Source organism: Petromyzon marinus, chromosome 79, assembly GCF_048934315.1.
Source record: "Petromyzon marinus isolate PM22_M1 ecotype Great Lakes invasive population chromosome 79, UKy_Petmar_22M1.pri1.0, whole genome shotgun sequence".
NCBI lineage: Eukaryota > Metazoa > Chordata > Hyperoartia > Petromyzontiformes > Petromyzontidae > Petromyzon > Petromyzon marinus.
In genome coordinates this window covers 2,361,602-2,433,690 of record NC_133745.1, presented here as the reverse complement: position 1 = coordinate 2,433,690, position 72,089 = coordinate 2,361,602, and the positions used below count along the sequence as shown (strand labels likewise).

At 46.5% G+C, this 72,089-nt stretch overlaps 2 protein-coding genes across 3 annotated transcripts in view; both read left to right on the top strand.

Annotated features, from left to right (window-relative positions):
* LOC116958493 (zona pellucida sperm-binding protein 3-like) overlaps positions 1-2,438 on the top strand; it is a 5,841-nt gene extending 3,403 nt beyond the window's left edge. Inside the window, exons 4-5 of the mRNA XM_076057092.1 lie at positions 1,639-2,297; positions 2,395-2,438. Of these exons, the coding sequence (XP_075913207.1) occupies positions 1,639-1,799 (161 nt within the window). The 3' untranslated portion in view covers positions 1,800-2,297; positions 2,395-2,438. The remainder of the gene's footprint in view (positions 1-1,638; positions 2,298-2,394) is intronic.
* A 24,058-nt stretch (positions 2,439-26,496) lies between these two features.
* LOC116958511 (uncharacterized) lies at positions 26,497-58,355 on the top strand. 2 transcript variants are annotated; one of them, XM_032981140.2, is made up of 8 exons: positions 26,504-26,742; positions 40,282-40,371; positions 42,180-42,251; positions 43,005-43,076; positions 44,179-44,268; positions 46,777-46,878; positions 51,290-51,385; positions 55,064-58,355. In XM_032981140.2, the coding sequence occupies exons 2-8, from the start codon at positions 40,284-40,286 to the stop codon at positions 56,059-56,061; spliced, it is 1,518 nt and encodes a 505-aa protein (XP_032837031.2). In that variant the 5' UTR covers positions 26,504-26,742; positions 40,282-40,283; the 3' UTR covers positions 56,062-58,355. The 2 variants fall into 2 exon arrangements, with proteins under 2 accessions (XP_032837033.1, XP_032837031.2); XM_032981142.2 differs by lacking the exon at positions 40,282-40,371 and having other exon boundaries at positions 26,497-26,742.
* Positions 58,356-72,089: the final 13,734 nt, after the last annotated feature.

The window sequence follows — 72,089 nt, the reverse complement described above, 5'->3', positions numbered from 1 at the left end:
GGGCAGGGATGATGGTGTTGAAGGCAGAGCTGAAGTCCACAAACAGGATCCTGGCGTAGGATGCTGGGGCGTCCAGATGCTGTAGGGTGAAGTGGAGGGCCATGTTAACTGCGTCGTCCAGAGGCCTGTTGGCTCTAGGCAAACTGAAGGGGGTCCAGGAGAGGGTCTGTGATGGCTTTGAGGTGTGCCAGAACCAGGTGCTCAAAAGACTTCATTACCACAGGTAAGGGCGACGGGTCTATAATCACTCAGTCCTGTTGGCTTTAGCTTTGTGGGCACAGGGATGATGGTGGAGGACTTGAGACAGGCTGGTACATGGCATGTCTTCAGGGAGGTGTTAAAGATGTTGGTGAACACCGGAGGCAGCAGGTCAGTACAGTGCCTAAGGGTGGCTGGAGAGACAGAGTCTGGCCCAGCTGCTTTGCGTGGATTCTGCCTCTTGAAAAGTCTATTAACGAGAGAGTCGTCTCTGTAGTAGGGGTGGGGGATGGGGATTTCTTGGGTGGGAAGGGGTAGTTCAGGACAGTCCAATTGTATTTCAAATCTGCAGTAGAACTCGTTCAGGTCGTTGGACAGGCGGGAGTCGTTAGTGGTGTGGGGGGCTCTGGGCTTGTAGTTGGTGATCTGCCTGAACCCTCTCCAGACAGAAGCAGAGTCGTTAGCAGAGAACTGGTGTTTTAGTCTGAGTACAGTTGTTTAGCCTCTCACCGCCTTGCTAAACCTGTTCATTGACTCCTTGAATCTGTCTCTAGCCCCACTCTTTAAACGCATCCTCCTCCAACCTCAATCTTCTGAGCTTTGCTGAGAAGGTTGAGGATGGCAATTTAGACTAAACCCTTTAAGATGTTTGCTTGGTATTGAAGTTTAAGGACCTGCGGTCCTTCAACTTTATCTGTTTAAGAATAGGTTTTCCCATTTTTTTCCTGACAACAAAACAGGTGTTAAGATGTTAAAACGCCAAACTGAAGCCTTTTACAAGCAATCATGTCTGCATGATTCCTTCTGACCACATTTTGTGGTTAATGCAGACATCATTCCTTGTAAAACGTTTCAGTTTGGTGTTTTAACATCTTGACACCTTTTTGATTTAAAGCTTTCGTGACTGCAGGGATTCATATTCTTGGTTCTTTCGGTCAAGTCGCGTAGAAGGGAAACAATAAAATAATAAAAATATAAAACAATAAAATTCTCACGACGTTTCGACTGCAACACAAGCAATCATCATCAGGTGTGAAAACCACAACAATACAATTTGAAAAAAGTGGCGGTTATTTTTAACGTAAAAAAATTTTACCGTTAAAATTAACCGCCACTTTTTTCAAATGTTCTTGTTGTGGATTTCATACTTGATGATGATTGCTTGTGTTGCAGTCGAAACGTCGTGAATTGTTTTTGTTTCCCTTCTACGTGACTTTACCGAAAGACCCAATGATATTTTAACACCTGTTGCCAAAAAAGGAACCTATTCTCATATTTTGGTACTGGCAAAAGGTCGCATGATTTAATCGGGGATTCTTCCACAAGCAGTGGCGTGAGCAAGCACTTTCCGAGCTGCGCTTTGAGTCTGCACTCGGCCTTGGCAATTGTTTTGATGTCTAATTGGTTTTTTTTATGAAGACGACTGGAGTGTGGCGTGACCTTCCACCATATACCAGCTGGGCCAGACTCTGAATGTCGAGGCGAGCGTGCAGACACTGAACCACGTTCCACTCAGGATCTTCGTGGTCAGCTGCTTTGCAACCCCGGTTCCGGACAGGAACGCGCCCCTCTGCTACCAAATAATTTCGAACTCTGGGTGAGATTTCTCTCCTAATCCCACCTGATGAATGTTTATGCTCCTTGTCGTAAAGGTGGCATTCCACTGCTTGAGCATATAACCAAGATTGACCTTGGAATGTTGCTGAATCTTCCTCTAATGGTTAAGCCTGACCAGATGTATGGTTAATATTTTTTGTCATGCGCTGTCGATCGATTCACTACTTATGAGATGTGGTCAATGTGCGTCATTGGTGACTGCTTTGGTTTGCGGGCCGCGTGGGTGGGAGGAGCACCTTAAGGGGTGGGTATGGCGCACCCTCGGTGCAGCGTTATACAGTGGAAGAGGAGTACTACATCTCCTAGCGCTGGCTTTCTGCTGGTCTGCCTTACGGTGTCTGTGCAGGTGTCTGGTGGATGGCAAAGTCTCGTATGATGCTCACCTTACTTCTGGCTTCCTGCTCCGGCAAAGTGACAACGTCCTTCGCTTCTTCATAGATTCCTTCCGCTTCCTTGCGACGTTGACCAACAATGGCGATCAGGTGATCTACTGTCATGCAGGCTTCTACAGAAACCACCTTTAGCCACGTGGTAGGCAGTGTGGTTGAGTGAGAACCCATGTTCCTCTTCTCGGGCCAGGTTTTTGTCTTCTGCCAGCTGAAGGTTGCAGATGTTGCAACATCTCCAACGACTGTCAAAAAAGCTTGCACCTACAGTCCCTCGGCTGCATACAGGTTGGTCTGCTTCCTTGCATTGCCCAACAATTTGTTTTTCAGCGTCTCCCATCCAATAGCTCAATCCATGCCTTGCATGCAATATGGTGCAGCCCACATGCATGTGTGCTTAACTAAGATCCCTGAGACCTGACTTCGGTTTCTAGCTGCAACTGATATTACAACATTTCCTGTGCAGTCCCACGGGTCTGCTCTTGTTTAGCTATATTCAGGTGGTTATTGGTCATAGCTTGCACTCGTCTTGAGTGTAGCAACAAGTGCAGAAGCCTGCATACGACGTCTGAAATTCGTTTGAACTCATTTTGAATACTCTCTGAGCCTGGTAGCCAGAGTTCAAATCTCACTCGTGGCTAATGTCAGGAGCATCAACTGAGCCTCGCCTTCATAGATTTTTCTCAAGCTGATCACTAGGGCTGGCCACAGACTGCCCCTTGATGCTACAAATACTTGCAATACTTTTCTTTGAAGGCTCTGACTATACAGGTCGGGTGATGTCATACAGTTAAACAAAACTACGCCCAGAGTTGTATTCCTGGCCACTGCTCCCATCGAGTGCGGTATTGTCGCCATCAGTCTGGTCGAGTGGTGCTGGCCAAGTGGTACACCACTGTACGTTGCTTGCCCTAAACGTTTGCTCAATCGGCACTTTCCTCATGTGAACGGATACGCGTGAGCATTGCCTGTGCAACTACAGACGTTTGTGTGCAATGCAGGTGGATCTCTGCTGATGGCTTGGACTCGGTATGCAGCTGCTGCGAGGCCACGTGCCCCAGTGGAAGAAAGCGCAGGGATGTGGCAGCAGTGACTGGTGAGTACAACCGTCGTAATCAGCCATTTAGTCTTATACAGAAGACCCTTGAATATCAAGGGAGTTACGTTCTTGGAAATTGTCAGAAAAGCCAAACTGCGACATACACTATGCAAACCTTGCCTAAATAATGGTGTTAAGTATGTGGTAATCAACAATGGAGGCATCACTATTTAAATAAGTACTGTAATGTGCCAAGTAAACTAAATAAAAATAAACATGTAAAAACATTCCTAGACAATAAATGACACGTAAATCATGTCCTTGCAATTTAAAGCTGTTTTATATGCAAGGGTGAAGTAGTAGTAGTACCATGCTAAGAACTCTGCAACCAGAATTCAATTTCTGCTTAACTCCTGCCCCAACACCAGGTGATGCTGCTCCGAACTGGTCTTGGGCCTCCCCGAGGTCGATTTAAGCCTTTTTTAAATGAATACCTGATGCAATGTGTAAAATATCGCCCCAAGTGAAACCAAGTCGGCCAAGTCCAATTCTGTCTAACGACACTTGCCACAACAGTAACGGGCTACATGGAAGGGTCTTCATTAGCAAGATGCTTGCACGGCAACGGTTGAAGTGTCACTGCCTGCCTCGCATTTGTCGCCCGCTCTGCATTTCTAGCAGCTAATGATGCAGTAATTATGGGAAAAATGTACCCATGGAAGACTGACGCAAACCCTGGTAATAGCTAAATTGGTATACAAAGCAATTGTGCATTATTGCTCAAACTATAAACCTGCAGAATTTACGGGTCTCCTGTACTACAGATTGCGTGGCATGATTTATGGGGATATCCCTGGTGGGATGACATTTTTGCAAAACGATGGTGCTTTATGAAAGGACATTAATGCAATACTTCCGTCTAAATTGAAAGCTTGCATATAAAGACTTTTAACATTAAGCTTTAACGCAAAGTACTTAACAATTCCTCCATGGAGCCGCATTAGGATGTGCCAATGCCCCCTCCTACACTCCAAATGAACGCTATTGTATCTATTCTTGAGACAAAAAAGTCTAAACTAATGAAATTATATTTTGATTTAATGCTTTCGTGAATGCAGGGATTCATTTTCTTGGTTCTTTCAGTAAAGTCACAAAGACGGGAAACAATAAAATAATGAAACAATAAAATTCTCACGACGTTTCGACTGCAACACAAGCAATCGTCATCAGGTGTGAAACCACACCTGATGATGATTGCTCATGTTGCTGTCGAAACGTCGTGAGAATTTTATTGTTTTATATTTGTATTTTATTCCTTCCATTCTACGTGACTTTATCGAAAGAACTAATGAAATTATGCCTATTTATTAAGGTTAGGCTTGGCTGCTGCATTGTATGTGTAGAGGTGTTAACTACGCGCTGTTGCGTAACCTGCATTGCCACCAGGGCAGTGCAGCATTACCCCTGGGTACAACGATTGGGGTCAGTCGAGGTGAAACGGATCGTGGCCAGTGTTTGGTGCGAACCAATCAGACGGTTCCACGTGGGAATGTATGATTGGTTCTACCTGGCCACGAAGGGGTATAAGACGGGTGACCCAACGGACCTCGGAGTTCTCTCCCTGCACGAAGATAGAAGATTGGGCTGAAGCCTAGCTAGGACCCTGGACCAGCCTTCCAGCCCTTTTAAGGGCTAAAGCTCGGCATACCCAGTGGTCAGGACCCACCGGGCCAGCGGTGGGTCAGATAGCCTCCCCTAGGTCCTAGCCGGAGGACTAGGATAGTGGTAGACGTGCGAGTCCCGCCAGGTCCGGAGGCTGTACCTCCTTAGGTATCAAGGAGGTTGGCGGTAGACGTGCGAGTCCCGCCAGGTCTGGAGGCTGTACCTCCCTAGGGTATCGGGTGAGGGGACCGAATATCCCTCTGTGTGTTAAGCGTTGTATAAGGAAATAATATAATAAACAGAGTGCCTCCTAAAGAAGTCTGCTCGTCCTTACAACACTACATATGTATTACCAATCTTGATAATACAATGATTCTCCCTTTAACTGCTTATGTTTTAGTGTAATTCTGTCAGGTCCCAGAATTCAGATTTCACCACAGGATAATTCGATTATTATGCATGCACTTACAAACCACTCGCTCTCGTGTGCTAAGAAACCTTAATATATAAAAACTCTAATATGCGAGCAGACTTATCAGAATTGTCAATACGGTACTCCAGAAGATGTACTACTCGTCTGTACAATTAACCCTCAATGGTTATGTTTGTTAAAACCTGAGCAACAGAACAATTGGCCAACTCCTCACAGCAGCGCGACAATAGTAAATGTCTAACAATGACTATTCATAGGGAACGTGCTAAAGAATATGCCCAAGGGCAAAAGTAAACGTAAATGAATTCATTGGTAAGATTATGCACTTAACCAAATGCCCTGAAACAATAGTGTGTGTGCCTGTTTGACTAACAGATGCTTATCAATTGGCTAATGGGGCATCAATGAATTCGCGGGCAAGAGTCTGCTCAAAATAAGAATCTCAACACCATAGTATTCCAATGAGTGTAGATTCGTAATATAGATGCTTATCAATGTTTAGTGTGACTTAATTCATTGGTAAGCTTATGGAGTTAATGAAACGAATGACTCGAATACTTCTAAACGACCATATTTGTGTAACACGCGACAGAACAATGCTCATCACGATTGGATAATACTTGACGTACCACCTTGGGATGGCAACCCTTTTTGAAACGCGTAACTTTTTGTAACAATCACAGACACAGGAACACACACACGAACGCACACACACAGACCACGCCCCCCCCCCTTCACTGCGCAGAGTGTAATTATTTTTTAATATAACGGCTTTCAAAAAGTTCAGTCGAGACGGCTCAATGGCAAGAAGTCAGTCCAGCAGTCAAGCAGTCGCATGGAATGGCTGGCTCCGAGCCTCGCTGAGTAGCGAGGATCGCCGAGTCGCGATGTATCAACGAAAGTGAGTCCAGGCAGGGAACAAAGTATCACTTGAAACTTTATTCCAACATCAAGTGCCAGCCATACAGCAGCGGAAAGAGCCTGTATCTGCCAGCACGAGCAGCCAAGCCGACGCCTCGAACGAGAACATACAGCAGTGGAGAGAGCCTGCTTACAGCACCGATAAGCAAGTGCGTGCGACTTGAGTCGTACAACAGTGGAGGAAACCTGCTGTCAGCGAACCAGCACGGGCGCGTTCGCGCAGCTCAACAGAGAGAGCACGTGCGACTCAAGTCACTCAACAGAAGAAAAAGCTTGGCCAGCCGCCAACAAAGTGTCAGCATCTCCACAGAGAGAGAGCGTGCGACGTGGCTCGAATCGGCAGCGGAAAGAGCACGCGCCGGCGCAGCTCATCCAGCAGTGGAGAGAACTGTCAGCGAACCAGCATGGGCGCGTTCGCGCATCTTCAAGGAGAGGGAGCGCGCGCCATCAGCACCAGCGCTGAGAGGGCAGCGGGCCCGCACTCGACACCCATCATCGTGCGACGACGGCGAGCGTCGTGCTGACTCATCCAGCCAGCAGTGGACAAACTGTGGCAGCCTGTTCGTATGCCCCACCCCTCCCCCACACCCCCCCCCTCACTCCCCCACCGGTACACAACGCACAAACATTGTTTTTTTTTTTACAAGGAATGTCAACCTAGGCGTTTGCTTAACGCAAGAAATCAACAACACTCATATGAAAACATACAAGAAGACTCATGATAAATGTGTCAACTATTAGCTGATAAGGATATCAAAGGGAAACATCGCCACCCATTGAGTTACGTTGATAAGGTCAAATTAGAAGTATTTGAGTCATTATTTTTTTCTCTCTGCATAATCTTGCTGGTATCAATGAATTAAATGACGGATCTATGAACGCATATTTGTGCCTTTAGAAATAATAACGGTTTGAGTGTCTTTTCAGATGTCATTGAGTTGCATAATAATCAATCGTCCTACTGGTTAACAACATGACAATTTGCATTAAGGGTCGCTTATTATCAATGACCGAGTGCCTTGTTGTGTAACAATTCAAGCATACGAATTTACGTATGATAAAGTACAGGTTTTTGTAGAATAGTTTGCATGTTTTAATCTCTCTCAACAACCAATCAATTGCGTTACGCGTCGGGAATTAACCACAGGTGCCGTTATCAAAGTGAAACAACGCAATCGTAATGGTCACCGTGTTAATGCTGTGTTGAAATTCTGAGATCGAGAGTTTTCATATTATCCGAAAATGTAAGTTTACCTATAAAATAAAATTGATTAAAGCAGGAAGGTTGAGTGATTCTTTCCGCGATTCTGCATGAGATTGTTCTGCGAATGAGATCTGAACCTTGAGGGGACCTATCATAAGCACACTTATCACTAATCCATAACCCACACAATCAATAAACGTTAAATCGAAGATAATCGTATCCTTATTAATAATACGGAATTAAATAACAAGTCGAGTTAGCTCTCATTCACGCTCACAATACCTGCACAACTGCATACGATTAATTGCGTTCCAATTAATAACCAACCTTTTACCGAGGCTGGACCTAATTATCATAACGACCTGCATGATCATAACCACGCCCACTCGCATAAATTAATATGATTTATTCTCGAATTTGCATAATTTACGCGCATAATTACACAAATTAACATATTTTTGGATAAATTATGTAACTTTTAAATTTCATTTGATTTTCATTGTCATCAAATTTTCATAACCTACATATACAACACTGGCCACGCTGGACGATGACACCCTCGCCGCCTTTATCACAGTCTCTCCAGCCGATCAGGCTACGCTGCAGGAATCCCTCCACCAGATGCAGCCGATTTTTGGACCGCCATCAGACTCCCGCCACCGCTTCGACACCCACATTGACACAGGTGACGCCGCTCCAATCCACCAGAATCCGTTCTGCTTAAGCCCAGCCGAGAAGGAGCACGTACGGATAGCCGTTAATGACATGCTGGCCGCCGATATTATCTCGCCTTCCACCAGTCTATGGGGGGCGCCAATTGTTCTTGTAAAAAAGCATGACAGTAGCCTTCGCTTCTGCGTAGATTTCCAGCAGCTTAATAAAGTCTCGGTGGCAGATGCTTATCCGCTCCCCCGCATGGATTAATTGCACGACGCCCTGGCGGGTGCACGCTACTTTTCGACCTAAAAAACCTTTTGTCCGGTTTTTGGCAATTGCTGCTCGATGATGAATCAAAACCAAAGATGGCCTTTCGCACTCCGCAAGGCCTCCGAGTTTAATCCAGCGCCTGTTGGAGCTGGTCCTCGCTGGGCTCCAGTGGGATTCCTGCCTGATTTACCTCGATGTCATCGTTTTCAGCCAAGCTTTTGATGAGCATCTCGAACAGTTGAGGGTGGTCTTTCTCAAGATGCGAGCAGCAAATTTGAAGTTAAAATCATAAAAATGCCATCTGCTGTGTGATTCCGTTCGTTATCTTGGCCACATCGTCAGTCTCCGGCATCACTACTGACCCTGAAAAAACTGACTGCGTCCGGTCTTGGCCCATCCTAACCTATGTTGAGGATGTGCGCAGTTTTGTGGGCTTTGCCTCGTATTATCGGTGGTTTGTCGCAGGGTTCGCGTCCATGGCTAAGCCCCTGCATGCATTGATGGCAAAGGGGACGAAATTCCACTGTGGGGAATCGGAACAGGCCTCGTTTGACGCTATCCGTAAGGCACTGATCGATGCCCCTCCCTTGCAGTATCCCGACTTCTCCGTGCCATTCATCCTGGACATGGACGCCAGTAATACGGGCATAGGAGTTGTGTTATCGCAGGTGGTCGATGGTGTGGAGTGTGTCGTCGCCTATGGCAGCTGTGAACTATACCCCGCGGAGAAGCGCAACTGTGTAACCCGTTGAACTACTCGCTAAATTCGATTTAAAGCTTTCGTGACTGCAAGGATTAATCTTTGGTTCTTTCGGTAAAGTCACGTAGAATGAGAATAAAATAATTAATTGATAAAATAAAATAACACAATAAAATTCTCACGACGTTTCGGCCACAACACAAGCGGCCTTCATCAGGTGAAGGGACGAGACTGTCTGGAGGACAGCGCTGGAGCGAACAAAGCCACGCTCAGATCGCGACCTTTAAGCTGTGTGAGAAGAAACAAAGCGCCTTGACAAAGGAATTAGCATAGAATTTAGCATTGAAACAGCTGAGTGATTAGCTTGTGACTGGTCACAGAAATGGCTATGTTAAAGTTAAAGCATACACATCCACAGAGGCACCCCTTGACAAAGGAATTAGCATAGAATTTAGCATTGAAATAGCTGAGTGATTAGCTTGTGACTGGTCACAGAAATGGCTATGTTAAAGTCAGAGCATACACATCCACAGAGGCACCCCTTGACAAGAGATCAGTTAGACAAGACACTCTACAAATCACACTTAACATTGACTGCAACAATGTCTACATTGGATTGGGAACATGTAGACAATGACTACCTCTTCGGCTGCCACTATGTCAACCAAATGTAGAGACAATTTGATTTCCAAATTCAATTACCTCTCCAACAAAAAATCGGATCCACACACCAAAAAGATTAACGTCAACAAAGTCGTAATTAATCGCAGTAACAGTTCCATTTCTGATGGTCTGAAATCCGTTTTAGCTGAAGGTCTAAACTTTGCTGTCACGCCGAGACACTTACCGGTTAATGATATCATTGCCCATGTCGACGTTGCACTCAAGGGCTTGAGTCACATCTCTGCAGACGTAGCAAGATCTGAAATCGCTGCAACCCTCAAAAACGCTAAGTTGCCACCCAGCAACATCAGCAAAGATGAACGCTTTGAATTATCTCAATTAAAAAATAGAGATGATATTGTCGTCCTCTCAGCCGACAAGGGCAATGCCACTGTCATCATGGACAAAACAGAATATAACAACAAAATTCAATAACTACTCAACGATGGCAGCTATACAAAAATAAAAAGAGATCCCACCAACAGCCTGGTTACCAAAACGAACAAAATCATCTCTGATTCAACAGCATTAATTGATCAGACCAAACAGTTCTCGTTGAAACCCTCTGCTGCCAGACCACCAAGATTATATGCCTTCCAAAGATACACAAAGAAGATACACCCCTTCATCCCATTGTCTCTACTATCAACTCCCCCACCCATAAACTGGCACGTTTTCTTGCTGATATACTGCGACCTTTCACTGGAAAAAAAAAACACCTCTGCGGTACTAAATTCTACTCACCTGGTATCGACAATCAAAGGCATTTCCCTGTCCCCCGACGACCTGCTTGTCAGTTTTGATGTGGTGTCCTTGTTCACCAAAGTCCCGGTACCTGACACCATCGCTATCATTGAAGACCTGGTTCATCAAGGACTACATACTGATCTACCTCCCCTGGTGAGACATTGCTTAACCAACACATACTTAACCTGGAATGGAACTTTCTACAAACAAACTGAGGGCAGCCCAATAGGCTCCCCCCTATCTCCGGTTGTAGCCAACGTATACATGGAAAAATTTGAAACTGACGCCATCCAGACTGCCACTCTACGCCCGACCTTATGGAAGAGGTACGTAGATGATACCTTTGTCATCTGGCCACATGGCCAGCCTGCTCTAGACCAATTCCGTGACCACATAAATTCCATACACCTAGCCATCAGATTTACCATGGAGGTCGAAAAAGTTGGCAAATTACCCTTTTTGGATGTCTTAATTAAAAGGAGACATGATGGTTCAATGAGCCACTCTGTCTACAGGAAAGCTACTCATACAGATGCTTACTTGAAACGGATTCCCACCACCATCTATCCCAGAAGAACTCCCTCATCAAGACTCTATACCATAGAGCCCAATGCATTTCCGACCAGGAACACATTACAAGTGAACTCAAGCATGTACACCAGGCTCTCAGGGCTAATGGATACTCCGACTACACAATCCGCAAAGCCATCACTCCAGTCATGAAGAAGGATCCTCTTGTGGAGCCACTCAAAACCATCATCTTACCCTACATTGCAGGGGTCACTAAAAAGATCTCCAAAATCCTGAATAAACACAAGATCCAGGTCTGACTCAACACAGTACATAAAATCCGTGATCTGGTTCCATCTGTAAAAGATGCTGTTCCAGACATACAGTACCCGGGCGTTTTCAAACTAAAGTGCCTCTGTGGTAGTAGCTACATTGGAGAAACCAAACGACATATCTCGGACCGCATCCGCGAACATGAAGCAGACTTGAAACACGGTAGAACGAACTCCTCTGCCGTGGCAGATCACTGTTATAATTCAGTGGGCTCACATGACATTGACTTCTCCAAGACGGAGGTTCTTTGCAAACCAACCGGCTACCATGAGAGATTCGTTCATGAGGCCATTCACATATTCAAGCACAGAGACAATTTCAACCGAGAAGATGGATGCTGGCTTAGTAACCATTGGAAAGATGTTTTAAACCATTTCCGTTCTTAATTAATTGTATTTTACAATGACCTTCAGACCGCAGCTCTTTCGCTGGCATTGACTCTTAATACCTCTCACACCACGGTTAATGGTATGGTTTACAACATGGAGTATAACAGCGCCTCGCAGCTGTCTCTCTCCACCTCCTCCGTTCCGACCATCGATGAACTCGTCCATCTGAACGGGGCCCGTAGCTATCCGTGGTGCTAAAGTTGAGGGTAAGAATCCACCCATTTTTTCGCCATATAGCATTGTGATATATAACGACTTATTGTTGGTAGCTTAGCTGATTGGAGAATATATAGAGTTTATTGATAACATTGAGGTAATTTATATTTTAGTTTTTTATTGGTTCTCTATATAGTATTCATTATATAGTGTAGTGTATACCCAGTTACTGTGAATAGCTCAGATGTGTAGGCTTTGACTTCAACATAGCCATTTCTGTGACCAGTCACAAGCTAATCACTCAGTTATTTCAATGCTAAATTATCCTAGTTATTTCAATGCTAAATTCTCCTGTTAGATTTGTACTAGGTGCCTCTGTGAATGTGTATGCTCTGACTTTAACATAGCTATTTCTGTGACCAGGCACAAGATAATCACTCAGCTATTTCAATGCTAAATTCTATGCTAATTCCTTTGTCAAGGGGTGCCTCAGTGGATGTGTATGCTTTAACTTTAACATAGCCATTTCTGTGACCAGTCATAAGCTAATCACTCAGCTATTTCAATGCTAAATCCCATGCTAATTCCTTTGTCAAGGCGCTTTGTTTCTTCTCACACAGCTTAAAGGTCGCGATCTGAGCGTGGCTTTGTTCGCTCCAGCGCTGTCCTCCAGACAGTCTCGTCCGTTCACCTGATGAAGGCCGCTTGTGTTGTGGCCGAAACGTCGTGAGAATTTTATTGTGTTATTTTATTTTATCAATTTATTATTTTTTTCTCATTCTACGTGACTTTACCGAAAAAAACAAAGAAGAACTACTCGCTATTCTCTTCTTCGTCCAGCATGACAGGCCGTACCTATATGGCAGACACTTTGCTGTACGTTCAGACCATGCAGCGCTCAAATATGCCTTGAAGGTCGATCAGCCGCCTGGCCAATTGTCGCGCTGGCTGGAATTCCTCCAACATTCGTTTACGGTTGTATATCGGAAGGGTATCCAGCATGGTAATGCTGACGGCTTCTCGCGGTTGCCTACCATTGGGAAGTGCGCTTGCTTCTTGGGCTTGGGGCGTTGTAAGCCTCCTGACCAGGGATCGGCTCTGTCCCTCACCGCCACAGCGGGTCCTGACGTTGACAGGCAGGTGGCGTCCCACGCGCCCGTCGTACAAGACGCGCTGTTGGGCCTAACTCTTTGGTTCTATTCGGTAAAGTCACGTAGGTAAAAAATAAAACAACTAAAAATCACGACGTTTTGGCCACAACACAAGTGGCCTTCATCAGGTGAAGGGACCGTACTGTCCAGAGGACAGCGTTTGAGTGAAGACAGCCAAGCCCAGGTCGTGTCCTTTTAGCTGTGTGGGAGGAAACAAAAAAAACACCTTGACAAAGGAATTAGCATAAAATGCTGTAGAGGACCGGCACGGGGGGGGGGGGGGGAGTTTACAAATGTTCGTGTGAAGGGAAATAAGCTGCTGTGAAAGTTTGGGATACACTACTTGAATAAATATACTGTACCATTGAAAATTAGTTAAATGTTTGGTATGATTTAGAACATCTTTCCAATGATTGCTTAATTTGAAACCATCTTCTCGGTTGAAATTGTGTCTGTGTTTGTAAATCTGAATTGCCTCGTGGATAAATCTCTGATAGAAACCCGTGGGTTTGCAGAGGACCTTGGTATTGAAGAAAATTATATCGTGATCACCCACAGCGTTGTAACAGTGATCAGCTACGGCAGAATAATTCGTTCTGCCGTGTTTCAAATCTGATTTGTGCTCGCGAATTTGGTCAGAGACATGTCGTTTCGTCTCCCCGATATAGCAGTCACCACAGGTGCAGATCAATTTGTCAACCCCGGGGTATTGTAAGTCAGGAATGACATCCTTCACGGAAGGGATCAGGTCACGGATTTTATGTACTGTATTGAACCGGACCAGGATCTTGTGTTTGTTTAGAATTTTGGAGATCTTTTTAGTAACGCCTGCTATATATGGAAGTGTGATGGTTTTGATCGGAGTATCAAATGGTTGTTTCTGTATGGAGGGAGAAACAGCTTGGCGGATGGTATGGTCAGAGTATCCATTCCTTTTGAGGGCCAGATGTACGTGTTTTAATTCCATGGTCAGGTGGTGTTGGTCCGAAATGCAATGAGCCCTGTGGTATAACGTTTTGATGAGATAATTATTTTGCATCGGGTGGTGGTGGGAATCAGGTTTCAAGTAGGAATCTGTAGGTGGGTTTCCTGTAGACAGAATGTCCCAATGAGCCATGAAATTGACATCAATAAACATGCAAGCAGACAAAAACAAATATCCGACTGTAAACAGTTACTGTAATTACTGTAGCATACCACTGCAATCTCGAAGACGGAATATGGTGATATACGTACTATGCTCTTGTTTCAATAGCATTTGACGATCGCTGGACTGATGCAGCTTTTAAACCGGTGCTCCAGGATCGCATTACATATATACTCTTTGGTTTTATTCGGTAAAGTCACATAGATAAAATAATTGTTTTATTTTGTTTTATTTTATCTACGTGACTTTACCGAATAAAACCAAAGAGTATGAATCCTTGCAGTCACGAAAGCTTCAAATCTAGAACGCAATACATATATTTGCTGTTTGTATTACTTCAGTTATTAGTCATAAAATGCATATACGTGCAGTGTTTTTATTGTTTAAGTTGTATGTATGTCGTGTATGAAGTACTGTATTATAATATTTGACACTCAAATCAAGCGTAGCTCCTTTTGTCATGCACATGGTGCCAATCGCTGGACTGGTAGAGCATTTTCTGGCGATTTCCCAATTGTCAATTCACTTGTAAGACCACCTCATCTTACTATCTCCAGGTGATTTGCTTGTCAGTCACTGTAGTTTCTTTGTTTACCAAAGTTCCTGTGCCTGACAACATTGCAATAATTGAAGATTTGGTCCAACAAGGACTGAGGCCCTGGTTAGACAATTCCTCATCAACACTTACTTCACCTGGAATGGGACATTCTATAAACAAGTTGAAGGTACCCCAATGGGCTCTCCCTTATCGCCAGTGGTAGCCAATATTTGCAAGGAGAAATTTGAGACAGATGCCATCCAGGTATCCACCCTTACGTCCTTCCGTGTGGAAGAGATACGTAGATGACACGTTCGTCATCTAGCCACATGGCCTCCCAGCTCTGGACAAATTCTTCAATCACATCAATTCCATACACCCAGCCATCAAATTCACCACGGAGGTGAAAAGGATGGAAAGTTACCATTCTTGGATGTTTTAATCGAAAAGAGACCTGATGGCTCAATGGGACACTCTACAGGAAAGCCACCCATACGGATGCCTACCTAAAACATGACTCCCACCATCATCCATCCCATAAAAATTTCCCCATCAAAACTCTGCACCAGAGAGCTCGTATTTCCGACTATCACCACCTAGCCAGTGAGAAAGAGCACATACACCAAGCCCTCAAGATGAATGGATATTCGGATTGCACAATCCGTAAAGCTATCACCCCAACCGTTGGGAAATAACCATTTGAGGACCCAATCAAAACCATCACCTTGCCATACATAGCAGGGGTCACCAAAATATTTCCAAAATCATGAGCAAACACAAGGTCCAGGTTCGATTCAACACAGTAAATAAAATTCGATATCGGATCCCATCTGTGAAGGATGTGATCCCTGACATGCAATACCCCGGTGTCTACAAACTAAGCTGTGTCTGCGGCAACAGTTACATTGGGGAAACTAAGCAACACGTCTCGGACCGGGTTCGTGAACATAAGGCAGATCTGAAACACAATAGAACCAATTCCTCAGCTGTGGCTGATCATTGTTTTAATGCTGTGGGCACACGCGAAATAGATTTTTCCAAGACGAAGGTACTCTGCAAACCTACTGGCTATCAGCAAAGATTCGTTCATGATCCCTTCCAGATATATAAACACAGACACAATTTCAACCAAGAAGATGGTTACAAACTGAGCAATAATTGGAAGGACGTTATTAACCAGTTTAGGTCATAACTAAATGTGATGTTCCCTTCCTACCTGCATATGTTAGCAGTTATTTTCGACTATCTGAGTTACATTCACGAACACAGGTACCATTGCTCGTTTGCCTCGATGTGGCAGTGGCTCTTGCCGAGCTCTCTCTGATTTTACATTTACATGCAAATTTCTAACATTGACATGCTAATCTCTCACAATACAATGGCCACCCTACAGCTTCATTGTCGTGGATATGGCTCAGCTCTCCGATCTTACATTTACTTACATTTTCTTTTCTAGCACCGCCCATTTACCCTTGGGCTACACCCATCTCAAACCTTTAAAACATCCTGCCTTAGCAGCTCTCCCGCCATATATTTTTCCTGCCTCAGCAGCTCTCCCGTTATATTTTTACACCTGAAGAGGATTGCTTGTATTGCAATCGAAACGTCGTGATATTGTTATGCTAATCTCTCACACTACAAAGGCCACTGCCCCAACCTGTGGTTAGACCATCTCTATTTCCACCCACCTACCTTGATGGACCCATCTCAGGCCTATAATAGACCTTGTCTCAGCAGCTTTCTCTCTCTCTCTCTCACCTGAAGACGATTGCTTGTGTTGCGATCGAAACATCATGATATTTGTATTATTTTTCTATCTACGTGGTTTTACCGAAAGTCCCATAGATTAAATATATGCCTTGTCTTTAAAACTGATTGGTCCAGACCAGAGACAGCTTTCTTTTGGTACTGGCAAAAATAGGTCCCATGATGTAGATGCTCAACCTTGAGCTCTCAATACTCTGATAGTGCATTGTCTTTGTGCTGTACGCCTTTTGGCGTCCTCTGGTCGGAAGTACAAGGACTGCATGAGCAAAGATGTGTGCAAGAAGAAGAAAAATAAATCGAAGAGAAAGTGCGTCCTCATGTAAATGAGATAGCTGTCTCTGGTGTGACCAATCAGTTTCAAAGACAATGCCTATATTATCGGTGTTTTTTGCAGACATGATTCCTTGTAAACGGTTAAAGTTTGGCGTTTTAACAACGTAACACCTGTTTTGTTGCCAGATGAAAGGGAAAAAACGAATTCTCATATTTTGGTACTGGCAAAGGAGGTCCCATGATGGGAAACTAAATTTGGGAATTTGGGGGCTGATTCGTGAAATTTATTTACAGTATAATCGTAAATCTCGAAAAACTACTCGCTTCTATATCTTTTGTAGTAATTTTTGTATTACTTTAGTATAAATACATGTTAATTTTTATTCATATGTTGTTTTTTCTGACTTTACGTGAACGAAAAAACGCAAATTTGCCCGTTTTCTCATTGAAAATAGGTAAATAGCCCAGAAATGTATGTACCACGCGTGACGTCACTCCACATGCCCCCCCCTCCCCGTCATTAATAATAAAATAATCATGGATTTTTACACTCATGCGGAGGAAGGTCGAGCGGAAAGATATTTTTACTCGCAAAGCCCCTTCAAATATGACGGGGTTTTTTTTACAGAAAGTGACGGTAAAAAAAATACATATACGCAGCACAGTGCTACATCCGTACATGACGTCACTGCAAAAGAGGCCCTGCCCCCTCATTAATAATCATGAGATGGTGGATTTTTACACTCCCACAGGTCGAGCGGAGACACATTTTTTACACAAATTCGCTTTCAATTTGACGTTTCTTTATTGGAAAATTTTCAAATAAATAATTATACGCACCAACAAAGTGCTTTTGGTGCCTTTAATTATTTCTTCAACACTTGAAATAAAGGTAAGTCTAATTTTTGCTTCTAAATTATGATAAAATATATCAATTTCTCCTTGATTTTCCAGATATTGTATCGGATTCAAATTGATTTGAACCCCAGCGAGTGACAGCAGAAGAAAATAAAGTATAAGAGCAGTGATTTTGAACTAATTGAAAGTAAGCTAAATACAGTGCTACAGTGACATGAATTGACGTGTTTTATGACGTAGTTTAATGCAAAAATCACTGCCATTAATACAGTAGTACAGTGAAGTGCAGTGAAGTGTTTGATTACATCGTATTGTGTAAGATTCACTGCCATTAAATTACCCAAGATACAATAATACTCTGGTACATTTTTTCGTAATGGTTATGTTTGATCTTTTTTTTTATTGAAAACTTACTTCTGACAGTATCAGCAGTCTACTTTCTTGACTCTTCGCTATCAATCGTCCATCGGGTAATAAAAATGTGTCAGTTCAAAGCTTCAAGTGCGTTCAAAGAAGTGCTAAAGTTACGTGAATTGTTTATTCAAATTATTTTGAGACAGATATTGTTTGCCTTTTAAAAATATACAATATACACAAGCGTCCGTGCTCAAATAATGAACAAATTTTAATGCTTCTTTTTGCTATTTTTTGCAAAATTTGACATGTCTGGCGATCTCACTGCCCATATACACTGCCAAAAACGCGAGAGCAAACCTTATTCACAGTTCCAGTTGCGAAGCGGCCATCAGATGGCAAATTTACAAGTTGCTGTCGAAAAGGCCAAGTGAAAGTGGAAAAGCCGATCGACTAGAATGGAAATGTGGTCCAATATCCTCCATTTCTCTGTGAGCTTCGATCAAATCCTGAGCATTCCGACTCCAGAAATTTTCGTGAAGATGTTCGTTCATACAACAGCGCATTGTCGTTTGCATCGATGGGGGCTAAGGTTGTTGACTTTCATGGAGGTGGTCCTTACATAGTGATAGATTTTTACCCTTTTAGCTGGCACAAAAACTGACACCTTTATACAAGGGATCATGTTTGCAATAACCACAACACAAGCAGTCAAAAATGCAAATAAAAAGAGAATTCTTATAATGATATGCACTGTCCTTGAATTTGATTGGTCCACACCCGAGACAGCTTTTCTTAGAGCCTAGTCTCCACTGGTGTTGGACCAGATGACGCCAAAAGGCGTACAACTCAAAAACAGCACACTATCAGAGTATTGAGAGCTTGGGGTAAGCCTTTACATTGAGACCTCTTTTGCCAGTAACAAGATATAGAAATATGTTTTTACCGTTTTAGCTGGCACAAAAACTGACACCTTTATACAAGGGATCATGTTTGCAATAACCGCAACACAAGCAGTCAAAAATGCAAACAAAAAGAGACAATTCTGATGATATGCACTGTCCTAAAAGGGTAAAAACCTATTACTATATCTTGTTACTGGCAAAGGAGGTCTCAATGTAAAGGCTTACCCCGAGCTCTCAATATTCTGATAGTGTGCTGTTTTTGAGTTGTACGTCTTTGGGCGTCATCTGGTCCAACACCAGTGGAGACTAGGCTCTAAGAAAAGCTGTCTCGGGTGTGGACCAATCAAATTCAAGGACAGTGGCATATCATTATCAGAATTGTCTCTTTTTGTTTGCATTTTTGACTGCTTGTGTTGTGGTTATTGCAAACATGATCCCTTGTATAAAGGTGTCAGTTTTTGTGCCAGCTAAAAGGGTAAAAACCTATTACTATATCTTGTTACTGGCAAAGGAGCTCTCAATGTAGTGGTCCTTACATGTTCAAGGTTCATGGCCAAATTGACCACAAGACAAGCCATCTTCAACCAAGTAACGGTCAAGCAAGACAATACGCTCAACTTTACGTTGTCGACAGCACACAAACAACAGAAATTCGAAGGAATCATCCTGTCAACGCTCAATACAATCCACGGCTTTTGGATCAAATTGACCGCTACTATCGAATCCACAATTGACTCGCCAACACATACACCATGCTTCGCAAAGCAGAAGATCGAACTGCACAGGAAGCAAATGCTGCAGACAAAGGCGACGCCGGTTGTGAATTTGGTGTTTTGGCGAGATCGTCATTCGGATGAGCGTCGCTATACTGCACCAACTGCCAACGAGATCGCTATGCTGTTTGTGAACAACGATGGTGAGCTGCCCTTTGAACGTGACATTCGCGTGTATCCGAAGAATCCAGACAACTCCCAACAGCCTTTCATTAATCTTAACATTCTGAGCCAAAATTTGGAGCCAATGTCCTATCCGCTGTTGTATCCGTTTGGTCAAGCTGGATGGCAACCAAATTGGCAATGTGAGGCTTATGCTGAAGCTTGAGTCAACGCAACGAGAGTGAATGTCACCAAATTACAGTGTTGCAGCGCTAACGGCAATCAGAGGCACATTCAACCCACGAATTAGTGCTGGAAAGCTCACGCAACAGTGATTGTCGATTCGTACCTCCAGGTTGAAGTGAATAATTTGAATTACATTCGCCAACATCAGCAGAAATTTCGAGTTGAGCTGTATCAAAGACTTGCCGATCACATGGAGAATGCCTCTCAAAACGCTGGAGGAAAAGCTAGAGTTCCTATTATTCTGCCTTCTTTCGAAAGTTCACCGCGGAACATGAAAGAGCGAAGTGCGGACGCGATGTCAATTTTCGCGAAGCAAGGCGCTCCCGATCCCTTCATCACACTCACTGCGAATCCAAGGTGGTAAGAAATCACCAACAATTTGCATCAAGGTGAACAAGCATCTGATCAACCCGACTTCGTGGCACGTGTTTTCAAGTTGAAACTTAAATCGTTGATGCAGGATCTCACTGTGCATGATTTAATGCGAATCTCAATGGCTTTTATCTACACCATCGAGTTCCAGAAACGCGGACTGCCTCACGCACACATCTTGATAACATTGCGAGTTGATGATATATTCACTAACTCTGAGCGCATCGATCAGGTTGTGTCTGCTGAAATTCCCGTTGCAACTGAAAATCCGCAGTTGCACGAAATTGGCACTAGATGCATGATGCATGGCCCATGCGCAGCTGTGAATCCTCGAACACCCTGCATGCAAGATGTAAAGTGCTCAAAGGCGTTCCCTAAGCGATTTGCTACCACGACAGCGCACAATGTGAACAGATATCCTCTGTATCGTCGGCAACAAGGAATTTCAGCAGAAGTTAGTGGATCGTCATGGATAACAGATATGTGTTGCCGTACAATCCCTATCTGCTGTTGAGGTACAATGCTCACATGAACGTCGAAGTCTGCACATCACTAAGAGCTGTGAAATATGTTTACAAATGTATTTACAAAGGCTTCGACTGTGCCAATATGACGATCACTGCCGGCGAGAATCCTCAACTTCGACACGACGAGCTGTCAAATTTCATCAACGCAAGATACGTGAGTGCACAAAAAGCTATGTGGCATTTGCTTGAGTCACCAATGCACGATCGTTTGCATGCCGTGATGAGATTTCCCGTGCATTTGCCAAATCAGCAAGGCGTTGTTTTCAAGAAGATCAAGAAGAAGAGGCATTTGAAGCTGCACGAACAGGTCGCGCTATGCTCGAATCTTGGTTTCAGCTAAACGTGATTGATCCAAACGCCCAATATTTTCTCTAGAACAACATTCCCTACAATTACGTGTATGTCAACAACAACTGGAAACAGTGACAAAGAGGAGGCACTAAGATTGTTGCGAGATTGTACACTGTTGGAATCAAAGATGAGGAGCGATTCTATCTTAGGATGCTCTTGCTGCACGTAAAAGGTGCTACCAGTTTTGAATTCTTCAGAACCGTCGATGGCGTCGTTTACACCACATTCAAGGAAGCTGACTTTCATCGTCATTTGCTGGATTCAGACGAAGAATAGGATCGATACATGCAGCAGTCCGTGACATATCAAATGCCGAATCAAATGCGACAGACGTTAGCTTACATTTGCTGCTTCTGTATGCCAACAAACGCTGTCGAGTTGTGGAACAATCATTCACTTGAAATGTCGCTAGATTTTTTACGGCGTCATCACGAAAATGTCGCATTGAACATGGCTCTGCACGACATCAACGCATCAATTGGTATTCCGTAACCGATAGGACATCCAATCGCAGTGCAAGAAGATGAATTTGCTCCCTAAATGGGCAACAGTTTGAAGCTTTCACAGCAATAATGAGAGCTGTCGACGATGAGCATGTCCACAACAGACTTCTACTTATATGGTCCTGGCGGCTCTGGAAATACTTTTTTGTACTCCACGCTGCTCTCATTTGTTCGTGGAAAAGGTCAAATCGCTCTTCCTTTTGCGACCACTGGAATCGCAGCGACTTTACTGAAAGGTGGACGAACTGTGCACAGTGGATTCAAGCTTCCAATTCCCCTACCCGACACATCTTCTTCGCTGATGAGACTGAATTCGCCAGAAGGCGAAACGCTACGACAAGTTTCACTCATCATCATTGATAAAATTACGATGCTGACAAAGCATGGCCTTCGATGCATCGATCAGCTGTTGCGCGACATCATGCAGATTCAATGGCTATTTGGTGCAAAAGTCGAGTCGTCATAATGGATGGCGACTTCAGATAGACTTTGCCGGTTGTAGCAAAAGGTATCCGTATTGATGTAATCGAGTATTGCCTCAAATCCAGCGTTTTAAGGCAGCTTTTCACCAAATTGACTCTCACGGAAAACCTTCGGAGTGATGGTCAAAATGTACGTAACAATTGGCTGCTGAAAGTTGGATTGGGAACTTTGGCCGAGATATCTGGAGTGCCGTTAGGTTACATTGAAATTCCACCTAAAATGATAATGGTTAATGATCTGGTCACCGCAATTTATGGTCAGAACTTGCAACACATGCCTGCTGAAGAGCTTGCGAAAAGAGCAATTCTGGCACCTACCAACAAGGACTCTCTCGAAATGAACCGAAACATCACACAGCTGCCCGGAGATCTCCGATTTTATTACAGCTCTGACTCGATCGTGTCTGAAGATCCTGAGGACGCATTGAATTACCCTCCAGAATTTATTCACGATCAAACGCCTTCAGGAATGCCGCCACACACATTGGCACTGAAGACAGGTGTTTTCATCATGCTGCTGCGAAATCTGAACCCAAAGAACGGTCTTTGCAATGGAACACGTTTGATGGTCAAATCATTACAAAATAACTTCTTCAATGCAGAGATTTTATCGGAATGCAACCGAAGCGAAATTGTCATCCCAAGAATTGACCGAGCTCCAAGTGATGTCACTTCCTGTCGTACCGAAACGACGACAAATTCCGATAATTCCTGAGTTTGCGATGACGATCAACAAGTGCCAGGGTCAGACTTTTGAAAATGTGGGTGGTTATCTCAATGAACCCGTATTTTCCCATGGACAGTTGTACGTGGCTTTGTCTAGATCTAAAAATCCTCAGCGGATCAAAGAGTTCATCAAGGTTAGTCAACTGCAGTGAAACCTTTTGAACAGTGATAAGAGATTCACACAAAATATCGTATACCGAGAAATCTTCCAAAGTCCTTCATTTCACTTTTTTAAGTTAAGAAATTTTAATTTACGTGCAAATGTAATATCTTTAATATTACAGCTTCCATCCTAGGACGGGCTAAAGTTTAGTAATAAAATTATCATGAGCAGGTGGATTTTTACAGTCACGTGGAACATTGAGTGGAAAATATTTTTTTTCGCAAAGTCGCTTCAAATATGACGTTTCTTTACAGAAAGTAACGGTAAAAATAAATATGCGCAACACAGTGCTACATCCGTACGTAACGTCACTGCAAAAACCCCCCCCCCACCATTAATAATCATGAGCGGGTAGATTTTTATACTCCCACAGGTCGAGCGGAAAGACATTTTTCTACGCAAATTCGCTTTAAATTTGACGTTTCTTTATTGAAAGTTAATTAAATACATAATTCTACACAACAACAACAAAGTGTATTTGATGTCTTTATTTATTTCTTCAGCACTTTAAACAAAAGATAAGTGTAATCTTTTCCTTGAAATTATGATAAAATGTATACATTTCTCCGTGATTTTCCAGGCAATGTATCGAATTCAAATGTATTACAACCCCAGCGAGCAAAAACAAGGAAATAAAGTAACAGAGCAGTGATTTTGAACTAATTGAAGGTGAGTTAAATGCAGTGCTACAGGGACATGAAGTGTAGTGTTTAATTACATTCTTTTTTCCAAAATTCACTGCCAATAATTTATCACAAGATACAATTATACTCTGCTCAATTTTTTCCTAAATATTACAGCTTCCGTCCGAGGACGGGCAAAAGGCTAGTAAAAAATAGGTACATTTAAAAATATCACTGTCCTGGTTACAAAAGCAAAGTTTTTTGGGGAATTATAGCCATTTTCTATACTTTTTAGGCATAAGCAATTACGAAAACACGACCCAGGAACAAAAATTGTGTTACATAGTGTAATTGGAGGTGCGTAAACCCCGGAGTTGCGTCTCCTCCTCCTGCAACTGCACGGTCGTTGCACTCGTTTAATGTAACTTTGCTTTCAAATCATTACAACCCAACCAATATAGGTACTGCATATTCTCAGATTAACATGATGCATTTGTAATTTATATGACGACATTAACCCCCCCTCTGGTCTTTGCACCTGATAAGCTCACAGTGACGACATCACCTTTATTCTATATGAGACCGAAAAAGGAGTACTTCTTCACAATTCTGATGAAGCTGGTTGTAAAGACCAGCGAAACGTCGTACTCGAATAGTCAATGTTGTGGGTTTATTCTCTAAACACCCGTGTGCTGAAGTAGTAATTGGCGCGGTTTGTTTATGTGACAAACCTTACTAATTGGGTGTGTTGGGTGGTGGCGCGTTTAACAACACATGTACACGATCTACCCCCAAAAAAACTTTTATGGAATCGTTACAACTGTAGTGTTCGATTTCACTCGGACAACTTTTGACTTTCTTCGAACACCGCTTTATTTACAACTCTCCGCATGTCCTCCACATACCACAGTATCCAGGTCGCCACGGCTCGCTCGCCGTGCTTCACTCGACTCGCTCGCCACCTTTGTCTCTCCACTCCCCACTATTACTGCGCTTACTCCACCGCTAACTTCTTCGTCTCCGCTCTCCGCTATCACCGTCGCTATGCTCTCTCCACTGCTAACCACTTCGTCTGCTTTCCGCTATCACCGTCACTATGCTCTCTCCACTGCTAACCACTTCGTCTCCGCTCTCCGCTATCACCGTCACTATGCTCTCTCCACTGCGAGCTACTTCGTCTCTGCTCTCCGCTATCACCGACGCTATGCTTTCTCCACTGCTAACTGCTTCGTCTCTGTTCTCCGCTATCACCGTCACTATGCTCTCTCCACTGCGAGCTACTTCTTCTCCGCTCTCCGCTATCACCGACGCTATGCTCTCTCCACTGCTAACTGTCTCTGCTCTCGGCTATCACCGACGCTATGCTCTCTCCACTGCTAACTGCTTCTCTTCTTCAGCTCCGCTATCGTTACGCTCTCTCTACTGCTAGCTGCTTCTCTTCTTCAGCTTCGCTCCACACTCTGTTTCCAAACTCCGTCTCCAACTCTGTCTCCAAACTCTGTCCCCAATTCTGTCTACAAACTCTGTCCCCAACTCTGTCGCCAAACTCTCCTCCAAACTCCACGTCTTGCCTCGTCCAGCTTCTAACTCCAACTCTTCCGCTGCTGACTGCAACTCCCGCTCTTATGCCCGCTCTCATTACACCCCCAATTAATTAACCCGCGTCCTAACGGCACTCCGCGTGACCGTCTACCTGTTACCTCGCCAGACTTCAAGATGCCCCCCCAGCCTTGGCAACAACACCAACCAATCACAGCCATCCTTGGCTCTCGCAGCCTAATTGCCCTAACATAACCTGCACTGTATTTGCCTTCGCTACAGGCTGACCCAACATAACCCGTACTGTCTTTGTTACCATGTAATCACGCTGTTTGCACTACGCACCTTCCTACTCCACTACACAACATTGCAATCTTCGACGCATACAAAGCACGTCCTCGGTTAACACTGGGGACATTCATTTCAGTTAACTAGGGCGTTACCCTGCCAGGCGTGAAGTTTGATTGCACGAGTACAAGCATGTGTCATACCTATGGGACCTTTTTGCCAAGATCAAAATGATTAAAAAATAAGAATAGGCTTCACCCTTTCTAGCAATAACACAGGTGTTTGGATGCACAAACACCAGATAGATACGTATTACAAGGAACCAAGTCTGCATGAACCACACATACTTGTGGCACAACATGCAAACAAATATGATCTGATAATATGGCCCTTATGGCAGGACCCTGGGGTGCCGTAAGCCTCCGTCTCGCTCATAAACTGCGTTGCGACGTCATTTTATGTCTGTTTAAGGCGAACGATACGGCAATCTATTCCTCTCGACGAGCTCTACACGATGCACTCAACAAAGTTTCTAAGTTTTGTTTGTGACTATGGCAATTTTGGCAACGACGGGTGCTTGGTCCGGAACGAGAGGATTGATTTCCGGTGGGGTCGCGGCGTTTACGTGCGAGGTGAGACGGAGTCGCCAAAATTAAATTAATTAATTACGATTTTGACTTGGGTTTATTCGGGACCCCGGGGTCCCGCCATAAGGTTCATATAATGCATTGCCTCTGAAAGTGATTGGCTATAATACCATATATTATGAGCATGTGTGTTTGCACGTTTTACCACAGGACCGGTTTAGATAATCATCACCGGTGCCGGTGGCGGCCGTGAGCAGGGGCGGGGGGAGGGGAATCGACCTCGGGTCTCCTGCTAGCGGCTCGAGGCGGAGTGCAGCGCTAACCGCTGCGCCACCGCTCTCCCCGGGCCGCTTTGTGGCCACGCCCCTTTGTCGCCCACGTGGTTCCAGGGTTCCGGCTCGCCCGAGAGTCCGAACCACAGCAGCAGTGGCAGCAGCGGCGGTGGCGGCAACATCACTACCAGCATCGCTAACATCAACAGCATCACTATCACTAACAACAACATCACTAACATCACCTAAATCACTACCAGCAGCGGCAACACCACCAACAAAAGCAGCAGTGCAAGCAGCGGCGTGAACGGTGAGTTTGCCGAGAGTTTACTCGCTTAGACAGCTTCCTTTGTGTGTGTGTGGCTCTGTGTGTGGCTGTGTGTGTGTGGCTCTGTGTGTGTGTGTCTCTGTGTGTGTGTGGCTCTGTGTGTGTGGCTCTGTGTGTGTGTGGCTCTGTGTGTGTGTGGCTCTGTGTGTGTGTCTCTGTGTGTGTGGCTCTGGTGTGTGTGTGGCTCTGGTGTGTGTGTGGCTCTGTGTGTGGCTGTGTGTGTGTCTCTGTGTGTGTGTGGCTCTGTGTGTGTGTGTGGCTCTGTGTGTGTGGCTCTGTGTGTGGCTCTGTGTGTGTGTGTCTCTGTGTGTGTGTCTCTGTGTGTGTGTGTCTCTCTGTGTGTGTGTGGCTCTGTGTGTGTGGCTCTGTGTGTGTGTGGCTCTGTGTGTGTGTGTGTGGCTCTGTGTGTGTGTGGCTCTGTGTGTGTGTGGCTCTGTGTGTGTGTGTCTCTGTGTGTGTGTGTCTCTGTGTGTGTGTGGCTCTGTGTGTGTGTGGCTCTGTGTGTGTGTGTGGCTCTACGTCTATCACTATGGCTCTGTGTGTATGGCTCACTATGTACAGCCATATGTATGGCCATGTATGTACAGTATTGATCTGTGTGGCCCTGTGTGTACATTATTGATCTGTGTGCCCTGTGTGTACAGTATTGCTCTGTGGCCCTGTGTACAGTATTGATCTGTATGGCCATGTGTGTACAGTATTGATCTGTGTGGCCCGGTGTGTACAGTATTGCTCTGTGTGGCCCTGTATGTACATAATTGATCTGTATGGCCCTGTGTGTACAGTATTGATCTGTGGCCCTGTGTGTACAGTATTGATCTGTATGGCTCTGTAATGTACAGTATTGATCTGTGTGGCCCTATGTGTACAGTATTGATCTGTGTGGCCCTGTAATGTACAGTATTGATCTGCGGTTACCCTGTGTGTACAGTATTGATCTGTGTGGCCCTGTGTGTACAGTATTGATATGTATGGCCATGTGTGTACAGTATTGATCTGTGTGGCCCGGTATGTACAGTATTGATCTGTGTGGCCCTGTGTGTACAGTATTGATCTGTGGCCCTGTGTGTACAGTATTGATCTGTGTGGCCCTGTGTGTACAGTATTGATCTGTATGGCCATGTGTGTACAGTATTGTTATGCGTGGTCCTGTATGTACAGTATTGATCTGTGTGGCCCTGTCTGTACAGTATTGATCTGTGTGGCCCTGTATGTACAGTATTGATATGTGTGGCCCTGTATGTACAGTATTGATCTGTATGACCATGTGTGTACAGTATTGATATGTGTGGCCCTGTGTGTATAGTATTGATATGTGTGGCCCTGTGTGTATAGTATTGATCTGTGTGGCCCTGTGTGTACATCATTGATCTGTGTGGCCCTGTATGTACATAATTGACCTGTGTGGCCCTGTGTGTACAGTATTGCTCTGTGGTCCTCTGTGTACAGTATTGATCTGTGTGGCCCTGTATGTACAGTATTGATCTGTGTGGCCCTGTGTGTACAGTATTGATCTGTATGTATTACTTTGTATGTGGAGTAATGCTCTGTATGTATGTACAGTATTGATCCGTATGTATGGCCCTCTATGTACAGTATTATTATATATGTATGGCTCTACATACAGTATTGTTCTATGTATGGCTCTGTACTCTATTGCTCTATGTATGGCCCTGTATTTACAGTGCTCGAAATTGTAGCTCCTGTGCCACTCGACCCACACTAATGTCTTCTCCCCCTCCCCCATGTGTGCAGATACTGCTCTATGTACAGAATTTCTCCATATGTATGGCTATATAATATTGCTCTGTATGGCCCTATTTACAGTATTGCTCTGTATGTAGAGTACTGCTATATGTATGACTATGTACAGTATTGCTCTGTATGTAGAGTACTGCTCTCTGTATGCCTCTATGTACAGTATTGCTCTGTATGTAGAGTACTGCTATATGTATGACTATGTACAGTATTACTCTGTATGTAGAGTACTGCTATATGTATGACTATGTACAGTATTGCTCTGTATGTAGAGTACTGCTCTATGTATGCCTCTATGTACAGTATTGCTCTATGTAGAGTACTGCTATATGTATGCCTCTATGTACAGTATTGCTCTGTATGTAGAGTACTGCTCTATGTATGCCTCTATGTACAGTATTACTCTGTATGTAGATTTCTGCTCTATGTATGCCTCTATTTACAGTATTGCTCTGTATGTAGAGTACTGCTCTATGTATGCCTCTATTTACAGTATTGCTCTGTATGTAGAGTACTGCTCTATGTATGCCTCTATGTACAGTATTGCTCTGTATGTAGAGTACTGCTCTATGTATGCCTCTATGTACAGTATTACTCTGTATGTAGAGTACTGCTATATGTATGACTATGTACAGTATTGCTCTGTATGTAGAGTACTGCTCTATGTATGCCTCTATGTACAGTATTGCTCCATATGTAGAGTACTGCTCTATGTATGACTATGTACAGTATTACTCTGTATGTAGAGTACTGCTCTATGTATGCCTCTATGTACAGTATTACTCTATGTAGAGTACTGCTCTATGTATGACTATGTACAGTATTACTCTGTATGTAGAGTGCTGCTATATGTATGCCTCTATGTACAGTATTGCTCTGTATGTAGAGTACTGCTATATGTCTGCCTCTATGTACAGTATTACTCTGTATGGCCCTATTTATAATATTCCTCCGAGTGACCATGTATGTACAGTATTGCTCTGTATGACTATGTACAGTATCGATCTGAGGATCCAACCAAAACCATCACTTTACCATACATAGCAGGACCACCAAAAATATTTCCAAAATATTAAACAAACACAAGATCCAGGGTCGTTTCAACACAGTGCACAAAATCCGTGATTTTATCCTATCTCTAAAGGATGTGATTCCTCACATGCAATACCCTGGTGTCTACAAACTGAGACTGTGGTTGCGGCTCAGCCTCATGAAAACACACCTAAAGCAATAAATAATGAGCCACTTTATATTTCAATATTTGTTGTCTACACGCTAACAGTATTAATGTAATATTTGCAAACTAAATAGTAAACGATCTACATGAGTTATTAGTCAAAGAAGCAACACGATTGTAACCAACATTGCCGTGGTGAGGCCTAGTCCCGTGCAGAGCCTGCGTGCTCGCCTAGATTGCCCAGCCGACCGTGGTGCCTCCCTGGCAGGCTGGGGGCTGTGCCGCGACCCCCACCCCCCCCATGAATAATACAATCTAAGCGCTATAACATATGCATCTAGGGACTCTATAGTAGTAACTGCACGCTCTTTTGCCCACTTTAGCAAAACAAATTATTGCTGTGGGTGTCCCACCTGATGACGGACGCTTGTGTTGTGTCCGAAACGTTGTGATTTTTATTTCTTTTATTTTATACATGACTTACTGAAAGAACCAAAGAGTATAATATTTAAATATAAAGTTACTCATCATTTATCGCTTTAGGTGTGTTTTCATGAGGCTGAGCCAGTGTACTACCAGTCTGTGATGTGGCCTGCTGCATGCTTATTAATTAACGTCAGTGCACTGGCACTCTACACTGTTAATATAGATTTTGGCCATTTAGAATGTATGCCAATCTATAATCTGTTGCCTGCTTCTTTCTCTCACTCAGTGTAGTGCCGGCCTTTCATGTAGACTGTGTCCGGCTTTTTCAGCTGCTGACCATATTGCCAGGTTATTATGTCAACTCGTGCAATGCCTATGTCATTGAGTCAGCGTGCTGGAAGTCTATAATCTAGCCTGTAGCCTGCTTATTAACTTACCTGCGCGTACTGCTGCTCTATAATGCCAACTTATTCTACCTTATATCTTCAATTAGTTCCCTTTGTTTCGATTGCTCACGTCACGCTATTTAGTGATATGTAGTACTGTGATGCTGACAGCTGTGGCATCGGGGATGCTGTCCACCTCGATGTGTGTGTGAGTCTCTGTGTGTGTGTGGCAAAACAACCCCCTACCTCGCGGTGCCAGATGGGCAACTCTTGTCGTGGACAGTACTGTGGGGGGAGGGCCAATTCTGATTGGCCTCTCCCCTCATGGCGTCTGTGACCACCACAGTGGCTAAACGGGGGCTCTGGACGGGTGCGAGGGGCTTGTAACCCCTCCACCTTCAATAAATTACCACTAAACCACGAATTAAATATGTAACTAATAAGCTTGTGCCGGAGGCCCCGGGGGGACAGGCGTCTATGACGTCTCCTGGCCAAACCCAAATTGGCGGAACCAGGAGATTGAATCTTTACCCTCGGGGCTCCTCCAGAAACAACGAAAAGTCACTTCCTGTGGACACGTGGAATGTTTGAACGCTCACTGCGGAGGAGAGGCTGCCACTCCTCTGTCGGGAGCTAGACCGGTACCGCCTGGATCTCTGTGGCATTCAGGACGTCCGGTGGACCGGTTCTGGCTCCTGCCACCATAAGGGGTGGACAGTCCTCTACTCGGGGCAGGAGACTGCCAAACAACAGGGTGTGGCTCTTCTGAACAAAAGAATGAAGGGGGCGTGGGAGCGTGGCGGTGAGGTGTGGGAAGCTGTAAGCCCCAGGCTACTTTGGGCTTGCCTTCCAATCAACCAGAGGCGAGGAGTGGTGGTCGTGGTTACTTTTATGCCCCCACCGAAGATGAACATCTGTGGAGGGATGCAGGCAAAGCCGATGAGTCAGATGCCTTCTATGACCTCCTGTCACAGGTGCTGGCTAAAGTGGCCCCTTAGGATAGAGTCATCTTGTTGGGTGACTTCAATGCCCGAGTTGGTCATGATGCTGGCACCTGGTCTGGAGTGATTGGAGGGCATGGGCCAGATCAGCTCAATAACAACGGTAGGAGGCTGCTATATTTTTGTGCAGCCCATGGGCTTGGAATTACCAACGCGCTGTTCCAGCATCGGCGCATCCACACAACATCATGGATGCATGCCAGGTCCAAGCAAGAACATCTGCTGGACTACATAGTGATGGACCAGCAGATGCGAGCCTATGTCCTTGACACCAGGACCTACCGTGGAGCTGATCTGCCCTCTGACCATTGACTGGTCATCTGTAAGATGCGCCTGCCATTCTTCCACTCCGGTGGTGGGTGTACACCCAGGACCCCATTCCAACCTAAAGTGGCCTGGTCTCAGCTGATGAAAGTTGTAAGTGAGAATTTCATCATCGCTTGCGGCTGGGGTTGGCATCGTCCCCCACTACTCCTGATGTCTAGGGTAAATGGGCGAGGTTTAGGACTGTGACTCATGCAGCTGCAATGGCTGCTTTGGGTACGCGGTCCAGACCTCCCCAGAGACCCTGGCTGACAGAGGAGGTGTTCAGGATAGTTGAAAAAAGCGACAGGCCCACTCATCGGCTACAGCATCCCACGTCAGAGAATGAGGAGGCTTACCGCAGCCTTCGCTCAGAGGTTCGGAGAGCCGTGAGGCGCTGCAAGGATGGGCGGTGGTCGCGGGTTGCTGAGGAGATGGAGTCTGCCTCAGTGGCCCGTGGTCACAAATCCCTATTTAACTCCATCAAAAAAGTAACCTGCAGCGCCATAACCTATTACCATCATTATGGGAAAAATGGTGATCCAATCTCCAATCTCCAGGAACAGGTTTGCAGATTTGCTGAACATTTCTGTGAGGTCCTGGGGGAGGGGAAATCCCTCGGCCAGGAAAACATCATGGCACAAAGTGGGGATGACCCTGCTGAGGCTACGGTGCCTCAAATATTGGAAGAAGTCACTCCCTGTAAGTGGCTGGCGGATGTGCCATCTGTTGAGGAAGTACTGAAGGCGACCCGGAGTCTGAGACCAGGAAAGGCACTGGGCAGAGATGATCTCCCAAGCGAAATGCTGAGGGAGGGTGGCGTTTGTGTACAGACTGCTCTATATGACATCATAACAACAGTTTGCACCACTGGACGGGTTCCACAGGATTGAAAGGATGCCCTGGTGGTCCCCCTCTTTAAGAAAGGGGACCGCACAGACTGTAACAAGTACAGGGGCATCTCACTCCTCAGTGTGCTGGGAAAGGTCCTGGCAAGGATTATTCAACATCGCCTTGCCAGGCACGCTGAGGAAAGGCTTGCGGAGCCCCAATGCGGTTTCAGGAAAGGGCGGTCCTGCACAGATGCCATATTTTCAGTGAAGAGAGTGGAGAGAGAGTGGAGCGTTTCCCATACCTCTGCTGTTAAACCGACTTCGGTTTAACAGCAGAGGTCTCACTTCGAATCAGTCGAGTGGCATTATCTTTTCATCGGTTGCATAATGCTGTGTGGAAGCTACCTGGTCTATCGCTCCGCATGAAACTTCAGATCTTCTAAGCCACAGTCATTCCCTCCCTTCTCTATGCTTCCGAAACGTGGACCCCCCTAATGGAACACCTTCGCCGGTTATAAACATTTAGGTTGGCCTGCCTAAGATCCATCCAGGGTTTAACCAGGCTGGATTGTGTGAGGAGCTCACAAACCCTTGAAAGATGTGGACAAAGTCCCATCGGTGAGCTCCTCTGGCAGGCAAGGCTGCGTTGGCTGGGTCATGTAGCTCACATGCCCAGCCACCACATGCCTAAACAGCTTTTGTTCGCCCGGATCGAGGGGGCTAAACGGGCGTGGCACGGGCTGGAGAAGAGATGGAGTGATGTGGTGCAGGAGGATGTGGAGCTGAGTGGACTTTCCGATGACTGGTACCAGCGGTGTCAAGATCTGCCTCTGTGGAGGAGGCTCGTGAAGGATGCTACTGGGCAGTTGGAGGCAGTCGCCTTCCAGCAACATTGGAGGGCGGAGGAGCGACGCTTACAACAACGAGCTGAACGCCGGGTGGCTAAAGCACAGGCAGTTGGCACAGTAGGGGGCACAGGTGGGGCATCAGCCAGTCGTCTCAGTCAGTCGACCTGTGGCATCTGGGTCTGCCCCGTGACCTACCAGCAGGCGTTCGACATTTCACGTGGCCTCACGGTGCACATGGCCTGGCTCAAGCGTCGTGGTGACGTCACCGCCACTTAGTGGCGAATGGCAGTTGTTGTGTAAGTCGGATGTGTTTGTGTATAAGTCCATATGTGTGTGTGTAGGTTGATGTGTGTGTGAGTCTATGTATGTGTGTGTGAGTCAATGTGTTTGTGTGTGTGAGTCAATGTCTGTAAGTGTGTGTAAGTCGATGTGTGTGTGTGTGGGTCAATGTCTGTAAGTGTAAGTCGATGTGTGTGTGTCTTTTTCACTCGGGCAACGCCGGGTATTTCCTGTTGGTATACAAATCAAACTAAACTTTTTTTATCTTGCATGGTAAAGGCCACTGAGCTGTTAGCTTCTTTTCACTCCCGCAATGGCATTCTGGCCCCATTTCCACCACTGACTACGGTGAAAGTGCTATTAGTAGCGAGTAGCAGCAGTACCTATGAAGGCCGGCTCGGCACATGAGGGTGTGGAGTGGCCAGCACCACGCCTTTGTCTCCCCAGGGGTGATGTTTTTTGCACACCTTACCAATTACAAATTTGAGGCTGAGTCGACCTAGAGGAGGCCCAGGACCGATTCAGATTATCGTTACCAGTGTTGGTGGCTTTGAGTGGGTCGCTGGGTTCGTAGCGCAAGCATGCTAACCACCACTACCGGTCCCTACAGACTTTGCTATACACACACTCGCACCTTCGATTAGCATGGTTGGCTACGTACGGTGTGAAAGAAGTTCAACATATATACAGAACACGTAAAATCCGCAAAGAACGAGTTGGGAGTAGAACTCAGGGCCCTTGCTGTAAGGCACAGGTGTTACCACTTGCACCACCTCCCTACTCGCACATGTATGTATGTCCATATGTTGAACTTCTTTTGCACTATATATAGCCAACTGTGCTAATCGGAGTTGCGAGGGAAGGACAACAAACTAAACACATAAAGTAGTTATAACCTTATGATTTTTCAATCTTGATTTAAAAGTGAATATCTCCAGTGGCTTCCGAATATGGGAAGGAAGAGCTGTTCAGATGGCCACATCATCAATATCAATATCACCATCATCACAATCAACGTCAATATCCCCCACTTTATCGTCATGAAGGTACCTCAATATCACCAGCATCAACATCATCATACCTTCACTACCATCATGTATGTACAGGCACTCCTCTGCTTACGAACGAGTTAGGGTCCAGAGGTCTGTTTGTAAGTCTTTGTGAGTAAAACTTTACTCCTGTCGATTCCAAACCTGTTTAACGGCATGTACACTAAATAGAGTGGCTTTAAAAGTTGTATAATGTCCTGTAGATGTAGAAGCTACTAGTTCGTCATGTTCTGCAGATGTAGATGCCACCACCGCCATCTATTTTACAGCGGTTGAACTTACGACTCAAAGTACGAACAGGCAACTGGACATACGGACAGATTTTTTCGTATTTCTGAAGGTTTGTAAGGTGATTGTTCATAAGTAGAGGTGTCCCTGTATGTATGTTGAACATTTCACACCGTACGTAGCCAGCCGTGCTAATCAGAGGTCCAGGAGAAGGACAACAAACTAGATACAAAATCTTTTAAAGAAATTAGTTTTCAATCTAGATTTAAAAGTGCATAGCTCCACTAGCTTCCTAATGTCAAAAGGAAGAGCGTTGCAGACAGCCGCAGAAGCACATCTGAAAGTGCGTGATGCAGTGGCCATATTTGTTCAATGGCTATCCAAAAGTGTATTCTAGATTTAAAGCTTTCGTGACTGCTAGGATCCATACTCTTTGGTTATATTGGGTAAAGTCACAGAAACAACCACTTGATACTTCGGTCAAAACCATCACACTTCCATATATAGCAGGCGTTACTAAAAAGATTTCCAAAATTCTAAACAAACACAAGATACAGGTCCGGTTCAATACAGTACACAAAATTCGTGATCTGATCCCATCCGTGAAGGATGTCATTCCTGATTTACAGTACCCCGGGGTTTACAAATTGAGTTGTACCTGCGGTGATTGCTATATCGGTGAGACAAAGCGACATGTCTCTCACCGAATTTGCGAGCACAAATCAGATTTGAAACACGGCAAAACGAATTCTTCTGCCGTGGCTGATCACTGTTACAACGCTGTGGGGGATCACGATATAATTTTCTCCGATACCAAGGTTCTTTGCAAACCCACGGGCTTTTATCAGAGATTTGTTCATGAAGCAATTCAGATCTACAAACACAGACACAATTTCAACCGAGAGGATGGTTTCAAATTAAGCAACCATTGGAAAGATGTTCTAAATCGAACTAAACATTAAACTAATTTCAATGGTACAGTATATTTTTCAAGTAGTGGTACCCCAAACTTTCACAGCTCTTATAAATTCCCTTTTCACACCATCAATAGGTAAACTCCTCCTCCCCCCCTTCCCCCCCGCGCCAAACGGCAAGTCCACCGGCATGTATACCACCTCTTCCCTAAAATCCGCCAATCAAATGCTATTTTTTATGCTAATTTCTTTGTCAGAACACCTTGTTTGCTCGCACACAGTTTAAAGGTCCGCTGTCTGAGCGTGGTTGTGTTTCGCTAAATTCTCCTGTTTGATGAGTACTAGGTGCCTCGGTGAATGTATATGCTCTAACTTTAACATAGCTATTTCTGTGACCAGTTACAAGCTAATCACTCAGCTATTTCAATGCTAAATTCTATGCTAATTCCTTTGTCAAGGGTTACCTCTGCGGATGTGTATACTTTAACTTAGCTATTTCAATGAGCCATTTCAATGCTAAATTATATGCTAATTCCTTGTCAAGGCGCTTGGTGTTTTTCTTCTCACACAGCTTAAAGGTCGTGATCTGAGCGTGGCTTCTTCCACTCCAGCGCTGTCCTCCAAACAGTCTCGTCCCTTCACCTGATGAAGGCCGCTTGTGTTGTGGCCGAAACGTCGTGATTTTTTTTGTTATTTTATTTTCACCTACGTGACTTTACCCAATAGAACCAAAGAGTATCCAAAAGTGTATTGTAGAGTGTATTGTATAGTGCAGTGCAGTGTATCATATCATGTCGCGTCTTTTGTGTATCATGTAGTGTATAGGAGTGTATGTGTAGAGTAGGAGTTAGTGACGTCATGTCACGCTCGCCCTCTGGTACGATGACATCACGGATGGTGACGTCATGCACAGGGGGCGGGACGGTGACGTCATGTCCCCCTGGGGGATTTAAGCTGGAACCCGTCACGGGTTCAGGGTTGTCTGGAGGGTCCGGGAACGTGAAGGGTGAAAGTCGGGACCCAGGGTAGGGGGAAATTGGCACCAGGCTAGGGTAGCCTGTGGGTGCTAGGGACCTCCCCAGTATCCTTCCCCTGGGGGAGCGATGGGACCCCGGGGTAGGGGGAAATTGGCACCAGGCTTGCGTAGCCTGCGGGTGCTTGGGAATCCCCAGTACCTTTCCCCTGGGGTGTGGAGTGTAGACAGTGAGTGTGCAGTAACGGAGCTGTGTGCAAAGAGAGGTCTTTATTAAAACAACTGGCGTGAGCCCTTAATAAACGTGGCGCAAGCCCTTACACGAAGATCTGTCTCCGAGTCATCAGTTATGCCTCAACATATGTAACGCGTAGGCTTTCGCAACCAATATTATCCATAATAGAGTTTTTTTGGGTTGGATTGCATAAATATGATTCGTTAAACCCACCCCCACCCAACAGTCAATTCGTAATGTTTGTCACGTAAACAAAACATGCCAATTCGTGACTAGTTCAGCACACCCGTGTGTTGGAGAGTAAACCCACTACAACATTTACAATTTGAGTACCATGATGTTTTACCGGTAATTACAACTAGCCTCATCAGGGGACAGTCAGAGTTGTGAAGAAATCCTGCTGTTTTGGTCGTAAATAAGAGGGATAAATATGATGTTGTCACTTGTGAGCCAATCAGGTGCAAAGACCAAAGGGGGTGGGGGGGCGGGTAATGTATTCATTTAAATAAAAAATGGATATCTATTATTGGTTGGGTTTTAACAGTAAATCAACATACATAATGTATGTACATCATACGTGGACATTATGTGTACGTGTATTTTTCAGTCCAAAAAAAGCACACTTCCCATTATTGGCTGCTCACAGTTGATCACCATCGATGTATGGTGACCAGTATAAGCATGCAGATAAACAGTGTATTATTTGACAGTATACTTCGAAGCAGTTGTAAGCCTGTACCTAGCAGAATGGTAAAAAATATGTTAATTTCTTTGAACTAAAAATTAACAAATTTAAAACAAACGTGACTAACATTGAATTAACCAAGCATATGATATTAGTCCTATCTAAAGGTCTTAACTGTTTCCCCACGTACAATCCCTGTCGATGAGATACTTTCTAGTTAGACATCTCCATATAATAAAGCTGAGATGACTAGGCACGAAGTTGGCAAAATTATTGAGAACAGTAAATTGTCAAAAACAAATATTAGTCTCAGTGAGGCAAAGCCTTAAGAGAATTGAGAGCAAATACAGACATTCAAATTCTTGCTGGGGATTATGATAATAAAAATCAGAGATTAATGGATGAAGGTACCTACCTTAAGATTAAACAAGTCCAAAGCAATACCTTGGAACTTAAGACTACTGCAATTATTGCCACGTCCTAAATTCCTAAAGAAGAGCAATACATGATCAAACCAAGGGCATCAAAACCACCATGACTTATGGGTTGCCAAAGATTAAAAAACCTTATGTCCCATTAAGACCCATAGTACAATAGGCTCTGACACATGCAAATTAGCACAATACGTAACAAAGCAATTACAGCCCTACTTCAACAGGACCTCTCATTGATCAAAAACTCAGAACACCTTGAAAATATGATTAAATGTATTCAGCTTAACCCTAAGGATAGTTTGGTAAATTTAGCTGTGACTTCTCTGTTGTCAACGGTTCCGGTAAACATGTCAATTAAACTACTCAATACTCCTGTGACTTACACATGTTTACCCAAAGATATCCCATGATTACCTGAGCACTGTCTAAAGAACACTTATTTCTTGTGCGAAGGTGATTTCTATAAACAAAAGAAACGAGCAGCAAAGGGCACACCTTTGTCTCCTGAAATTGTGAATCTGTACATGGGAGACTTGGAAGCAAAAGCACTAGCTTCAACGACACTAAAACCCTCTTTGGTTTAGATATGTGGATGACACATTGGTGGTTTGGCCATACAGTAAAGATACGCTTAATTTATACATCATCTTAACTCGCATAACCCTTCTATCTAGTTCACCATGGAAGTGGAGGTTGATAAAAAAAAATGCACACTACGCCTATTTTGAATGCGGTCACACCATCATCCCGCACAGAGATCCTCTTTAATCAAGACGCTCGTACATCGGGCTAAGCAAGTGTCAAATGGTAATGGTCTGAGGAGTGAAATTTAACATGTTAAATAAGTCCTGCATTTGAATGGTTACAAATCAACAGGGCACTGAATGCCAAAACCAAATCAAATAGCACAAATGTAGAAATTGATCAAGCAATTAAGCTATTAAAATACCAATTCTAGATTTAAAGCTTTCGTGACTGCTAGGATCCATACTCTTTGGTTCTATTGGGTAAAGTCACATAGGTAAAAAATAAAATAACAAAAAATCACGACGTTTCGGCCACAACACAAGCGGCAAATGCTATGTTGGTCAGACGGGACGAATTAATTGTCAACAACAGACTAAAATAACATCAAATGCATATTAAATACTCCCAATCGCAACTGTCGGCTGTGGCAGAACACACGTGCCAACATAGACACTCAATTGATTTTGATAATTTTGAGGTTTTGTGCAAAACTAGCTACTCCTGGCCAAGACTAATTTGAGAATCTATTGAATTGAGAGTAAAATTATTCTAACTGTTCTCATAGCTACAAACTTATTGCTGATTGGAAGCATATCAAATAGACACTGTTTTTGCTGCATGCCTATACAGGTCACCATACATCGATGGTGATTAACTTGAGCAACCAGTAACAGGTATTGCTTTTTATTTTACCCTAAAACGGCAGAATGTACATACACAATGTATATACATAATATACATGCATAACGTGCATGCATAATGTACGTTGATTACAATATTAATAACCCGACCAATTTATATGAAGACATTAACCCACCACCCCCTCTGGTCTTCGCACCTGATTGGCTCAATCAGGCTGTCACCTCATGATTCCGGTTGTAATTACTGGTGGAACGTCCTACTCAGATTGTAAATTGTGTGTTTGCTCTCTAACACACCAGTGTGGTGTACTAGTACAGAATTAGCATGTTCTGTTTACGTGACAAACTTTACTAATTGGCTGTGTCAGGTAGTGGCGGGTTTAACAACACATTTATAATTACGCGATCTAACCCAAAAAAACCTGTTATGGATATAGTAGTGCAGTGTATAGTAGTGTAGTGTATATAGCATTTGAAAGCACACCATGTACATTGACCGTCTTTGTTCAATGAAAACCAAAAAGCCACTGCTGACAGCTGCTGTTGAATGCAGGACTCTGTTGCTGTGGTTCCCTGTCTCTCTCCCCCCCCCGCCCCTCATTAGCCATGGAGCCTGAGGCGTCAGTTAAACTGGAGGACGAGGGACGCCACGTGGGCGTGGAAACCTGGGCTGGCTTGAAGCTGGAGGTCGAAGGTAGTGGTTGGAGGCTTCCGGTGGGCCTGGGGCCATGCTAGTCACCCGTCTCTTGCTGTAGTTCTTCTCCTAGCAAGCAGCATCACCTGTACAAAATTCTCTGGCATGTGTCATGATGGGTACTACAAGAAAGCTGACCGTCTCCGTCCGGTGCTCGCTGAGCTGCATTGACTTGTGGTTGCAGAACGAATACATGATAAGGTCGCGCTTATTAGACAAGTGTTTGCCACAAATGAACCACAATATCTTGCTGATCTCATCAAGGGGCATAAACCATCACGTGAACTCTGGTCATCCTTGCAGCAACCTTTGGCTGGCCATCAAACAAAGATGATCACCGCATTGCGCGCTTTCAAATGTACTTCTGCAGCCGTCTGGAATGCTCCTCCTTCCGATGTTAGGAAGTTACTGGAGCTGTGCACTTTTAAATCATCATCTATATTGAAAACTCAATCTAGATGTGCCTCCGTGTAGCTTCACACATTGGGATGCTGCTGGATCCTTCTGGATGCCACCCACGCGCCTCAGTCTTTGTTCAGCCTGCATAGGCATCTCATGTTATCGTGGACTGTGCTTTAGCCTATAATATATTTAATATGAAGCAATAAAGTCACCTAGTTAGAAATAAAATAAAACAAATCACGACGTTTCGATCGCAACACAAGCGACCTTCATCAGGTGGCACCGATACAGCAGGACAACCGCTGACACAGGAGAAAGAGCTGCTGACAACAAGAGTTTATAAAGTGTTGTGGGCCCAACCCCAAGGGTAAGTGGGTGGAGCTAGACAAGGAAGGAGGGGGGGGGGGGTGAAAGGGGGGTGGGCGCAGGTGATCGGTGGCAGGCAGAGAGAAGCTGTACCTCGAAGGCAGAGAGAAGCTGTGCCTGTGGGGCCGATGTGAGAAATTAGCATGTAAATGTAAATTAGCATGTAAACAGGATGAGGATGGGGAAGGTCGCTGTTATACTTCCATCCTGCCTGCCGTTTTGTAATTTCTCACATTAACAGGGCACAGCTTCTCTCTGCCTTCCACCGATCACCTGCGCCCACCCCCCTCTCACCCTCCCCCCACCCCCTCTCACCCTCCCCCCCTTGCCACCCTCCCTTTCTTCCTTCTCTAGCTCCGCCCACTCACCCTTGGGTTGGGCCCACTACAACCCTTTATAAACTCTTGTTTGTCAGCAGCTCTTTCTCCTGTGTCAGCGGTTGTCCTGCTGTATCGGTGCCACCTGATAAAGGTCGCTTGTGTTGCAATCGAAACGTCGTGATTTGTTTTATTTTATTTCTAACTACGTGACTTTACCGAAATAACCAAAGAGGATGAATTCCTGCAGTCACGAAAGCTTCAAATCAAATATTAATATAAAGCGATTTTTGCATAATGCGGTATTCTTCAGGAACACAACTACTACTTTATAGGAGAACACACTGCGCACATGTTCGCGTGTGCAATGGGAGTGAGTTTCAGACGGCTGTGAAGCCACAGAGAAACGCCGCTTAGCCAGTGCGGTCCTGGTTCTGGGCTCGAGCCAATTGGTAGATTAATATGGCTTCGTAGGATGTGGCGATTGTGCTGGGGTCAGTAGAGTACGGCTGATGTAGATGCAGAACAACAATTACAATTTCACATTCCAGCTGCCGAGACAGGCAACCGCGTCAGGAGCAGCGGAGTGTATCGCTGTGTTGTCTCCTTCGTATTTGTGGATCAGAGGTCTCTCTGTGTGACGCATGCCTCTGTGTCTGCGTGACTCGTGCCTCCGTGTCTGCATGACGCGTGTCTGTGTGATGCGTGCCTCCATGTTGCCAGCTCTGGTTGTCGGAGCGGATGATTGGAAACCGGAGATCGGTGACATTAGAGTGAAGATCGAACCGGACGATGGTGAGACATCCACCGCAACCATCACAACTACCACAACCACCATCACAACTACTACAACCACAATCACAATCACCGCAACCAAAAGACAAAGATCCCCTGTCTAGCCTTAATAGATTGTTTGGGCAAGTGCTCTTGGCGAGCACGTATGAAGGCTGGCACGGTACACGAGGGGGTGGGTGGCCAGCACCACGCCCGACCGCCTTTGTCTCCCTAGTGGCAATGTTTTCACACAGTGCCAGGTACTCATTTGAGGCTGAGTCGACCTAGGGGAGGCTCAGGACCCATTTATATAATCTTCACCGGTGTTGGCCATGAGCGGGAATCACACTCGAGTTGCCAGGTTCGTAGCACAGCGCGCTAACCACTGCGCCACCGCTCCCCACTCGGCCGCCACCACAACCACCACCACCACCACCTCTACAACCACACCACTACAACTACCACAACCACCACCACAACAACCACCACCACTACAACTACTACCACAAACACCACCACAACGTATGTATATTGAAATTATTTTGCACCATACATAACCACCACTACAACCTCTACAACTATCACCACAACTACCACCACCGGAAAACAATTGTGAGATGTGAGACGCTGTGTGTTACATGTGCCGCCATGTCTGAGTGACACATGCACCGTGTCTTTGTGACGCGTGCCTTTGTGTCTGTGTGACGGCCTTCCTCTGTGTCTGTGTGATGCATGCCTCCATATCTGTGTGATGGCCCAACTCCGTGTTGCCAGTGCCGGTTCTCAGAGCGGGTGACTTGAAGCAGGAGGTCGACGACATCAGAGTGAAGATCGAACCGGACGATGGTGAGATGGCCACCACAACCTCCACAGCCACCGCAACATCACCACGACACTTATGCCAGGCTAGGTGCACTCTGACGCCATGTGAAGTGTCAAAGGCTCGCTGACAGGAGGTCACGGGACAGACCCAGGTGCCATGGGTTGACTGACTGAGATGACTGGCTGATGCACCAGCTGTACCCCCTACTGTGACAACTTGCTTCGTTTTAACTGCCAGGCACTCCGCTCGTTGTTTTGAGCGTCGCTCCTCCGCCCTCTATTATTGCTGAAGGGCGACTGCCTCCAACTGTCCAATAGCATCCTTCACGAGCCTCCTCCACAGAGGCCGATTTTGACACTGCTGGTACCACTCATTGACATCCTTCTGGACCCCATTGGTCCATCTCATCTCTTGCCCATGCCACGCCATTTCGCCTCATTTGTCCGGCCAAACAGAAAATTATTGGGCATGCGGTGTTGGCTGGGCATGTGGGCTACATGACCCAGCTAATGCCAGCTTTCCTGCCGGAGGACCTCACTGATGGGACTGTGTCCAGATCTTTCAAGGATCTGTGAGCTCCTCGCACAATCCAGTTTGGTTAAACCCTGGACCTTAGGCAGGCTAGCCTGAATGTTTCAAACGGTTGTTCCTTTAAGAGGGGACTGCGTCTCACAAGCATAGAGAAGGGAGGGCATAACAGTAGCCGAGAAGACCGGAAGCTTTGTGCAGAGACGCTGCTGCTGAACCTGGAGTGTGCCACTAAGAGGTGAGGTATTACCATCAGTCCCATTAAAACTAAACACCTGCTTGAGTATTTTGTGCCATCAAACGCTCCACCCCCTCAGCTCCCCATTGGTGACGGAGCAGTTGTGGGGAAAGTGGAGCGTTTCCCATACCTGGGCAGTGTGCTTATGAACAGCTCTGGTTTGATAGCAGAGATCTCACTCCAAATCAGTCGGGTGGCATTATCTTTTCAACGGCTGCGTAATGCTGTGTGGAAGTTACCTGGTCTGTCAGTCCCCACTACACTAAAACTATTACAATCACCACAACCACCACCACCACAACCAGCCATGTGAGGACGAGGAGCCGTGAGAGAGGCGGGTTTCTGTGTCTCACTGTCAGGCAGGGAGGGTGAGGAGGGACGCTGGGCCTTCGCTCAGCCCTGCGCACAGCGGCTGGAGGTAGAGGTGATGATGGATGACCCCTTGAATGGTGAGAGTCTTGCTCACACCCCCATCCTCCTTCCCCCTCTTCTCTTCTCAATGTCTCACTGCTCCCTCCGTCTTCACATGCACAATCTCGGTGGTCCTTTTTAAGTTTAACTTTTTTTAAGTTCACGCTTATTCACCCAGGAATGCATTGGCGAGTCCCAAGATTATTTTTCAGTTGGCTGCAATTTTGCTGCTCGCGTGCGTAATTCCCAATGGGAGGTTTTGGTCAACACCAGTTACGTTGTGAGCACAAGCGTTTAATTGTAGAGAGGAGGGACTCCAGAGGAAACGCATGCGCTCCACTCGAGAACTTTATTTTACAACTAGATAATTTTTTTTTACCAGGTAAGGCCCCACTGAGCTATATAATAATATTAACCTCTTATACAAAGCGCCTTCCATATTGAATTATCTGAAAGCGCTTTTCGTAAAAATAAAACTACACTCACAAATATAGATACAATCTAAGCAAAATAGAAAGCTGATAACAATATCAATGACTACTCTCAAATTGTAATAAAATAAAGAACTATAATAAAAGTGAATAATAATTTAAAAGTTATCCAATCGGTTCTTTTTCAAAGTGACCTGCCCACAAATGATAGCTCAACCAAGTGGCTTATCAACGTTTAAATTTATAGCAGCCAAATACTCCAAATGCATGTTGATATTGATTCTAAATGAGGAGGGAAAAAGCGGAGGACCCGGAGAAAAACCCACGCAACCACGAGGAGAGAGAGAGACACGCAAACTCCAAATATCCAGCAGCAGGCAGCACCTGGGTCGGGATCGAACCCACGATCTTCTGCGTAACAGGCGAGGATGTTAACATATAGCCACCGCAGCTCGAGTAACTTCACAGGAGTCTGATTGTTAAGCTGACGATGCCACATCAAATTGTACGGTCAAATCGCATTAAAGCATTGGCCAGGGCGACTCGCAGGACAGTAACCGTGAAGCTCGTGCTCCACTGCTCTCCAGTGAATGGGTAGTACCACCCTCTGTGTTCACTGGGAAACTTGTCGGGGGCAGAAACGTACCCACGTAGGCCGTCGTGACCAATGTTATCCACCATGAAGGGTTTTTTTTGGGTTAGATCGCGTAAATGTTAACGTGTCGTTAAACATGCCACCCATCGACAGCCGATTCTGGCTAATCACCTGACGAAGCTGGTTGTTGTAATCTGTCGAAACATCACGGTACTCAAATTCTAAATGTTGTAGTGGGTTTACTCTCTAACACAACCAGTGTGTACTAAAGTAGTCACTAATTTGCACGTTTTGTTTACGTGACAAACCTCACTGATTTGTTGTGTCTGGTGGTGGTGGTAGTGGGTTTAACGGCAACATTTATATTCACGTAATCTAACCCAATACAAAAAAAACCTTTTATTGTGCAGAGATGTCCCCATTGCAGGCTGCACAGACTCCAGCGCCGAGGCATCGTTGGCTTTCATAAGCCCCCTGCTGCCGCTCCCTCTGGGGGTTCGCAGGAAGTGGCGTTAAGCCTCTCCCACGCATGTTTGTATTTATGTGTAGTGTCATTGCTGGCTGTTGGACAGCAGCGGAAACTGTGGTGGACAGACAGTACACACGCCGGTGAGGGTGTGCATGGTGTGTGTTGGCAAAGAGGAAGAACTAGGGTAAGGGTCGCAGTGGACCCCATCTGGAGGCCCCTGGAACCTGCTAGCGGGTTCAAGAAGGGAGGCGCGGTCAGGGCAGAGTCAGGCCATGCTGGTAGCATAAAAGGAGCCGAGAGCAGGAGCTCGAGTCTTCCGGTTTTGGGAATGGACTCATCTCGTCGTTGCTGTCGTCTCGTCGCCGTCGTTACTAAACGTGTCCGCTATATATTGTGCTACGAAGGATAGTAGTAGTTGGCTACTATCCAGTCAGCGCCGTCAGTGTTAGACGGCTAGTGTAATGTACAAGCTTGGCTGAGCTACTGTGGAGAGTGTGTGGACGAGACCGTGAAAGTTTTTAATAAAGAAAGTGCCTCATAGAAACTGTCTCTGAATCGTTGCCACTGCATATGTAATGTATGTTTGTATGTTTTTACGTATGTATGTTTATTTGTATGTATGTTTGTTGTCTAACTGGTGTGAACCTGCCAGTTAGACTCAGTTACTCTATTGTGGGATGGAAAAAGTGAAGAGCGAAATTTGATATTTTCTTTATTGTTTACTTCCATGCTAAATTACTTTATATGCTCGTGTTATAAAGTTATGAATTTGCAAGCTACGCGTATGTTAATCATGAATCTCCTTTCAAAACTGCAATCACCTCTCTACTGGACCGCTTACCCTGCACATGTCACATTGCTCTATAGCTACGTGGGCTGACGTCCAATCTCATAATATGAACGTGCATGCGTATGCAATCAATTATGTATTTTCATTGTGCATTTGGTGCTCTTGCTGTGTGAAAGTCACATATAACACTTCGCTAAATCTCTCTGCTAACTCTCCTTCCTCCTCCATTCCCTCTCTGCTCTGCTGTCCCGGCGGCTGCAGCAGGTGCACACGACGTGAAGGTCGAGCGTGACTGTGAAGCGAGCATGGACACAAGGACATTTGTGGACGTGGAGGTGGTGGTGGATTACATCGGCCGCTGCGGTGAGTTTGGGCATTCGTTGTTGGGTTCAGAGTGGCGGACGTCACAGAGATTCACAGCGTGGATCTGAAGTCTAAAGTGAGATCTGGCACTCATTACACACAAAGTTCCTGCCACAAATGAACCACAATATATTTTTTATCTCATCAAGGAGCATAAACCATCGAACAAAGACAATTACCGCATCATGTGCTTGCAGATGCACTTATTTGGCTTTAACCGCGGCGGGTGTACAAACTAACAATGGCGACCAACCTGTATTCATATGCACTGTGGCCTCTTAATTTCCACTACCTTGATGGGACCCCGCCATGGCTGGTGTAATTTAGGGGACGTGCCGAGTGGTACCTGCGGGCAATGCCTACCTTCTGACTGAATTCCCTTTTGACGCGTCCCACGCCTCCGTCAATCGCTTAAGTGTAACCTGCATGAGTGTGGGCATGCTGGCCTTCCTTTTTCTTGAGATACAACGGGGAGAATCCCGTCGGCATGTTGGGCCATCCTGTATGCAACCAGGACACGGGGGATGCGTAAATTCCAGTCTGACTGCGCGTCGTTGACCACCTGGCACAGCATTCATGTTAGGGTCCTGGGCAGGCGTTCTACCATCCCATCTGTCTGAGGATGTTAGGGCGATGTCCTAATCTTCTTTCTGCAGAGGGAGTCGCATACCTCCCATAATAAATTCTATGGAGCGAACCTCGGGACAAACCGGCGATAATACAACACAAACCTGACAAAGCTGCGCACCTCACTCACCAACTTGGGGGTTGGCCATTTACGCACGCACGCCATTTTGTCGGGGTCAATGGCTATCCCGTATGCACTAACAATATGGCCCAATACCGCACAGATGTTTGCAAGAGGTGGCACTTATGCGGTTTGAATTTAAGATTGGCCGCCCACACTCTGACAAACACCGACCGTAATTGCAGCAAGTGCTCTTTGAACGTGCATCCGAACACGATGACATTGCCCAGATAAATGAGGCACGAATCCCATTGCAGACCTGCCAAGACCAATTCCATCAGTCGTTGAAACGTGGTTGGAGCCGAATGCAGCCCCATGGAGAGGCAGTTACATTGCAACAACCCTTGGGGCGTCTGGAATGCGGTGTTAGTTTTGGATTCCTCGTCTAGGGGCTGTTTCCAGAACCCTTATAACAAATCGACTGTCGAGAATAACCGGGCACCAGACAACGCATCTAGGGAATTGTTCAGCCGAGGGAGTGGATATGCGTCTGCCTCAGATATTTTATTCAGATTCCGGAAAACTAAGCAAAAGCGTATGCTCCCGTCCCGCTTTTTAACCAATACAATGGGAGTCTCCCATGGGCTGGTAGAGGGAGAGATAATGTCCGCAGCCAACATCTCGTCAATTGCCTGTCGGACACGGTCCTTCTATTTGGGGCTCATCCTATATTAATTCTGTCTTATTGGGGCTGCAATAACGAAGTGCGGCCAATGTCAAATTTCCCCTGGCTAAAAACATCCGCAAACTTCTGCAATAGAGCACACAACTCTTCCCGTTGTTCTTGGGTCAAATCGTAATTTTCGGAGCACAATTTGTGAATCCATGTCTCATCCAACTCGCCTTCCCGTTACACCCTGAAAATGACCTCCTGCAGCTGTGTCGGTCTCCTCGCAACGTGCAGCAGTTGCATGGGCCAAGACTGTGCTGGCTTGGACCACAGCTGCCCCCAGCCCAGCATTTAGCACCTCTAAAAAGGGCTCTTATTCCGTTCTGAAGATGGTACCCCCTCCTCTGGATTTGCCAATTCCAGATGCTTCCTGAGCCGTAAGGGCACCAGCATCTGTGCGCCTGGCGGGATCGTAACAAATTCCTTCGCCAGGACCTGGACCGTGGCGTTAGCCACTGCCAGCTTTGTAGGGGATTGCAGAAAGGCCAATCGCTGTCTCAACGCACCTTGGTCAATAAGGATTTTGAGGGGCATCCACCCTAAACAATCGGTGCCCAGAAGATAAGGCACAGCCAAGGACTTGGAGACCAACACCAGCCCGGTTTACTCCATTTCCCCTATCTGGACTCTCGCCACTATCTTTCCCACAATCCCCAAACTTCCACCGTTGACAGCAACACAAGCTCTCGTGACCGGCTGAGATAATGGGTTCCCGGCTGCAACAAATTGTAAATGAGCTCGGAAATTATGGTAGCCGAAGCTCCGGTATCGACCAGAGCCTGTCCACACGCCGCGAGTAGATGAAGAATGACGATGGCTGAACCGGAGGACGTCGAAGGCGAAGCCACTGCTCCGGTGCTGTTCCGGCACCCTTTGGCGATGTGGCCCGACTGGCTGCACTTGTAGCAGGTGGGAGCAGATCTGCAGGCCGGAGGAGGGTCCCGCTCTTGCCTACGCCTCTCCGGCTGCCGTCCCTTGGACAACTCTCCCGCGTGGGCCCCGGCTGAATGAAGCCTAGGCCTTGATTTGAAGCTTTCGTGACTGCAGGAATCCATACTATTTGGTTCTTTCGGTAAAGTCACGTAGGTAGAAAAATTATAAAATAAAATAAAAAATAATATATCACGACGTTTCGATCGAGACACAAAGCCCATCACACAGCCAGAACCATCGATGTATCGATGGTTCTGGCTGTGCGATGGGCTTTGTGTCTCACTGGCGCGGTGGTTCTCTTGCGTGGATGCGCTTTCCTCACAGCGCAGTTGGCAACGCCGCAACTTGTATTACACATAGACATTGCATTAACTTGCTAATTTCCCTGCCTAATCGCCCCCATCAACATAGTGCTAATCTCCCATTAAAACTGCTGTTGTGCGCATATGCGGGAGCGAACTTATACAGAAACGGAAGCTCATTTCATGCTAATCTCTCTCCCTAATCTCCCCCATTAAGACAATTGACGTGCTTGCGTCCAGGGATTGAATTCCTTTCCAGCTCAGACCCCGCTTGCTTGCCCATCGCCACGTAAATAACCTCTTGTTGTAACAGCTCTCTCGCTGGTTCAGCAGTTCCACTGCTGGATATTTTCTTCTGCCCGAGGACGACCGCTTGTGTTGCGATCGAAATGTCGTGATATATTATTTTTTTTTATTTTATGATTTTTCTACCTATGTGACTTTACCAAAAGAATGAAAGAGTAAGCATAGACCTGTTCCAGCTCCCGCGGTGCAGCCCCCTCTGTTTCCTCGGGCTCCCCTGCGCACGCAGCCACCATGGGCCACTACTGCAGGTTAAGGTGCGCCTGAATACACCGGGTCACCTTCAGGGAAAATAAATCGTTCTCCGCGATGGAGAGGGCGACGCCCAACTATTGCGCCAGTGACGGCAACCTGTGCGCCTGGTTTATGTGCGGGTAAGTTGCTTGGCCCAAGGCCAGCAGCGCGCTGCCGAAGATGAGAGGCGTCTCGACCTTCCCCCTCCTCCGCAGCAAGAACCTTCTGCGCGCGTTGAACGGTGGGTCCAAAATGCCGGTCATTTGGGTTTTGGGCATACACCCGTAGAGTTCTTTCCGCCACCGAAATAGCCTTAGACGCCGCCAGGAAGTCGTAATCCAGGGCCGTCGGCAGAGCCCGCAACACCTCACCCCTCCAACCAGCCGACCGACAAGTATGCTGCTTCAAAACGACATTGAAACGCTGTCCAGTCGCCCCCCACCGCTACAAAATCGCGGACGGGAGGCAACCGCCTGTGCTGGAACAGCGCTTCCATGAGCGCCGCCGGGGGCAACTCGATTTTCTCGCCAACCGGCTCAGACAAAATGGCGGCCGCCATTTTGGAAACTCGAGCTCGGGCGCGGCGGCCGTAGGTGCTCAGGCCACTTGCAGTTCCTGCGCCGCGGCTCCTCTGGCGGGCGCAGCCGTGGCAAGCTGGACAACCAGCTGCGCAGCGGCGGACAGCAGCTGACCGAGACGCCCAGTGAGCACCTGCCAGCTTTCCTCGGCAGGCGGCTGTGAGGGACTGGAGCTGCTCCTGTTGCTCCGACGACACTACAGGTGGATTTTTCCTCTTCGCCTTTGACATGAAGACACTTCTGGCACCAAATGTAGTGACGCAGGCAGAGACGGTAGTAGTTGGAGGCACCTTTTATTCTTACACACGGTGGGGACCCTACGTGGGTGCACACTATATATATACTTTCAGACACACACAGCCGTCTATCATCGACTGTACTTAACTAGCTAGAACAGTTGGCAGGCTCTCTAGCTAGTAGCGGCGACGATGGTGTCGAGACAACAGCACGGCGAGATGTTTTATCCCCTGTATATACTGTCGTCCCTTGATGTGTATACTGCCGTACCTTGTAGTTAAATTTTTTAGACAGCAGCCAGCGCTAATTGCACTACACATGTATACAAAGTGCCCACCTTTAATCACCTGCCTCGCCCCCATCCCACTGTGTGCCCCTCCCCTTTGCATCCATGCCCCGGCCCCAGGAGGTGACGTGAAGGTGAAGCGCGATGAGGAAGAGGCAGCCGTGAGCACAAAGGCATGGATGGATGTTGGGGCGCCGGTGGATGACAATGGCCACGGTGGGTTTGGGCAGTCGTCGGTTGGGATCCAATCCAAATGGTGGGAGTCAGGTTTTAGATATGCATCCGAACGGGTGGCTTTCCTGTAGACAGTGTCCCATTGAGCCATCTGGTCTCCTTTCGATTAAAACATCCAAGACTGGTAGCTTGCCATCCTTTTCCACCTCCATGGTGAATTTGATGGCTGGGTGTATGGAATTGATGTGGTTGATGATGATCGCTTGTGTTGTGATCGAAACGTCGTAGTTTTTTTGTTGTTTTGTAGTTGTTTTCTTTGAACCTATCTACGTGACTTTACCGTAGGACCCAAAGAATAGACATATTGGTGGTCTGGCCACACGGCAAAGATACACTTAACAAATTTCTAAATCATCTCAACTCGCAAAACCCATCCATCCTGTTACCCATGGAAGTGGAAGCTGACAGAACTTATTTCTGGATCTTCTGCTCGGATGGGGTCGAAATGGTAAAAAAACACAGCATTTACCGAAAAAAAAGTATATTGACGCCTATCTGAATGCACAGAAATCTGCTCTTATCAAGACACTAATTCATCGAGCTAAGAAAGTGTCAGATGGTGACAGTCTGAGAAGTGGAATTCAACATGTTCAAGAATTGCTGCAAATAAACGGTTGCAATGATGCACAAATCAACAGGGCATTGAATGCCAAAACCAAATAAAATAACACAAGCATTGAAACTGCCCAAGTAATTAAAACAATCAAAATACTGTACATTGCGGGAGTAACTGATAAACTATCCAGATATTTGGAAAAAAGAAAACATCTAAGTCAGATTTGGCACGGTACATAAAATACAGAAATGTATATCTGGTACAAAAGATGTATTACCAAAGCTATCAACAGAAGGTGTCTACAGGATTTACTGTACTTGTGGCAAATGCTATGTTGGGCAAACAGGACGAATGATCAGCACGAGACTAAAAGAACATCACAGAAATATTGAATACTCCCAAATACAACTGTCAGCAGTAGCAGAACACGTGTGCCAACAAGGACACTTGATTTTGATCATGTTGAAGTTCTGTCCAAAACTAGCTACTACTGGCCAATACTAATTAGAGAATCTATCGAAATTGAAAGAAATAAAAAAATTGTTTTATCCATTCGGATTGCTACCGACTTAGTGCTGCGTGGAAGCGAATCATCAAATAATACATTGTTTAAATGCATACCTATACAGTCCACCATACTTCAATAGGGATTACCGTTGGTAGGGCTATTTTAATAAACATAATGGACAGGAAGGACAAGATCAAAGGGCTCGCATAATGCGCATCATGTACGTTGACTCATTAATCCTCTCCCCACTTTGCGCAAGTGCGCAGAAGTCACCGCATCTACGCCTCTATATACAGTGAGGGAAAAAAGTATTTGATCCCCTGCTGATTTTGTACGTTTGCTCACTGACAAAGAATTGATCAGTCTTTAATTTTTATGGTAGGTTTATTTGAACAGTGAGAGACAGAATAACAACAAGAATACCAGAAAAACACATGTCAAAAATGTTATAAATTGATTTGCATTTTAATGAGGGAAATAAGTATTTGACCCCTCTGCAAAACATGACTTAGTACTTGGTGGCAAAACTCTTGTTGGAAATCACAGAGGTCATACGTTTCTTGTAGTTGGCCACCAGGTTTGCACACATCTCAGGAGGGATTTTGTCCCACTCCTCTTTGCAGATCTTCTTCAAGTCATTAAGGTTTTGAGGCTGACGTTTGGCAACTCGAACCTTCAGCTCCCTCCACAGATTTTATATGGGATTAAGGTCTGGAGACTGGCTAGGCCACTCCAGGACCTTAATGTGCTTCTTCTTGAGCCACTCCTTTGTTGCCTTGGCCGTGTGGTTCGGGTCATTGTCATGCTGGAATACCCATCCACGACCCATTTTCAATGCCCTGGCTGAGGGAAGGAGGTTCTCACCCAAGATTTGACGGTACATGGCCCCGTCCATCGTCCCTTTGATGCGGTGAAGTTTTCTTGTCCCCTTAGCAGAAAAACACCCCCAAAGCATAATGTTTCCACCTCCATGTTTGACGGTGGGGATGGTGTTCTTGAGGTCATAGGCAGCATTCCTCCTCCAAACACGGCGAGTTGAATTGATGCCAAAGAGCTCCATTTTGGTCTCATCTGACCACAACACTTTCACCCAGTTGTCCTCTGAATCATTCAGATGTTCATTGGAAAACTTCAGACGAGCATATGTGCTTTCTTGAGCAGGGGGACCTTGCGGGCCCTGCAGGATTTCAGTCCTTCACGGCGTAGTGTTACCAATTGTTTTCTTGGTGACTATGGTCCCAGCTGCCTTGAGATCATTGACAAGATCCTCCCATGTGGTTCTGGGCTGATTCCTCACCGTTCTCATGATCATTGCAACTCCACGAGGTGAGATCTTGCATGGAGCCCCAGGCCGAGGGAGATTGACAGTTATTTTGTGTTTCTTCCATTTGCGAATAATCGCACCAACTGTTGTCACCTTCTCACCAAGCTACTTGGCAATGGTCTTGTAGCTCATTCCAGCCTTGTGTAGGTCTACCATCTTGTCCCTGACATGCTTGGAGAGCTATTTGGTCTTGGCCATGGTGAAGAGTTTGGAATCTGATTGATTGCTTCTGTGGACAGGTGTCTTTTATACAGGTAACAAGCTGAGATTAGGAGCACTCCCTTTAAGAGTGTGCTCCTAATCTCAGCTCGTTACCTGTATAAATAACACCTGGGAGGCAGAAATCTTTCTGATTGAGAGAGGGGTCAAATACTTATTTTCTCTCATTAAAATGCAAATCAATTTATAACATTTTTGACATGCGTTTTTCTGGATTGTTTTGTTGTTATTCTGTCTCTCACTGTTCAAATAAACCTACCATTATAATTATAGACTGATCATTTCTTTGTCAGTGGGCAAACGTACAAAATCAGTAGGGGATCAAATATTTTTTTCCCTCACTGTAAGTGTAATGACGGTGACACCTGCTGACCGGAAAGGGAATCACGGGTATGGGCACGGTTAAGTACCAACCAATCGGAGAAGGAGGTGGGGCTCGCTGAGATATTCTGGAAACCTGCTCGAAGGTTCCATGAGAGGGCGTGGCCGGAGGCGGGGCCTTATGCGTGGAGTGGGGGAGGGGAACAGGGCCATCCCTTTGCAAACTGTGCGCCCCACAATTCCATTCTTAATTAACTCCACCTGTATCAATTCAAAATGCCAGAAAAAGCTCGGTAAAGTTATTTAGATCAGCCACTCGGTTGTGTATTTTTTTACTTTTAACTGGTTATTTTAACAGTTTTAAAACAAAGTGATTATAAACATTTATTTTTTACTTAAACTAATGTCTAAACTAAACTTTTTTTTTAATTTTACCATGTAAGGCCCACTGAGCAATGTAGCTCTTTTTCAGACGCGACCTGGCCACAAATTATAGCTCAACGAAGTGGCTTATCACATGGAAATTTATAACAGCCAAATACTCTAAACTGATGTTTCTTAACGTAGACGTAAAATTTGAAGATCCGGAGAAAAATCCATGCAACTGTGGGAAGAGAGACATGCAAACTCCAAATATACAGCAGGGGTCAGTGGATCGAACTCACAACCTCCTGTAAACTAGGTGAGGTAGTTAACATCTTGCTACTGTGGTTCCCCACCACTTCTCACCAGGTCGGCCTCCTCCATCAGCGCGCGAGACAGTGTCAGGCCCTCGCGTGGTCTCCGGGAGCGAGCGGAGGCCGGTGCTGCGCCCGTGCTCCGTGGTGCTGCGACTGCTGCGCCTGGACGAGGGCCGCCGCCCTATGCCACGCCCTCGCGGCGGCGCCGATGACATCATGGCTACGCATGCTTGCGACCGCTGTCCGTACCGTGCGCGGAAGCGCCGGCAGCTCGTGGCGCACCTGCTTTCCCACACGGGCGAGAAGCCCTTCAAGTGTTCCACGTGTGGCAAGTCGTTTGCGAGCCTCAACAATGTCAGGAGGCACCACGACACCGTCCACCTCGACCTGAGACCGTTCAAGTGCCCGCGTTGCGGCAAGCGCTTTACCTCCCGGACGTTCTTGCGGATGCACATGCTCAAGCACACGGGGGAGCGGCCTTATGAGTGCGCGCGCTGTGGCAAGCTGTTCCGGCACAGGTCGTCGCTGAATGTCCATAAGCGCACGCACACGGGCGAGAAGCCCTTTGGTTGCGCCCAGTGCGGCAAGATGTTCTCCCGGCAGCACCACCTCCGCCACCACGAGCTCACCCACACGGGTGAGAAGCCGTGCAAGTGCCCATACTGCGGCCGCACGTTCTCCCACGCACACAACCTCAAGACCCACATGCGCCTTCACACGGGGGAGAGGCCACACGCCTGCTCGTTCTGCGCAAAGACGTTTACCGAGACGGGCACCTTGAAGAAGCATCTGCGCGTCCATACCGGCGAGAAGCCCTTCCGCTGTTCGGAGTGCGGAAAGGCGTTCGCGCTGGCGACCAGCCGCAATGTGCACGCGCGCAAGCACACGGGTGAGAAGCCCTACGGCTGCCCCGACTGTGGCCGTGCGTTCTCCACGTGCAGCGCAATGAGGAGCCACCAGCGGACGATGCACAACAGGAAAGGGGGAGCACCACGCGTGCGCTCAGTGCGGCAGGAAATTAACATGCCTGGGCCATCTCAACATGCATGAGCGCAGCCAGAAGCGGAACAAGAAGTGCCACCGCCCATGACAGGAGAGCTGAGGTCGCGGTGCAGGGCGGCCGCTAATGTGCGATCCCCATTGATATCGGCACTTGTGTATGACATTAATTATTACATTCCCTAAAATAGTAAATGAATCGCACCTGCGGCAGATGGCCCGTAGGCGTCCACTGCACAATTCTTAATTTCCACTTTCCTCTGTCCTGTGCCAATATGCTGAAGTCGTGCCACGTATTTCTGGCACCAATCTCTTAGATTGTCGTCAAGCCATTCTGTATCAGGTCTTCCTCTCTTTCCACATCCTTCCATTTTTATGAATAGCCCATTTTAAATGTTCTTGTTGTCCATCCTATATGTCCAAATAGTGCCAGTTTCCTTCTCATCACTGACTGCATCATCAAGTAGTCTTCTATGTGCAACCTTTTTCTTCAACGTTGGTCACTCTTTGGGTCCAGCTTACTGGCAGTTTCCTTCTGTAGCAATACATTTCAAATGCCAATGTCTCAACAATTGCACCCATATAATATTAACTATATCCATAAGGGGGTGCCTTTTATTAGTTTAGGGAATATAATTAATGTCGTCCACTCCGTGCCTGCCTGTAAAGGAGGAAAACAAGTGAGAGGAAACCGGGGAGAGGATGACTGAAGGGACAAGGTAGGGAATTACCGAATATAATGGAGAGATACTTCTATAACAGAGCAGTCTCCTCAATAGACAGAAGGTTGGGCTCAGAGAAAGAGGAAAGGACCAAAGGCCTTGGCAACTGGTCGACTGGAGTAGCCGCACCACACCGGTGCCTGAAAAACGTCACGACGCAGTCCTTAAAGAGCCGCATGCGGCTCCCGAGCCACAGGCTCCCAACCCATGCTCGAGCCACACTGCTCGCTAGAGCATCTTAGCACGGTCCTCATGGATAGGGAGGAGGAATCCTCGAGGAATCCGGTAGGGTTCGAGGACTGATTGCCTTTAAGGGTTGCTGCCCCCTCCCCACCGATCTATCTTCCTCCTGCTGCGTTTGGTTCGTTACTTCATTCGTGTTTGATTTTGTGTGTTGTGCTAGGCATCACACACAATACAAAGACAAATATCCCCTGCATAACCTGAACAGAGTGTTGGGGCAAGTGCTGTTTAGCGAGCAGCACCTATGAAGGGCTTGCATGGCATACAACACCACGCCCGGTCGCCAGTGGTGAGTCGACCCAGGGCAGGATGCCCAAGACCGGTTAAGATGATCATCGCCGGTGTTGGCCGTGAGTGGGAATTGAACTCGGGTCGCCGGGTTCGTATCGCAGCACGCTAAACTGCTACACCACTGCTCCCCCACACTCTGTCACTGACAACACGTCCCTCCCACCTGCCCCACCAGTCACACCCTCGCTCAATCAACACGCAGTCGCCAATTACTACCCTGTGAGTCACCGAACCTCCACAACACTCTACACCCTCCCTCATTTTCTTCCCCCAACATTCCGGCGTCTCTTCCACTTAATCAGAATGTCCTTATACTAGAGGATAAATCCGATGAGCTATAAAGCTCTTTTTCACAATGTCCAGTTAACATGTTCCCGGAGGGAGGGCTGATGATGGGCTGCGTCAACCTCGCAATCAACATTTGTTGAACTTGCAATCCTCCCGATGCGTGAGCCGCCCTGGGTGAGTGGGTGGGTGGGTGAGTGAGTGGGTGAGTGAGTGGGTGGGTGGGTGAGTGAGTGGGTGAGTGAGTGGGTGGACAGGCGAGGCTGGTGAGTGAGTGGGTGAGTGGGTGGGTGAGTGAGTGGACAGGCGAGGCCGGGTGGGTGAGTGAGTGGACAGGCGAGGCCCTGGACATTCACCCGCCCACGGATGACCTCATCACTGTAATTGCTTTCACAACACGCGGCGTGTCTCCCGTCTACCCTGGGCACGTGCTTGGTGTCACAATGAACGGGGACCCCCCCCCCCATCATCATCACTCGGACTAATATTGTTAAATTAACCACGAATTATTTAGATTATTTTGCTGCTGTAAATTATCCATGTGATAAGCCACTTTACTCAGCTATCATTTGTGGCCATTTCGCTTCTGAAAAACAAGTTAATACCTTAGTGGCCTTTAACTGGCAAGTTAAAAAGAATCAGTTTTATAATATTTTTTCGTGATTTGTTTACCTTTCCTATATTTTTTACTCCTATTATGTTGTAGCTTTCTGACCGTTCCCCCCCTGGACATCCGTGAAAAAGAGCTTTACAGCTCATCGGATTCCTCCTGCAGTGTTAATAAACATTCTGATTCTGAATTCCCTCAAGTGTTTGCGTGCAGTGCTTAAGACGTTATGAAGTTCAAGACATACCCGGGTTGGAACTATTGTAAAGAAGAATATTGAGCAGAACGCGGGTAGTGCCTTAATCTGATGTTTATTAACCCTTTCCCGTCCAGAGACGTCTGCAAGTTGCAGGGTGGGTGTCCCCTTCACCGCTGAATCTCGGAACGCGCAAGCGGCTCGGCGTTAATTTTATTTAGAGAGGTCCAGCGCCGTTGTTTTAAAGACACCCCTGTAGAGAGCCGTGCGATACGACCGTGCCGGGGGAAGGACAACAAACTAAACACAAGAAGCAATTCTAAGGAAATGTTCTCAATTTAGTATAGTGGTGTAGTGTATAGTTGTGTACAGTGTAGTATGTAGTGTATAGTCTAGTACGCGTTATGAATTTGACGCCGATGTTGTAACCGTCGGAGATAATTGCAACAACGACGACCGGGCGGGCGGTCATTCCTTGTGCCGCCACGGTCACGCATTGGGATTGGCAGTGTAATCCGCCCCCGGGCGTTGAGTGCGTTAACGAGGAGGCCCTTGTTAGGAGCGCATGGAGGTAATGCACGAGCCAGAGCTCTCATTTAATCACCAGCTCCTCGACTCCTATTTGTGGCAGTGACCTCACATTGGCGCTTTGTGGGCTCACGCGCACGCAATAACCATTGTGCCAGGCTGGGTGCACCTTGAGCCCATGTGGGGGTGGTGAAGGGTGCGACGTAAAACTAGAGACTACATATCTGGTCTGTGCGTGTGTGCTATGAAGAAGGGGCATTTCCCGAAATGTCACCTGCTATATACTTTTTTCAGGTAACACGGAGTTGTTGACGAATCCGTGTTGAGTTTATTTGACTTAACGATTGCACCACGTGTGCGTGTGCTTTTGACTGCGCTAGCTATCAAAGATTCCCCAAATAACCGGTAACAGACTGTTGGGGCAAGTGCTGTTAGCGAGCACGAGGGGGTAGGTGGGTGGGCAGCATCGCACCCGGCCGCCTTTGTCTTCCGAGTGGCAGTGTGTACACAACGCCCAAAGGTACTAATTTGAGGCTGAGTCAACCTAGGTACAGGCCAAAGACCGGTTCAGATAATTGTCACAGGTGTTGGTGGTCGCGAGCGGAAATCGAAATCACCACCGCTCCACCACATCGCCGTGTTGACCTCACATGGTCACACAGGCGGTTGGGGAACCCCCCACATGGTCAAACAGGCGGTTGGGAAACCCCCCACATGGTCAAACAGGCGGTTGGGGAACCCCCCACATGGTGACATAGGCGGTTGGGGAACCCCCCACATGGTGACACAGGCGGTTGGGGAACCCCCCACATGGTGACACAGGCGGTTGGGGAACCCCCCACATGGTCAAACAGGCGGTTGGGAAACCCCCCACATGATCACACAGGCGGTTGGGGAACCTCCCGGAGCCGCACGTGGCTCTTTTAAGGACCGCCGCTTCCGTGGCGTTATTCACACGCGATTGCGGCTCTTGAAATATTGCGATGGGGTTGTTTTTTTGTCGTTTAGGCAACATTCGAAATCAACGTCTCTTCTTGTTCATTGGGCTGTATGAACCCCCCTCTGGCCACCTTGGACACCGCGTGTGAGACACAACGAGGTGCCCGCGACGTCCGGTGACGGCCCGCCACAGTCATTGTCATGAGCGACCGATCAGCTATCGGACGTGGTGGGGACAGCTCGAGCTGAGAGAGCGAGGAGGGTGTGAGAAGGGGTGTCTGTGTGCGAATGTCTGTGAAGAGTTGTCCATACCTGGGCAGTGTGCTCATGACCAGCTCCCGTATGACAGCAGAGGTCTCACTCCGAATCAGTCGAGCGGCATTATATTTTCATCGGCTGCGTAACGCTGTGTGGAAGCTACCTGGTCTGTCGCTCCACACGAACCTTCGGGTCTTTTCGGCCACTCTCATGCCCTACCTTTTCTATGCTGGCGAAACGTGGAGCCCCCGAATGGAACATGTTCGCCGGTTAGAAACATTTAGGCTGGCTTGCCTACGATGCATCTTGGGTTTAACCAGGCTGAATTGTGAGCTCACAAATCCTTGAAATATATGGACACATTCCCATCAGTAAGCTTCTCTGGCAGGCAAGGCTGCGTTGGCTGGGTCATGTAGCCCGCATGCCCAGCCACCGCATGCCTAAACAGCTTTTGTTCGGCCGAATAGAGGGGGCTGGACGGGCGCGGAACGGGCTAGAGAAGAGATAGAGTGACGTGGTACAGGATGATGTGGAGCTGAGTGGACTTGCTGATGACCGGTACCAGCGGTGTCAAGATCGACCTCTGTGGAGGAGGCTCGTGAAGGACGCCACTGGGCAGTTGGAGGCAGTCGCCCTCCAGCAACAACGGAAGGCGGAGGAGCGACGCTCACAACAACGAGTGGAGCGCCGGTCGGTTAAAAACACAGGTTGGCACAGTAGGGGGCACGTGTGGCGCATCGGCCAGTCATCTCCGTCAGTCGACCCATGGCACCTGCCACCGGGAATTCGACACTTCACGTGGCCTTCACGTGCACATAGCCTGGAACAAGCGCCGTGGTGACGTCACCGCCAGTTCGTGGCGAATGACTGTTGCGAGTGTGCGAGGGTGTATCTTTGCGTGTGTATCTGTGTGTATGAGGGAATCTGTGTGTGTCTGTGTGGATGTAGGTAAAATCAGCCTCAAATGAGTACCTGGTGCGATGTGTAAACATCGCCACTAGGGAGACAAAGGCGGTCGGGCGTGGTGCTGGCCACCCACCCCCTCGTGTACCGTTCCGTTCTTCATAGGTGCTCGCTAACAACACTTGCCACAACAGTGTTCCAGGCTACACGAGGGATCTGTGTCTCTTTGTCTCTGTGTGTGTTTGTGTGTGCGCGTGTGTGGGGAGGGGAAGTGAGGCGAACCCAGGGACTCGAGGGACTCGAGTTGGATTCCCACTCACCGCCACCAATAGCAGTGGCAATTATCTGAACCGGTCCTGGGTCTCTCCTAGACCGACTCAGCATCAAATGACGACCTGGTGCAGTGTGTGAACATTGCCACTGGGGAGACAAAGGCGGTCGGCCTAAGTGCTGGCCACCCACTCCTTCATGTGCCGTATCGGCCTTTGGTGATGAACGTCTTTCGCACGGTGCGTAGCCAACCGTGATAATCGGAGGTGCGGTTTTCATTCGGTCGTCGCCAACAGCAATTGCCCCAGCAGTCTGTCACAGGTGACAGAGGTGGATCTTTGTCATTGTGTCACGTGCGCGTGTGTTTATGACGAATCGCTCATTGCCCGAGCGTGACTCGCAGCGGCTATTTGAGTCTCGCCGTCATCCGCGCCCACCACGGCTCACGGCAGCTGCTGCCCTCGTGCTTCGCTGAGTTCACTCCTCTGCGTGCGTCGCGCCGAACACAGACCATCGTCTGCGTCTCCATCACCAGCGCCAATATCACCAGCCAGCATCGCTGCTCATTCCACACCGCCTCATCTGCTGTACTCCTTTCAAAGGTGCTCGCGAACATCACTGTCATAGCTGCTCGCGACTGCAGAGCTTGGGCGAGGGGTTTAACATCTTGCCGCGGTGGGCCAGGAGATGTTACATCCCTCGCCTGGTATACAGGAGGTCGTGGGTTCGATCCCGACTCTGACGCCTGTTGTACATTTGCAGTTTGTGTGTCTCTCTCTCTCTCACCGTAGTCGCGTGGATTTTTCTCCGGATCGTGCGGTTTTCCCCTGCACATTTATAAACATTCGTTTCGAGTGTTTGGCTGCTGCTATAGAATTTCCACGTGATAAGCCATTTCGCTGAGCTATCGTTTGTGGCCAGGTCACTTCTGAAAAAGATAACGATACAGCTCAGTGGGGCCTTACCTGGGGAAATACAAAATATAGTTTAGTTTTAGTTTACTTGTACAGTCTGTTAAGGCTGTACGGGGAGAGATATTTTTTGCTTTGTGTATGCGAGCGTTATATAAGTGTAAATTATTGTATGCATGCGTGTTAATGTATGGGCATGATTCGGTAGTGTAGCGGTTTATCAGGCTGCGCTACGAACTCGGCAAACAACACCAGTGATGATCTAAACCGGTCCTGGACCGCCCCTAGGTCGACTCAGCCTAAAACGAGTACCTGGAGCAGTGTGTAAACATCACCACTGGGGAGACAAAGGCGGCCTGGCGTAGTGTTGGCCACCCACCCCCTCGTGTGTTGTGCCGGCCATCACAGGTGCTACTCGCTAACAGCACTTGCCACAGTCTGTTCAGGCTATACGAGGGATCTTTGTCTCTTTTACGATGCGCGTGTTGCGTTATAAACAGAGCTGGACAGCAGCTGCAGCAGGAGCTCAGCCCGATGCAAGTGCGAGTGGAGTTCGCGTCGCCGCCAGTGACGAGGCAAGGGGTGAGTGCAGCAGAGGGCATGGTGCCGTGTGACCACAACAGACGCGAGGGCTTGTATGTATGTGTGTGTATGTTGAACTTATTTTTCACCGTACGTAGTCAACCGTGCTAATTGGAAGTGCGGGGGAAGGACAGCTATCTAAATACAAAAATCAGTTAAAAAGAAATGAGATTCAATGTAGATGGTTTAAAACTGCGGAGCTCTAGTGGATTCCTATTATCGGAAGAACGTTCCAGACGGTCGCAGATGCGCATTTGAAAGCGTGCGATTCAGTCACCGTCTTTGTTTGATGGCCACCCAGAAGCTACTGCTGCGAGGATGACCGGAGTTCGCGTGATGTTGGATTATGCTCCTTGACGAGATCAGCAAGGCATTGTGGTTCATTCGTGGCAAGCAGTCCGTGTGTGTGTAACCAGTCAGACCTTATACAATGTATTCGTCCGGAAGCTGGAAGCCAATGCAGGGGGCTACTCATGAAGAACGGTCCCCTATCCACGCAGATGAGCCAGAGGCGATGTTGCTTTGGGGAGACCGCTTGTCAAGCCACTGTCTCGAGCAGGTGTTTGCAATCTGCGGCTCCGGAGCGGCAGGTTAACTGATTAAATATGGCAGGGAACGGGTCACTATGGAATATCTTGGAGACAATAAACTGTAGAACAGTCAAATTGTATTGTTAAAGAATAACTAAATGGACCCAGTTTATTCCTTCACCTATATTGTTTATTTAAATCAGAATGTGTGTTGTCATCTGCTGTATACTTCCTGCTGATTTTGTGTACAAGGGCCTCTGCAGGGTGATGTGGCTTTCGAACTATTTTGGTCAAAGATAAAAAAATGACTCTTGTTCTTCTCTGAAAGGTTGACAACCCCTGGTCTAGAGGCGCCATTCGAGGCCGCTCTATCATTGTCTAGAACCCCCTATTCAAAGACATTTGTGTAAAAAGGGCTTTATAGCTCATCGGATTCCTCCAGTATAAATTCTGATTCTGGGATGGAGGTGGTTAGTACTGAATTCCACGTGATTCTGTAACGAGTAGAAGCAGAGCCCTGGCTCAAGCAGAGACGCACGCTGGTTACACCCGACTAGGCTCAGTTGATCGCTCCACTGCTGCTGCAGTTGAAGGTGCCATCTCCCTAGTTGTCGCTGTTGATTTATTTGTTCCGCTCGTCTGTCTTTAGACGAATTCCATCATGGTGGACTCCATTTACATCACGTCGGCCCAGCCCGGCCGACACAGGGACACGAGGTGCGACCTCGTGGCGTTGAAGGTAACATGTTGCAGTGAGGTGCCCTGATCCCCCCATGACTTCATTTTATGGGGTACGCAATTTCATTTGTCCCGTGAAATGAAGTAATTTCATGGTCCCACTGAGGCGAGACGTTAACTACCTCGCCTGGTATACAGGAGGTTGTGGGTTCAATCCTGAGCCTGGCACCTGCTGTATATTTGGAGTTTGCATGTTCTCCCCGTTATCGCGTGGATTTTTCTATGCGTCCTCTGGTTTTTCCCTCCACATTTAGGAACATGCATTTAGAGTTTATTCTTTGGGTCTTTCGGTAAAGTCACGTAGATAGGTTAAAAAAAAAACATTTGTTGACCTATCTTCGTGACTTTACCGAAAGACCCAAAGAATATGAATTCCTGCAGTCACGAAAGCTTTAAGTCAAGATTTATGCATTTATAGTATTTGTCTGCTGCTGTAAATATCCACGTAATAAGGCACTGCGTTGAGCTATCATTTGTGGCCAGGTGGCTTCTGAAAAAAAAGTTATATAGCTCAGTGGGTCTTACCTGGTAAAATAAAATAAAAATGTAACAGTAAAAATAATATATATATACGGCCCGCGTTTCAGATGCCAATGTTCGTAGGCAATCAGATCCCGGGCCCAATGCTGTGAGCAAATGTGACCGAGGGTGCGAATGCATTGGATTCTGAGTGTGGGAGACTGAGGGTCTCCTGCTGGGCATGAGAGACCAACACTGTGGAAGTTCCCTTTGCTGCGCACTGCGTGCAGGAGGTACTGTCCCACACCGAGGTCGCGTTGGCGGCCCTGGGAGGCAGCCTCCAGAGGGGAGGCGGTCACGGCACGGGACGCTGCACGAGGGCCCTGGATGAGAGTGCCGCTCCACGCGAAGTGAGCGAGCGAGCACCGCGCGCCAATCTATGCACACACACACACTGACAGGCCCGGACTGGCCATAGGGCAGCAGTCCATATGGTAAATTTTTGGTGGGGGCGGTCCATTCTGAGGGCTGATGGGCCAGTCTGTGTGAGGAAATTGCAAATGTGTTCAGAGTAAAAACACTGGTTTTATGAAAATATTTTATTCCCTATAATCTGTACACTCCATTGCTTATGTATGCTGTCAGTTGGCATTACGTCCCCGTATTCAGCAGCCCTAAAGATTATTTCTCACCGGGCCCCCATTCGCTTTTTGGACCAGCCCCAAATAGGCCAATGAGATCTCACGGCAAAATCGTGCTCATACATCACATCGCAAATCTAATACTATACAGTTTGCCGCGCAACCCATTAAAATAGTCAAAAATTGCCCAAATTTTGGCTGGTGTGTTTACAAATGCCTGGGCCGATTTTTAGTCCCAGTCTATCACTGAACACGCACAATATTATGACCATAACTCGCAGTGATGACATCACCTTACTCTATTTAAGACCGAATCAAAGAGGAGGACTTATTCACAATTCTGGATAATTGCCTGATGAAGTTGGTTGTAATCACCAACGAAACATCATACTCGAATTGTAAATGGTGTGCCTTTACTCATCCATACACCAAAGTAGTGTAGTGTGGTAAAATACGCGGTGCGCACTGCTGCCCGAGGGCAATCGAGGGCAGGCAGGTGCGCGTGTGCAACGTGAGGTTGCACGTGAAAACCGCCACCTCTTTAACGGGAGATTTGGTTGCAGACGGGGTCGGTCCGGGGTCGTACGCTGGCACCGGAGGTGTCGCCTTGGAGACGTGCGATAAGGAGCGATTGATGGCCTGACAGGCGCCGGCCTGTGTGAAATCTCCCCTCAGGACACCTCCACTGCCTCTCTCCCCACTGCAGAGCGGACACATCTTCACTTCACCTGATCATGGACGCCACTCTGGAGTTCTTCTTGAATCAAGTTAACGTGACGGACTGTACATTTACCAATAAATAAAGCTCAGTGAGTTGTATGAACCCTGTTGAAGTCGTGTGATGTCACAGCCGGCATTGCCTGGCTAATGATAATGTTTATGGGAGTCTTCAACAAGGACACATTAAGAGCTGCTAGCTCTTCCCTCGGTCAACGCCACTCACTGTATATAGGCACACCCACTCAGCTCTCATCTCCATTTGGTAGCTTTGAATTTCTGATACCAGCCGCAGAATATCCTTTCCGAAACCACTGGGACAATCCCGGCCAAACTGATGTTTGGTAATCTTACTCCTGGCTCAAAAGCCCATGAGGTGGTACAGTGGCATCCCTGACCCAGCAATGGACATTCACATTTTCACGGTTGGAGCCCATATACATAGCACAACTATTTTTGACCAGCCACAAAGCATCTCTCATTTCGTCAGCTGAAAATGAAGAGCATCACTTTCATGTTATGCACTTCTAAATCTAGATTGAAAACTAATTTATTTAGAAGTGTTTTTTGTATTCTTTGTTGTCCTTCCCCGTCCTTCTCATTAGCATGGTTGGCTACGCAGTTCAATATGCATACATACATTTTATCAGATCTAGTGTGATGGGCTGAGTCCAAACCAAATCAGGGTTCAAACTCACGCTCTTCAGATTATGAGTCGCCTCTAAACTGTATATAAATGCATCATACATAATCTAGACAAAGGAGCACAGGGGAAGGTGTGGCGAGTAGCTCGGCCTTCAAGACCTGCTGGAATTTAGCTGCGTCCATGAGTATTGTTGGACGGGCCCAGTTGTTTTGGAGTCCATTGATCAGTCTGAGGGGGGAAGGGGGTGGTAGAGGGATTCCTCCAATCACACTATCACCTTGTGGTCAGTCAATAGCAAAGGGAATCATTTGACCTCATGATTGAAATACCCTGGGCAAAGTTAAGGTCCAGAGTATGACCCTGATCGCGAGTTGAGCCTTGGATGTACTGGGTAAACCCCATGGAACCTATAATATCCAGCAGATCTAATGCAAAACCGTCTGAGGGGTCATCAATTCAAGTGTTAAAGTCCTCCAGCACAATAATGCAGGGTAACTCCAGCGCCAAAGGTGAGACTACATCATAAATATTTGAGCTAAAATCGCCCTGGTATCCGGGTGGCCTATATACCAGGGTGAAGTACAGACTTTGACCTTCACCCAGGGCACAGCGAACTGTCAAACTCACAAATGACCCAATCTTTGAACCAGAGTGTCAGACAGATGAGAGTGAACTGGAAAAGCAAGGCTACCCCACCACCTGTTTTACCTTGTCTGGGTACATGCAGAACAGAATAACCCTTGGGAACTAGGTCAGCTTAAGACATTGTCGGACTCGGTTCACAGCCAGGTTTGTTATGAATGCCATGCAAGGAGTTAGCTCAATCGCAGCATGGGCTAATGAGGCCTCGCGAATGACTGACCTGGCTGGCATTCATAAGCATTATACTCATATAATGACTAAACATTATACTCATATAATACTTAGTCACCTGTGTCCTCGTGCTGAATCTGCAGGATAGTCTCCTGCCTAGGTACATTTGTAAGCACTTGTTATCTCTGGGTTCGGGTGCTACGTTGTTGTAAAGTAAACCGCATTTATTAATCGAGTCAGAGACAGTATTGAGTCTGTTTAACACGTAGATCTTTCGCGACCAAAATCATCCATAAGAGCTTTTTTGGGTTAGATCGTGTAAATATATAAATGTGTCGTTAAAACCCGCCACTACCCGACACAACCAACTAGTACGGGTTGTCGCGTAAACAGAACACGCCAATTCGTCACTAGTACAGCACACCGTTGTGTTGGAGTGCCAAGGCACAACATTTACAATCTGAGCACGACGTTTTGCCAGTAATTACAACTAGCTTCATCAGGTGACAGCCAGATTTGTGGAGAAGTCCAACTGTTTCGTTCCTTATATAGAGGTGTAAATGTGGTGACCACGCTTCTGCACTCTTGCACTACAACAGGGGGGGGGGGGGGGTTACTGAGGCAACATACATTTTGCGAGCCCTTTGAACTTGTCCTTACTGTCTATTGTGTGTGTAGAGGAGTGAAATGCGCGGTGCGCACAGTTGACCGAGGGCAACCGAGGGCAACCGAGGGCAAACGGGTGCACGGGTGCAAACGTTAGGTTTGCACGGACAAACTTCCAGTTGTTAAGGGGCAAAGCAGGTGCAGACGGGGTCGACCGGTTGTGCACGTCAAGACCGGAGGTGTTTCCAGGGAGACGGGAGATCAGGGTTGATTGATGGGCAAACAGGTGCCAGCCTGGCTGAGCTGAAAGAGACACACGAGAGGTCTCGGATAATTGGCAGGGGGCTATAAGGGCGTGTGCGTGAGCGGAGCAGAGAGATGTTGCTGGAGACAAGAATGAAGACATCCCGCCGCTGTCGCTCGAGCTATCAATGGACCTCAACCCCCATTCATCGCCGGGCAGGTGTTGGCTAATCCCTCCACCTGGGATAGATGGGTGAGCGGGTCTGAGGGAGCGTAGGTGAGGGCAGTGGTGGAGTTGTAGAGCTGCTCTGGGTAAAGCTGCTGTGTGCAAAGCTGCTGAGTGCGGAGACGCTGTGTGCGGAGACGCTGTGTGCGAAGATGCTGTGTGCGGAGATGCTGTGTGCGGAGACGCTGTGTGCGGAGACGCTGTGTGCGAAGATGCTGTGTGCGGAGACGCTGTGTGCGGAGACGCTGTGTGCGAAGATGCTGTGTGCGGAGACGCTGTGTGCGGAGATGCTGTGTGCGGAGACGCTGTGTGCGGAGATGCTGTGTGCGACTACACTGTGTGTGGAGTCGCTGAGAGCAGAGCTGCTGAGTGCAGAATAAGTGAGGTGTAAAGTAGATACGAGGGGGAGAAGTTAAACCTATGTGACCATACAGATAGTTATAGGAATGTCTACAACTTGTGCAGGAAAAGGTTAATAAAGTGTAAGCAGGTGGTTTGTTACAACGTGTCGGTGTGAGTAACTTTTGAAGACACTACATTTCTATTAAAATAGCCGTACCAACGGTAATCCCTATTGAAGTATGCTGCCCTTTGTAGGCATGCTTTTAAATAATGTATTATTTGATGATTCGCTTCCACGCATTGCTAAGGCGGTAGCTATCCAAATGGTTAAAGTTATTTTCATTTCTTTCAATTTAGATAGATTCTCTAACACTTACTTCTTGTGGCAAGTTCACTTCTATAAACAAAAGGAAGGAGCAGGAATTGGCTTTCCTTTGTCTCCTGTGATAGCGAATTTGTACATGGAAGATTTAGAAGCAAAAGCAATAGCTTCGAGCACACTAAACCATCTGTTTGGTTTAGATATGTGGAATACACATTGGTGGTCTGGCCACAAAGGAAATATACACTGAACGCATTTCTAAATAATCTAAACTCGCAAAATCCTACCATCCAGTTCACCATGGAAGTGGAAGTCTGAAAAAACTCTACCATTTCTGGATATTCTGGTCAGACGGGGTCAAAATGGTAAAATATTTCAGTGTTTCCCGAAATAAAATGCAAACTGCAACTACCCAATGAAGAGTCACACCATCACCCAGCACAGAAATCTGCTCTTATCAAGACACGTATTCATCAAGCCAAGAAAGTGTCAGATGGTGACAGTCTGAGAAGTGAAATTCAACATTTAGATTTAAAGCTTTCATGACTGCAGGGATTCATCTTCTTGGTTCTTTTGTTAAAGTCACGTAGAAATTGAAATAATAAAATAATAAAAATAAAACATAATAAATAAAATTCTTACAACGTTTCGGCCACAACACAAGTAGCCTTCCTCAGGTGAAGAAACAGAACTGTCGGGAAGACAGTGCTCCAATTAACACTGCTAAGCTTGGAAGCGTCTTTTAAGCTGGGTAAGAGGAGCAGAGCGCCTTGACAAAGGAGTTTACATATCAACTGAATAATTTAACATTGAAGTAGCCGTGTTAATGTGTTAGATTAGCAGGATGTTAAAGTCAGAAATTAGCATATAACTGGGAGATTAGCATGATGTTAGTGTGAGGGATTAGCATGCAACTGGTCATGGAAGTAGCTATGTTAAAGTCAGAGTTTACATATCAACAGAGGCATTTAGTATATTGACGCTAAAGAACTGCAACTACCCAACTATCATACAATAAACCAATTTGAAAGAAATAAATATAAACTTCATCAATATAATCAATGTACTCAATATATTCTTCCATAAGTTGAGCTATTAACACAAAGTAACTGGGTATACACTACACTATATAATGAATACCATATAGTAAACTGATACAAAAAAACTTAAATATAAACTACATCAATGTTTTCAATAAACTCAATATACTCTCCAATCAGCTGAGCTACATACAATAAGTCATACATTACAATTCTACGTCGAAAAAAGTGGCGGTTTATTTTTTTCTTTTCAACGTTAGCACCACGGAAAGCGACGAGCTTTGTTCAGATGGACGAAGTCCATCTATGCTCGGAACGGAAGAGGGGGGAGAGAGAGAGAAACAGCCACGATGCGCTGCTCTGTCCTGTGTTGCGTTACAACTATGCTATAAACTAGACTACTATACATTGCAATATTATACCTTCCAATCTAAATTACATTGTATAACATCGTCTACACAGCCCACTGTAAGCTCTAACATTATGCATTCTATTGATATGCCTCCAACTAAACTTTTTCTACATTACACGACTATACACCGTAATATACACTGTCATAGACAAACCCCACCATTGAATTATACAATGCGTTACTGTACACTACCCTATACTTTAGACTATACAAATATTGTAATATTACACTATGTATTATTCAACCAACCCTACTGTATACCACACTGCTGTACATTCACTATGCAATTACGATACTATATATTGCCTTATGAAGTATGTTAAACATTACACTGTTATACTATTTATTATTATACAATTTGCTATAAACCATACCATTGACCGTCGTGTGAAAGGTACTAAGAGGCAGTGCCAACGAATGGACTGCGGTCTGAGAGTCACCATAAAATACAATCAATCAAGAACCGAAATGGTTTTTCACGTCTTTCACTAAGCCAGAATCCATCTTCTCGGTTGAAATTGTCTCTGTGTTTGTATATGTGGATGGCCTCATGAACGAATCTCTCATGTTAGCCGGATGGCTTGCAGAGAACCTCCGTCTTGGAGAAGTCAATGTCATGTGAGCCCACTGAATTATAACAGTGATCTGCCACGGCAGAGGAGTTCGTTCTACCGTGTTTCAAGTCTGCTTTATGTTCACGAATGCGGTCCGAGATATGTCATTTGGTTTCTCCAATGTAACTGCTACCACAGAGGCAACTTAGTTTGTAGATGTCCGGGTACTGTATGTCTGGAACCACATCTTTTACAGACGGGACCAGATCACGAATTTTATGTACTGTGTTGAATCGGACCTGGATATTGTGTTTATTCCCGATTTTGGAGATCTTTTTCGTGACTCCCGCAATGTAGGCTAATATGATGGTTTTGAATGGCTCCTCAAGAGGATCTGTGGTACCACCGTGGCGGAGCAGCTCCGTCGGGGGCCGTATTCACCACCGTGACACCGCCACCGGGGAGTGACGACGCCGACGCGGCGCGCCCCCCCCCCCCCCCTCCCACATCTATACACACACACACCCCACGTAGGGCCGGGAGGGAGGATCACCTGGCCAACGGGTTTTTATCCAGAAGTCCCTAATGGGATCAAGCTTCATGGTTTCCCGCAGCCGGGAAATTTGGCGATCTACCCCAGAGGCTGACACGCACCGTGGCACCGTGACCTGACATTAAAGTTGAGCCACCGCGAGCGAAACCGCACACACACGGCACGGCGCGTGGGAACCGCTGAATGCCTGTTGTTATAGATGGAATTAGGAACTGAATGCCTGTCGTTATAGATGTAATCAGGAACTGAATGCCCTTGATTATAGGTGAGCTCCCGGGTCGAAATAACAACAGGATAGGAGCATTCAGGCCTCTGCATAGACAGGGCGGCGCGGGGCGGAAGCATCTGAATGTCTTTTGTTCTAGAAAAGGTCACGGATCAGCATGTGAAAAAGGACGAAAATAACTCAGCCTCTGAATGGACAGGGCGGTACGGAGCGTGGGAACCACGGTACACCTTTGTCATAAGTAATATTACAGATCTGAATATGAAGGAGCACAGG

Coding starts and splice junctions, on each gene's coding strand:
- LOC116958511 (XM_032981140.2), top strand. CDS start 40,284: ATGGAGCCTGAGGCGTCAGTTAAACTGGAGGACGAGGGACGCCACGTG. Junction 44,269..46,776: donor GATGGATGACCCCTTGAATG/GTGAGAGTCTTG, acceptor CGGCGGCTGCAG/CAGGTGCACACGACGTGAAG. Junction 51,386..55,063: donor GGTGGATGACAATGGCCACG/GTGGGTTTGGGC, acceptor ACTTCTCACCAG/GTCGGCCTCCTCCATCAGCG.